General features: G+C 46.0%; 1 protein-coding gene across 1 annotated transcript; it reads right to left on the bottom strand.

Moving 5' to 3' along the window:
• Positions 1–355: 355 nt before the first annotated feature.
• selenbp1 (selenium binding protein 1) lies at positions 356–44989 on the bottom strand. The gene is made up of 12 exons (XM_072283460.1): positions 44888–44989; positions 40299–40355; positions 38807–38919; positions 31675–31860; positions 30455–30575; positions 27412–27594; positions 23145–23326; positions 21970–22048; positions 11249–11370; positions 8810–8902; positions 6501–6619; positions 356–967 (listed from the first exon to the last, which is right to left on the bottom strand). Exons 1-12 carry the CDS (start codon positions 44889–44891, stop codon positions 805–807), a joined length of 1422 nt encoding a protein of 473 aa, XP_072139561.1. The 5' UTR covers positions 44892–44989; the 3' UTR covers positions 356–804.
• Between the last annotated feature and the right edge of the window lie 8532 nt (positions 44990–53521).

Genomic DNA, 53521 nt, shown 5'->3' with positions numbered 1-53521 from the left:
AAAATGAAAGCCTCCTTCTGTGCTATCAATTTCACTGACACACTGAGAGGAGAGCGGTGTATAAATTTGCGTTAAGTTCCTCAAAAAGTTCGCGAGCAAAGCGTTAAGACAACAGAAGTGATACACGTGAAGTACTCCCTTTAAAAGAGCTCTACATTCGGCCCAGTTACATCACGGGTAAAACCGTCCCAACCACTGACACAGCAACGTGAAACGTTGCCATAGAAACACAACATCCACCATCAAAGATCCTCAGCACCCAGGCCAAGCTCTTTTCTCGCTGCCGCAATCAGGTAGAAGGTACAGGAGCTTCAGGACTCGTACCACCAGGTTCAGGAACAGTTACCACCCCTCAACCATCAGGCTCTGGAACACTATATTCACTCTATTTCTGGTGTTCCCACAACCGATGATCCCACTTCAGAGACTGTTTATTTTGTTATTTCATGCTCATTATTTATTTATATCTGCATTTGCACAGTTTGTTGTGCATTGGTCCTGTTTACAGTTACTGTTGTATAGATTTGCTGTGTATGCCTGCAGGAAAAGGAATTTCCGGGTTGTATGTAGTGACGCATATGCACTCTGATAATAAGTTTTGCTTTTAACTTTGAACTTACGTTTAGAAGATAAGAAAATTTAGCCTTTGCATCAAAGCAGCTGCTTCAGTTGATTAGTTATCAGGCGATATTAAATCAGAGAACAGTATTGGAGGAGCCTTCTAAGACCCTTAATGATTCTCTACCTCCCCCACCCCAGGATCTTTTCTTCCCCCCCCCACCTGCAATATCACTCAAAGTTCATCTACAGCCAGATATCGGAGCTGCAGTCCCCTCCAGGGTATCGGATTTCATGGGCAAGAACCGGCCCGTCGGGTTCCTTCCCGAAGTCCACCAGGAAGTTCTCGTTGATCGAAAGGCCACCCTTTACTGTGTCCACGTCAACCTGCAGCATCACCGATCCTCCCCTGCAAGAAAAACAGATCACTGCACGGAACTGACACCCTTCATTGGGATCAACACGCACAAAATGCCCGAGGAACTCAACAAGGCAGGTAGCACCTGTGGAGGGGAGTAAACCATTGAAGCTTTGGACTGAGACCTTTCAGCAGGACCTCATTTGATAACTCACAGGTGCAGATTTCCTCATAAACCAAGGAGGCAATTGAGAGCTAACTGAATTTAAAGATAAAGATTAGCTTTATTTGTCACATGCACATTAAAATGTATGACATGTGTCATTTGTGTCAACAACCAACACAGTCCAAGGATGTGCTGGGAGCAGCGCACAAGCATCTCCAAACTTCCGGTGCCAACATAACATGCCCACAGCTTACTAACCTTTAGAACGTGAGAGGACACCTACGTGGTTGCATGGAAAATGTACAAACTTCTTACAGACGACGGTGGAATTTGACCCAGGTCGCTGGCGTTGTAATAAACTTACGCCAACCACTACACTGCCATGCCACCCTGAGTAGATGAGACTATTCTTTAGAGCTTGTAAACGTGAAAGGAGATTTTGTTGAAACTTGATATTCCTAGAGGGCTTAATAGGTTAGATACGTGATGTTTCCCCTGACTGGAGAGTCTTGGACTGGGGACTGCAAGGAGGGTTGGCTGTTGAACACGGAGATGAATCGCATCTTCACTCAGAGGGTGGTGAACCTTTGGAATTCTCTTCCTCCAAGGGCCATGGAGACCAGATTGCTATCTATTCAGAACAGATCAATAGATTGGTCAATAAATTGGCCTGTTTTGAACAGATAACAATCTGGTCTCCATGGCCCTCGGAGGAAGAGAACAGATTGATTAATCAATAGATTGACCTGTTTTGAACAATAATCAACAGATAGATTGATCAATAGATTAAGACTGTCACCTAAAACACATTTAAAATTGTTCAGTTGTACCATGGAGGGCACTCTAACCGGCTGCATCATCTGGTTGGGGGGAGGTGGGGGGGCAGGAAGGGCTACTGCACAGTATCAGAATAAGCTGCAGAGAGTTGTAAACTTAGTCAGCTCCTCCATGGGCACTAGTCTCCATAATATCCAGGACCTCTTCAGGGAGCAAAGCCTCAAAAAGGCAGTGTCCATCATTAAGGACCTCCATCACCCAGGTCATGCCTTGTTCTCATTGCTACCATCAGGGAGGAGATACAGAAGCCTGAAAGCGCACACTGTGGTAAACCGTATACATATGTTGTAACTGGGTTACCTGTCTGGACACGCCCCTCTGCTGACTGCTCCTGTGGCTCCTCCCACAGGCCCTGAATAAAGGCGATTGCGCCATTGCTCCTCCCGTCAGTCTAGGGGCCGATACTCAGGATGGTGGAGGTCACACTTCACTGCTAATAAAAGCCTTTCAGTATTTACTCTACTTCTAGTCTTTTGGAGTTATTGATAGTGCATCACACACTCAATGATTCAGGAACAGCTTCTTTCCCTCTGCTGTCCGATTTCTGAATGGACACTGAACATCACTACTTTTTCTTTTCCATTTATGCCCTACTTACTTAATTTAACTATCTAATATATACAGTGCCTATCAAAGGTATTCACCCTCCTTGGAAGTTTTCATGTTTTATTGATTTACAACATTGAATCACTGTGGATTTAATCTGGCTTTTAACCAAACAAGACTCTTTTGTGTCAAAGTGAAAACAGATCTCTACAAAGTGATCTAAATTAATTACAAATATTAAAAGCAAAATAATTGATTACATAAGTATTCACCCCCTTCAAGTCAGTATTTAGTAGATGCACCTTTGGCAGCAATTACAGACTTGAGTCTGTGTGGATAGGTCTCTACCAGCTTCGCACATCTGGACACTGCAATGTTTCTCCATTCTTCTTTACACAACTGCTGAAGCTCTGTTGGATTGCTTGGGGATCGTGAGTCAACAGCCCCGCAAATTGGATTGAGGTCTGGACTCTGACTTGGCCACTCCAGGACATTAACTTTGTTGTTTTTAAGTCATTCCTGTGTGGCTTTGGCTTTATGCTTGGGGTCATTGTCTTGCCAGGAAACAAATCTTGTCCCAAGTCGCAGTTCTCATGCAGACTGCAACAGGTTTTCCTCCAGGATTTCCCTGTATTTTTCTGCATTCATTTCACCCTCCACCTTCACAAGCCTTTCAAGCATCCCCACAGCATGATGCAGCCACCACCATGCTTCATGGTAGGGATAATGTGTTTTTGATGTTGTGTGGTGTTTGGCTTACGTCAAACATAGTGTTTAGTCTGATGGCCAAAAAGCTCAATTTTGGTTTCATCAGACCATAGAGCCTTCTTTCAGCTGACTTCAGAGTCTCCCACATGCCTTCTGGCAAACTCTAGCCAGGATTTTTTTTCCAACAGTGGTTTCTCTTTGCCACTCTCCCATAAAGCTGTGACTGGTGAAGCACCCGGGCAACAGTTGTTGTATGCGTAGTCTCTCCCATCTCAGCCACTGAAGCTTGTAACTCCTCCAGAGTTGTCACAGGTCTCTCGGTGGCCTCCCTCACTAGTCCCCTTCTTGCATGGTCACTCAGTTTTTGAGGATGGTCTGCTCTAGGCAGATTTACAGCTCAGCCATATTCTTTCCATTTCTTGACTGGGTTAACTGTACTCCAAGGGGTATTTGGTGACTTGGAAATTTTCTTGTATCCCTCTCCTAACCTGTGCTTTTCAATAACCTTTTCGCAGAGTTGTTTGGAGTGTTCTTTTGTCTTCATGGTGAAGTTTTCGCCAGGATACTGACTCACCAGCAGTTGGACCTTCTTCTTCTTGTGTTGTTTTATGGCGGTTGGCAAACCAGCTTTTAGGTGCATTACCGCCAACTGCTAGACTGGAGTGTGGATCGTTGGATAAACATGAGAAGGGAAAAGAATTGCATTCCCTATATTCTATATAATAAACCAAAGTCTTTCAGATACTTCATGATACGGAGCCGTATCTCTCTTGAATTCCCACTTAAAATGTCTTCTATATCCACATCAGTTTTTTTTGTTTATCTTAAGCACTCCTATCATCTTCACTCTTTCTTGTTGATACTTCTTACATTTTATCAATACATGTTCAACTGTTTCTGGTTGATTACGGTGTTCACACAACCCAGCTGGATGTTTCCCTATTTTGTGTAATGTGTAATTAAGACTAGTGTGTCCAATTCTCAAATGACTGATGATCACTTCTGTCTTTCTATAGCCACTTGATAACCTTTTGTATCTGACTTGTCTCTGTATTTTGTACAGTTGTCTCCCAGTTTCACTCTCATCCCAGTGCTTCTGCCATGTCTCCTCAATACGTGTTTTTATAATGCTTTGCTAAGAGGGAAACGGACCTCTATTATAGACGATTTGAGCGATTGTTTAGCTATACTATCCACCTTTTCATTACCCTCCACTCCGCAACGAGCAGGAACCCAAAGAAAGCTTACTTCTACCCCATTTTTGGTCGGTGTATATAACTTGCATAGAATCTCCAGTAAAATATCCTGTCTACTTTCTGATTTTCTTGATTTGATCGAGGTTAATGCAGATAAACTGTCTGAACAGGTTACAGCCTTTTTGACATTATTTTCTCCTGTCCAAAATAATGCACTCAATATTGCCATTAATTCAGAACTGTTCTCCAGCCCAGCAGTTGCCTGCAGTTGGACCTTCTTCTTCTTCCTTGAGTTTTTACGGCAGCTGACATCCACACTGTTGCATTACTGCCATCTTCAGGATTCATTGTCCCTCATTGCCCATTCACTTTAAAGCCGTCTTTCCAGTCCCATCGCCCTTAAAAAACTAAACAACCATTTCCTCCCCTGATCACTCTCCCCACATTCCAATAAACCTTTAGCACTGTTCTCTGCCAGTCCTATTTTGCATAATTGTTGTCACATTTGTCGTCTTTCCTGTGCAAATTTCCTGCATGAAATAAAGATATGCTCTACTGTTTCAGTCTCCTGACATAGATCGCAAAAACCTGTTTGATATTTATTTATGATGGCCAGAGTGCCACTAAGGTTGCTGTGCCCAATTCTCAGTCTACTTATAATTACTTGCTCCTTCCGCTTTACTTCCCTACTTCTTCCCATATCTACTCTGTTCTGAATTGAATGTAAATGTCTTCCTTTTATTGCTCTATCCCAATGCTGCTGCCACTGTTGGTTTATCCTTCTCCACACTTATGCTCTTCCCTGCAGTTGGACCTTCCAGGTACAAGTGTATTTCTACTGTAATCAATTGTAACACCTTGATTGCACACAGGTGATCTCCATTTAACTAGTTATGTGACTTCTGAAACCAATTGGCTGCACTGGTGATAATTTGGTGTGTCATTTTTAAATGGGGGGAGGGTCTGGTGAATAGTTATGCAATTATTTTGTGTTTTATACTTGTAATTAATTTAGATCACTCAGTAGAGACCTGTTTTCACTTTGACATGAAAAATTCTTTTTCTTTTGATCGGTGTCAAAAAAAAGCCAAATTAAATCCACTGTGATTCAATGTTGTAAAACAATAAAATACGAAAACTTCTGGGGGGGGTGAATACTTTTAATAGGCACTGTATATATAATTACTGTAATTCACTTTTTCTCTATTATTATGTATTAAAGTCAGGAGGAGAGAGAGCAGCGCGCCGCACGTGCACAGCCCTCCGGTGGAAAGTGATATCGTATCCATTAAATAGAGGCCATGGAAAATTCTGATTTGATGGAGAATGGGCGTGAAAGCACAGAGGAACATCTGGAGAAATTTCTGAAACGCTCGTTCGCTGCTGTCGTTACTGCATGGTCGGGAATCTTTCAGAGGGTAGGCCTCAAAATCCCCGGTTTTGCCTGCTGTTGGCCACCGAGATGGAGGTTGAATCGTTCAGGTGGAAATGGCACTCAGTAATCGGTGTCGGAGAGCTGATCAGAGCTCAAAGTTTTCAGATGACTCAGAGTCAGATTGTGGTCGGCGTGGCACGGAGAGTTTTTCTTCCTTCTCCCGTCTGCGTGAGATGTGGGACGTTTGAAAAACTTTGAACTTTTACTGTGCTCACGGACTCCTTCATCAAGTTATGGTATTGTTGCACTGTTGTAACTATATGTTATAATTATGTGGTTGTGTTAGTGTTCTTCAGTCTTGGTCTGTCCTGTGTTTTGTGATATCACACCGGAGGAAATATTGTATCACTTCTTAATGCATGCATTACTAAATGACAATAAAAGAGGACTATGCGTCTTCATAATCTAATCTAATCTATTGCATTGTACGGCTGCCGCAAAGTCAACAAATTTTATGATATATGCCAGTGATATTAAACCTGATTCTGATTCAGATAGGGGGGAGTGCAGGGAATTGGCAGTGAATTGGAAATTAACGAATGGAAGCACAAGCTAGATGGACTGAATGGCCCACTCCAGTTTCTACTTGTGTTCTCCTACAAAATTTAACATGATTTCTAAGATCTGGCATTATTTTTTGGGTGGAATAGCACCTTGATTTAAAAGAAGGGCTCTGTGATTATGTGTATGACTTACTTGACAACTTCGGGGTAGAATTGTTTGTCCCACCCACTGTAAAGAGACGTGGTGACATACAGACGTTTCCCGTCCAAGCTCAGCTGAATCATTTGAGGTCCACCGCGAATCCTTGTTCCCTGTTTCGGTAGAAGGATGTTATTTGAGATATGTAAGGAGTTTCATTTGCGTACACGCCACATCCAAAAGCCAGTTCAGTAGACAAGTACACACAAAATGCCGGGGGTACTCAGCAGGTCAGGCAGCATCTGCAGAGGGGAAATCACAAATGAAGGGTTTTGGCCTGAAATGTTGACTGTTTATTTATTTCCATAGATGCTATCTGACCTGCTGATTTCCTCTGCATTTTGTATGTGTTGCTCAGGATTTCCAGCATCTCTTGTGTCCATAGACAAATACATGATGCTTCTTAAGAAAACAAAGAATTTGGACTCTTACACCAACTGAAACAATGTTCTGAAGCCTTTGCAAAAATCTGAAGTGTGGAAAATCTGCATGCAAATGATAAGTTCAAAGTTCAAAGTAAATTTATTATCAAAGTACATACAGATATTTTACCATATACAACCCTGAGACTCGATTTGCTGCAGGCATTTACAAGAAACAAATCAACAGAATTTACAAAAATCTATGCATATACAGACCAAATCTGACAAACAATCAAAGCGAAATAGAATACTACTGTGCAAATGAAAACAATACTGAGAATATTAGTTGTAAAGAGTTCCCGTAAGTGAATCTGTAGACAGTACAATTAGTTAAGAGTAGATTTCAGTTTACCAGTGTTCCAGTTATTAAGGAGCAACAAACGGGTTCCTGAAGGAACTCAGCAGGTCAGGCAGCATCTGTGGAGGGAAATGGACAGTCAACATTTCAGATCCTGACTCTTCATCAGGACAGAAAGAGAGAGAGTCGGTATGAAGATGTGAAAGAAGGGATGGAGCAAGAGCTGGCAGGTGATAGGTGGATCCAGATGAGGGAGGGTGAGAGGCAGATAGGGGAGAGGAGGGGGGAATGGAAGGTGATGGGTGGATCCAGGTGAGAGAAGGTGAGAGGGGAGGGGAGAGTGGTAATGGGGGGTAATGGGTGGATCCAGGTGAGGGAGGGTGAGAGGGGAGGGGGAGTGGGAATGGGAGGTGATGGGTGGATCCAGATGAGGTGTGGGGGGCTGTAATAGTCTGGTGGGGGAGGTAAGGGCAAATACTTCTTCCCCACTGTCTGCAAATGTCATCATGCTTCTGGCACCAATGTAGCATTCCCACAACTGTCTAACCCTGACACATATGTCTTTGGAAAGTGGGAGGAAACCCACACAGTTACGGGGAGAACGTGCAAACTCTTAACTGACAGTGGTGGGAAATGAATCCAAATCATTTTTGAGGCTTCTTGGTGCTGTAATGCATTTTGCTAAACTCTATGCTAAGTTGTAACTAAGCAAGAAGAAGATAGCACTGGGGCGAAACCCACATGGTCATGGGGAGAAAGTACAAACTCCTTCTAGAGAGCATTGAGAACTAAACCCTAATCTCTGACACTTGCTAACCGCTAGGCTACAATACTGACCCTAATTCTATTTTAGATCATCTTTCCCTCAACTTACACTAATGTCATTATAGTTATTTGTGTTACTTGGCCATGTACATTTTGTATAACTTATGTTAATTTATGTTTATATGATTTATATTTGTAATATACTAGGCTGCTGCTGCTGCAAAGAGATAATTTTCATGGTGTTTACGTATCTGTATGGCCATGCTAATAAACTTGAACTTGGCTTGAAAGAAAATATCGGCATTGAAGAATGTCCAGAAAGATTCTCTAAGCCAAGTCCTGGGAGACACAGGAGAGACTGCAGGTGCTGGAAACCCAGAGCAGCACACCCAAAATGCTGGAGGAACTCAGCAGGTCGGGCAGCATCTGTGGAGGGGGATAAACAGTCAATGTTTCAGTGCGAGACACTTCAACAGGACCCTGTGACAATTAGCCTCCTGAGCCAGTGGATACATTCACTCACCACAACTCCACAACCTACAGACTCACTGTCAAGGACTCTTTACAACTCATTCTCAGTATTGTTTTAATTTGCACAGTAGTTGTTTGTCAGTCGTTGTTTAAGGATAGTTTTCCATACATTCTGTTGTATTCTTTATTTTTTCCTGAAGTGCCTGCAAGCAAATGAATCTCAACATAGTCATATGCCAACATAAACACACTGATGATAAATTTACTTTGGACTTTGAGCAGGACTCATCTGAGCTGACCTCAGCCTGGAACCTCATAGGATGGAGGAGGATAAGAGCAGAGCTTACCTTAATGACTCGTGGCTCAGGCTGAGTCTTCAATTCCTTGTCTTCCAGAACCTTTACTGATCCGTCCTTCAAGATGCATCCTCCGATAAACACCTAAAAGGGAAGTCAGCGTTGGTCTCCAGAGTCTGGTGCGGCAGAGTTTTGTTCCAGGTTCAGTTTATTGTCATTCAACCGTACACATGTACACTGCCAAACGAAACAATGTTCCCCGGGACCAAGGTGCACAACTCAGTACATGTAACTAACATATAAAGTGATATTACCACAAATAATAAGTTAGATTTGTGCTTCCTGAAGCACTAAAGGGAAAGGTGCACAATATAAGATTTGAACCTTCCTGCATCAAGAATTCCTTACCTCCATCCTTCTCCACCATTGGAATCTCCCCACCACCAAGAAATGGTGCCTCAATAAGGCAAAATCCATCATGATAGAACTCCACCATCCAGGCCATGCCATCTTCTCACAGCTGCCACTGGGCCAGAGGTGCAGAATGATGAAGTCCCACACCACCAGGTTCAAGAACAGTGACTTCCCTTCCACCATTCGGTTCTTGAACCAACCGGCACGATCCTAATCACTACAGTTTAGCGACAATTGTGTTCTTTCTCTTTCTCGTAAAATTGTGCATAACTTATGTTTGATGTTCTTGTGAATGTTGCTTTTATTTTATTCAGAGTAACAGTCCCTCCTGGTCCTATGAGCCGCACCACTCGATTATACCCATGTGACCGATCGGCCTACGTCCTGTATGTTTTTGGGATGTAGGAGGAAACCGGAGCACTTGGGGTCAAGGGGAGAACGTACAAACTCCTTACGGACAGCGACAGAATTGAACCCGGGCGGCTGGTGTTATAATAGTGTCTCACTGACCACCACACCACTGTTCTGCCGCTTATCTGAAGCTCTGTGATGCAGGTTTCTTATTTCACCTGTGCACACGCAGACTTGTGCAACTGACAGTAAACTCCACTTTGATTTCGACACATGGGCAACTTCTGACCTTCCAAACTCAAACCTGAACTCACCCAGATTCGCCCGCACTCACCCAAACCCCGGCCCGTTCACCGTCCTGTGTGTTGTTGACCTGCACTGACTCAAAGTCCAGCAGTAACCCAGTCTAAGCCTTTTTCCCAGATTGCTCCGCAGGTCTGCACTTTTCCTTAGTCCGTGTTTCTTTATCAGTACAACATAAAGAACAGTGATTTATAGGACAGAAAGGAGGAACAGGCCATTCAGCCCACTACTGGACTGCTGGTTTGATGTTTGATATTCTATCTGTTGTTCGCTTGCATTTTGCCACTTGTGCAATTTGTTCTTTTTATTTTGTGCATTGGGTGTTTGATGTTTTCTTGAGTGGGTTCTATGGTGTTTCTTTCCTTCATGGCTGCCTGCAGGGTGGTGAATCTCAGGGTATATTCTGTAGAAATACTTTGATAATAAATGTACTTTAGTTCTTGGAATTTTTGAATCTTGCACTAAAATAAGCCAACAACATCAAATGACCCTGTCTCTCCAGTTTCTCAAACAGAGCAGCTCCATTCTGGGCAACACCTTGATAAATCTCCTCTGCTCTCTCACGTTCTTCCTATAGTGCAGGGACGGGAACTGCAAGCAGAACTCCACCTGAGATCTGACCAACATTTTGTATTCAACGCCTGAGTGGAAAAGAATAGAACATGATCCCCTCTGCCTCCTCAAGCACATTATCAGGGTGACACGGTAGCATGGTGGTTAGTGTAACACTATTACAGCCCCAGGTTCAAATCCCACTACTGTCTGTAAAGAGTTTGAGCATTCTCCCTGCGACCACATGGGTTTCCTCTGGATGCACGGGTCAGTAGGTTAACTGGTCACATGGGTGTCATTGGGCAGCACGAGCTCGTTGGGCTGAAAGGCCTGTTACTGTGCTGTATCCTAAATAAATAAAATAATTTCCTTACTTTTGCATTCAGTGTCCTAGCAAAGAAACAGACAGCGCCCCTTATGGCTCTTTAATCACCATCACAGATCTCTTAAACATTCACACCAAGATCACTCTGTTTCCTTTCATTCATGGAGAATGTCCCAGCCTCATCATCACCTCATACTTATCAGGATTGAACTCTATCTGCCATTTTATCAACGTGCCAACTGATACCTGGGCGTAAGACCTCAGACCTCCACCGTGCAATAAATGAACTTGGTTACGGTCACATAGCTTGCTTCAGTTGGACCCTCTTCCCAAGGCACAGTTGGGTTGGACTGGCCTGGTCTGGCCTTCATGTAGGCCTCAGTTTTCCCAACTGTGCCTTATTCATCAACTCATTGACATCAGGTCAAGATGGCCTTCGCTTCCCCCCCCGCTTCCTCTCCTCCTGCACAATGATAAACTTCCCTGAACGACGTTCCCATTATTTGGATCTCCAACCAAAGCAGAATCTGTCCATGCACTCTCACCTGCCCGACCAGCCTGGGGTTTCTGGTGTCCGTGATGTCGTACTGACGGATGTCACCATGCAGCCAGTTACTGAAGTACAGGAAGCGGTCGTCAAGGGAGAGGAGGATATCGGTGATGAGACCTGAAGCAAAGGCAAGTTCACATGTCAGAGCTTCCCGGCCATCAGGGTGACAAGTACACTAATTTTCTGGTAGATCTGTTCACACACAGAACAGGAGAGGTCGCCACCACGTTGATTTCAACTACAATAAAACTCGGATAATCTGGTGCACCTTATCGGAATTTTCAGAGCTGATACACCAGAGGCTGCAGATTGTAGAACCTGATGCAACACACACACAAAATGCTGGAGGAACTGGCTGTTGTTAATTAACTCGACTCTGAAAACTTGCCCCACTCCTCACCTGACTATCACCTACCCCTTGTTCCCCTCCTCCTTCCCTTTCTCCCATGGTCCACTTTCCTCTCCTATTAGATTCCTTCTTCTCCAGCCCTTTGCCTTTTCCCTCTAACACCTCCAACGTCTTACTTCACCCCATCCCCCGCCCACTTGGATTCATCTATCACCTTCCAGCTTATCCTCCTTCCTTTTCATCCTGGCCTCTTCCCCCTTCCTTCCCAGTCCTGAAGAAGGGTCTCAGCTCAAAACGTTGACTCCTTGTTCATTTCCATCGATGTTGCCTGACCTGCCGAGTTCCTCCAGCGTTTTGTGTGCATTGCTCTGAAAACTTGCAATCGTTCCTCAATCATATATAAATATTTAATGTTATGTAACTGTCAAGCTAGAGTAAACTCATGCCTGCTTACCAGCCTAGCAGCGGCTTCATAAAATTCCAAGACAGAAGCTTGTCATTGTATATTGAAAGGTTAAAGCAGAACATTGGTCCTAAAACTGACCTCACCCTCCTGTCTATATACACACTACATGCGGGGTGGAGATTGTGGTGGGGGGGTAGTAGATACGTTCACGTTCAATTGTCATTCTACCATACATGAATACCCATGAACACAGCCAAACAAAACAACGTTCCTCTGGGGCCAAGGGAAAAGAGTCATATGCAGCACAAGGCATATATAGCACATCTAAGATAGCAGTAAACAGGTAGACACACAAAAAAAAAATATATAGCTCAATTTCCTGAGTCCGTGGTTATTGTTGGCAAGATCAAGCTGACAGGTGTCTGCAAACAAATGCAATCCAGCTTGACTTCCACCGAGCAAATACTGGAGGGCAGCATGGAGGCCCACCACACTGCCACAAATAATATAGTATCGTGTAGGAATAAGACCATAAGATGAAGGAGCAGAATTCGGTCATTTACCCATTGAGTCTGCTCTACCATTTCATCATGGCTGATCCATTTTCCCTCTCCTGCCCCAATCTCCTGCCTTCTTTGCCTTAAATATACATAAAGACTTGGTCTCCACAGCTGCCTGTGGCAAATCATCTCCATTCTAAAAGGACGCCCCTGTATTCTGACATTGTCTCCTCCGATCTTAGAACTCTCCCACCATAGGAAACATCCTTTCCACATCCACTCTACCAAGGCCTTTCACCATTTGATAGGTTTCAATGAGGTCACTTCTCATTTTTCTGAACTCTAGTGAATACAGGCTCAGAGCCATCAGCTCTTCATATGACAAGCTGTTTAATCCTGGAATAATTTTTGTAAACCTCCTTTAAACCCTCTCCAGTTTCAGCACATCCTTTCTAAGATAAGGGGCTCAAAACTGCACACAATACTCCAAGTGAGGCCTCACCAGTGCTTTATAAAGTCTCAACATTACATTGTTTCTTCTATATTCTAGTCATCATGAAATGAATGCAAACATCACATCTGCCTTGCTCACCACAGACTCAACCAGCAAATTACCTCTAGGGAATCTTGCACAAGGACTCACAAGTTCCTTTGTGCCTCAGTTTTCTTGTATTTTCCCTTCATTTAGAAAATAGTCAACCTCCTCATTTCTTCTACCAAAGGGCATGATCATACACTTCCCAACACCGTATTCCATCTACCATTTCTTTGCCCATTCTCCGAATCTGTCCAAGTCCTTCTGTAGATTCTCTACTTCCATCAAAATTACCTGCCCCTCCATCTTTCTTTGTATCATCTGCAAAATTTGCAACAAAGCCATCAATTCCATCATCCAAATCATTGACATATAACATAAAAAGAATCAGTCCCAACACAAACCCCTGTGGAACACCACTAGTCACCTGCAGTCAATCAGAAAAGGCTCCCTTTATTCTCTCTCTTTGCCTCCTGCCAATCAGCCACTGCTTTATCAATGCTAGAATCTTTCCTGTAATACCATGCGCTCGTAACTTGTTAAGCAGCCTCATGTGTAGCACTTTGTCAAAGGCCTTCTGAAAATCCAAGTACACAACATCAACCGATTCTCCTTTGTCTATCCTGCTTGTTATTTCTTCATAAATTTGTCAGGCAGGACTTTCCCTTGAGGGAAATATGCTGACTATGGCCTATTTTATCACGTGCCTCCAAGTATCCTAAAACCACATCCTCAACAATCAACTCCAACATCTTCCCAACCTCTGATGCCAGGCCAACTGGCCTGTAGTTTCCTTTCTTCTCCCTCTCTCCCTTCTTGAAGAATGGAGCAATTTTTCAATCTTCCAGAACCATTCCAGAAACTTGAAAGATCATTACTAATGACTCCACAATCTCTTCTGCCACCTCTTTCTGAATTCTGGGGTGTACACCATCTGGTCCAGGTGACTTATCTACCTTCACACCTTTCAGTTTCCCAAGAACCTTCTCCCTAGTAATGGTAACTTCACACACTCCTGTCCCCGACACCTGGAAATTCCACCATGCTGCTAGTGTCTTCCAAAGTGAAGACTGATGCAATGTACTTATTTTGTTTGTCTGCCATCTCCTCGTCCCTAATTACAACCCCTCCAGCATTGTTTTCCAGTGGTCCGATAGCCACTCTCACCTCTCCTTTACACTTTATGTATTTGAAGAAACTTTTGGCATCCTCCTTAATATTATTGGCTCGCTTACTTTTGTATCCCATCTTTATCTTCTTAATGACTCTTTTTAGTTGCCTTCTGTTAGTTTTTAAAAGCTTCCCGGTCCTCTAACTCCCCGCTAATTTTTGCTCTATTATATATCCTCTGCTTGGCTTTTATGTTAGCTTTGACTTCTCTTGTTAGCCACAGTTTTGTCATCTTGCATTTGCAATACAACTTCCTCTTTGGGATATATACATCCTGTGTCTTTCAGATTGCTTCCAGAAATTCCAGCCATTGCTGCTCTGCCGTCATCCCTGCCAGTGTTCTTTTCCAATCAATTCTGGCCAACTCCTCTCTCATGCCTCTGTAATTCTCTTCATTCCACTGTAATACTGATACATCTGACTTTAGCTTCTCTTTGTCAAATTTCAGGGTGAATTTGATCATATTATAATCACTTGCCCTTTAGGTTCTCTAATTAAATTCTAGTGTATTGCACAACACCCAATTCAGAATAGCTGACCCTCTAGTAGGCTCTGTCAGAGTGAATTTCTTTTTGGGTAGATGATTTGTTAACAATTAAATGACTTTGGCCACCAGACTTCTATTTTAACTGTTTGACAAAGGACTGTGGATTGAGTCCACCACAATGGGCTTCCTAAAAGGTGTAAATACCAGATGCTCCTGGTGCCTGATGCTGTAGTTTCAAAGGCAGTATCACCTATACATTATAAATATTAATTGTCTTCTATGTTAGCACGTAAAATGCCAAATAAATGTATTGTGGATTGAACTAAAGGCTGTGGATACCAACACAGACATGTTGGCGTCAGAAGGAAAGGATGAAATCTGAAGGTGTGATGTTTGTATGTAGCTTCAAAAGGAAGCATTGTCTATGCATTGTCTGTAACTTTTTAAGTAGCGATTGCCTTTGTGTTTAGCATATAAATATTGAGCCCACATTGAGCTGGCACACCTTTCTTCGGAAAGCATCTCCGTCTGTATGCTGCCTGCTGTACCTTGTGTCGAATAAAGAAGCTGCTTTGTATCTACCAGTGACTCTGTCTCTCCGGTAATTTCATTCACGCTACAACATTTGGTACCAGGAGTGGGATACCTTCATGACCTGTCGTGTGGCCAGCGTTCCTAGCAGTCTAAGTTGGTGAGTATTTTTCTAAAATACACTCACACTTGGATCTGTTCGGTCGGTGGTACACGGGTCACGAGGTAACCGCAAATGTGGAGAGCTGAACTGGTAGATATAAAAGTAGTGTGTGCATGTGCATGTGTGTTTATGTAAGTGAGAGATCTTTGCATGTTAACTTGGTGAGAGTTGGACCACCAGTTGTGAAAGGTGGTAACCAACGGTACGGTTCGAGACGTCAGCGGGGGGGCGTGTATACTCGTTCGGGGAGCTGCATTTTAGTGTATGCGTGTGCAAGTGTGATGCAAAGGAATACAGCAGGCATCATGAGTTCGGGTACTCAAAAGTGGCAGATTGTGGAACACATACTCTGTGGTTTTAAGTATGTACTGTTTAACTGCTACCTGTTTATGATATTTTGCGTAGTGTGGGAATTAGTGTGGAGATATCTCAGGAAGGGGTTTTACCCAGATAGATCTACCAGAATGGCACCTATTGAGGTCAGGCAACGTCAGGTTGAGAACCCTGATGATCCGAGCCAGCCCTTGACCTTGATTACGACTATTCATAAGCCCTTCACCCCCGGGGAGAAACAGAGCATTTTGTCCGAGTTGCCCTCACTTAAAGTCGCCTGTGGGAATTCAGAATTCTGGCGTAAGCTCGAGGAAATGGTTGAAATTCACCAGATGCACCCTAAAGATATACATGTGTTAGTGAAAGCCAAGTGTCCGAGGAATATGTGGGACAGGATGGCCCAGGGGGTGCGGGATGGTACATGGGCAACTATCGGGAGCGCCAGTAATGAAGAAAGATATCGCTCTTTTAAAGGGGAAGTGAGGCAGCGGCTGGGGGGAGGCAAGAGTAGCTGGGGAACGATAATGGCAATGACCCAGAGGGCTGATAAAACAGCCATGGATTATGCAGAATGTAAATACCGAGTGTACGAGGGCTATTCTGGGTTGGATAATCCAGGGAGGGATGACCCAGTCTTCCTAAAAATGCTGAAGGAAGGCCTGAGTTCAGCCCACCAGGAAGTTTTGGATTTAGACATAACGGTGGGGTCCAACTACTCTGAGATAGTTTCATGGGCCAGTGAGATAGACCAAAGAAAAGGCAAGAGAAATCGTAAAGTGGGTATAGTGGATGCAGCTGCTGTGATGTCCCGGAGGGCTTGCTTTGCTTGCCAGCAGCCAGGGCACCTTGCAAAGGACTGCCAGACCAGGTATAAGACAGTGAAGGAGTTGATATGCTACAGCTGTGGCCTATCGGGACATAGCTGGAGACAGTGTCCAAAAGGGTGGGGGAAACCCCAGGCGAAGGAGACGGCAGACACCCAGTCACTCACCTCATCAGCACCCAGTCTGTCCAGTCTGACTGCTGACCAAATCATAGAACTAGTAAAGACGGCTTCTAAGTCAGGAAAAGATGTGGCAGCAGGCTCCACTGCCAGCTCTGGTGACCCGCGGATGTACACAACGGCATTGTTAGGGGGACGGCAATGCAATATGTTAGTGGACACAGGGGCATCTGTATCGATAACAGACTTACCCTTACCAACAACCGGACAGGCCAGTTATATCAGGGGTGTAGGAGGGAAAACAGTAAAAGCAGAAAGAAGTGAGAAGCGAGAAGCAAATACTAGAAATCAGGGGAATACAGCTTCCAGTGTATTTTTGGGTATGTCCAAATAATGAGGGCACGTTCTTTGGAATAGACATCCCAAGGGAAGCAGGAGCTGTTATAGATTCAGAAGAAATAATATGGACGAGCCAGGGGCAGCAAACGTGCACAACCAACAGAATACACAGCCTGGCCAGCATAGGCGCAGCTGCCCTGATCATTAGAGACTGGAGCCAGGATGGTGTCTATGGGTTACCTTGTCAGCAGTTCCCAGCTGTGTGGGCTAGAGACAAGCAAGATTGTGAGCAGGTAGAGATAGACCCAGTTAAAATAGAGGAGGGTCTGTATAAACCCCCTAAGCAGGACCCTATACAAACTGACACACTGACCGCTGTTCAGGCTATAGCGAAGGAACAAAAACACCAGGGGAGATTCAGAGAGACTGCAACCACTCCAGAACATAAAGTTTCCCCAGTTCCTCCGAGGGCAGACATTACTGCAAATAAGGAAGCAGGGGAACAAGAGGCAATTGAAATTGCAAGTGTGCAGGAGGAAACGACAGAAGCCAGCTTAGTAAAATTATGTGAAGAGGTAGAGGCAGAAGAGAAGGGAAAATGGAGGAGAAAAGGAGCGAAGAAGGGACCAGGTGGGTGCTGGACACGTGGAAATGTTGAGAAATTCTGCCGCCGTTTATCACTTGTGCCCAGCATAACCCTGGTAAGGGCAGAAAGCTGCAGCTGGCAAATCAGCCATGGCCGAGGGGACCCTGGGAAAACATCCAGATAGACGTCTAAAAAGCAGGGGGAAAAGTTACTATCAACTTAAAGTATTAAGGGACCGAGCGAAACAACAGCGAATCGCTGATCAGAAAGAGCCGAAGGGAAAGGGGATAGTTCTTCCACAGCCTGGCGACCAAGTCATGGTGAGGGTGCTGCCAGAAAGGCCGGGGTTTGCCCCCAGGTGGATAGGACCACAGACGGTACTCTTAACGAATGATACGTGTGTCTGTGTACAGACTCGGCAAGGCAGCCAGTGGAAACACTGGACTCAGGTTAAAGCATACAACTCACCCTCTTGTTGCTCCCACAGACGGAGTGGGGAACCAAGTGTACCCAGTAACCATGTAATTACAGAGAACCTAAGAGAGGAACACCAGCCGGCCATGCCAGACCTGGCCACAGCTGATGAAAACAGACCTAGAGAAAACGCAAAGGCAGAAAACGCTGAGAGCGTGGCAGAAGACACTGAGAACGTGTGGAAAACCATGAATAGCCTGCTAAAGCGTGATGATGATGGTACTCTGTAAAGAAGGCTGGTTGCTGAAGATAGATGATTAATTTAATAGCATAGTTATTTGGGAAATAGACGGGGAGGGATTTTTGAGTTAAAGCAGAGACGGCAAGTTCCACCACTTCAATGGCATTTCAGACTGCACACGGCATCTGGAAGCAGTCACCCCGAGTCTGAGGAGCTGGGCCCTTTTCAGCAGTTGGGCCAGTGATCGTCCGGACAGTTCGGAAGGGGGTGCCACCGGGGAGAGGTCCTTGCAGACGTTTACGTAGAGGCCACCCCAACCCCTTCCTGTACATCGATGAGAGAGCCTGAGGGTGCTCCTGGAAGGAGAGTTTCAGCGACCAGAGGATAAAGGGCTGAAGACAAAGGAATGTGATTAAGATGCAGTCAGCCTGCAGGGACACGAAACGAGCTGCATTCCTAAAGACTTGGAACAGCCTCTCTGCTTAACATTTAGTAGGTAATGCTAGGATAGATATCGAGGTACATAAAATTGGGGGGGAATTTCGAGACAGGGCATTTTTGCTGCCCTATTTGAGCAGATCCCCCTAGGTTGGCCTTTCCTGATACAAATTTAATTTGTCCAGGGGGGCCAAGAGGAGGGACTGTTAGAGTGGATTTCTTTTTGGGTAGATGATTTGTTAACACTTAAATGACTTTGGCCACCAGACTTCTATTTTAACTGTTTGACAAAGGACTGTGGATTGAGTCCACCACAATGGGCTTCCTAAGAGGTGTAAATACCAGATGCTTCTGGTGCCTGATGCTGTAGTTTCGAAGACAGTATCACCTATACATTATAAATATTAATTGTCTTCTATGTTAGCACGTAAAATGTCAAATAAATGTATTGTGGATTGAACTAAAGGCTGTGGATACCAACACAGACATGTTGGCGTCAGAAGGAAAGGATGAAATCTGAAGGTGTGATGTTTGTATGTAGCTTCAAAAGGAAGCATTGTCTATGCATTGTCTGTAACTTTTTAAGTAGCGATTGCCTTTGTGTTTAGCACATAAATATCGAGCCCACATTCCTTTCTTCGGAAAGTGTCTCCGTCCATATGATGCCTGCTGTACCTTGTGTCGAATAAAGAAGCTGCTTTGTATCTACCAGTGACTCTGTCTCTCTGGTAACTTCATCCACACTACAACAGGCTCAACCATGAGCTGCTCTAAAAAGCCATCTCATATACACTCTAGAAACTCCCCCTCCTGTAATCCAGCACCAACCCGATTTTCCCAATCTGTCTGCATATGGAAGACCATCATGATTACTGTAACATTGCCCTTTTGGCATGTATTTTCTATCTCCCGTTGTAATTTGTAGTCCACATCCTTACTACGGTTTGGGGGGGAGGGTCTGTATACAACTCCCATCAGGGTCCTTTTACCCTTGCAGTTCCTTAGCTCTATCCACAATGGTTCGACATCTTCTGACTGTATGTCACCTCTTTCTAATGAACTGATTAGATTTTTTTGCCAACAGAGCAATGCCACCCCTCTGCCTTCTTGCCTGACCTTTCAATACAACGTGTATCCTTGGACATTAAGCTGCCAGCTATAACCTTCTTTCAGCCATGATTCATACAACATCATACTTGCCAATCTGTAACTGCACTACAAGTTCATCTACCTGATTCCGTATACCGCACGCGTTCACATATAACACCTGCAGTCCTGTACTCAGCCTTTTTGATTTTGTCTGCCTTTTACATTACAACTCATCCTGTTGACTGTAATTTTGCCCTGTCATCAGCCTCTCCTTGCTGGGAGTCTCACTACACACTGCCTCTGTTTGTAAACCAACTACCTGATCTTCCGCACTATCACTCCAGTTCCCATCCCACTGCCAGATTAGTTCAAACCCTCCCGAACAACTCTAACCAACCTGCTGGCAAGGACATTGGACCCCTCTGGGTTCCCTTTTGTACAGGTCATACCTTCCCCAGGAGAAATCCTAATGATCCATAATGCTGAACCCCAGCCCCCCTACCCCCTGCACCAGTTTCTCAGCCACACATTCACCTGCCAAGTCATCCTGTTCTTACCCTCACTGACATGTGGCACAGGCAGCAATCCAGAGATTACTGCCCTGGAGGTCTTGTTTCTCAACATTCTACCTAGTTACCTGAAATCTCTCTTCAGGACTTCCTCACCCTGCCTACCTATGTCATTGGTGCCAATATGCACCAAGACTTCTGGCTGCTTACCCTCACTCTTGAGAATGTCATGGACCCGATCCGAGACATCCCTGATCCTGGCACCAGGGAGGCAATATTCCATCCGAGTGTCTCCATTGCACCTTCTGTTCCTCTGACTAGGGAATCTCTGATCAACACTGCAGTCCTCTTCACCCCTCTGCTCTTCTGAACCACAGCACCAGACTCAGTGCCAGAGACCCGGTCACTGTGGCTCCCCTGGTAGGTCATCCCCCTCAACAGTATCTGAAGTTGTATATTCGTTATTGAGGAGAAGGATCACAGGTGTACTCTACACTGGCTGTGTATTTCCCCTCCTTCTCCTGACAGTCACCCAGTTACCTGTCTCCTGCAGTCTAGGGGTGACTACCTCCCTGTAGCTCCTGTCTATCACCTCCTCATTCTCCCGTATGTCAAAGGTCATCGAGCTACAGCTTCAGTTCCTTAATACATTCTCTCAGGAGTTGCAGCTCAGTGCACCTGGTGCAGATGTGTTTTCCAGGAGAATGGAGGTTTCCCAGACACTATCTATGCCCAGATAAGGATGAACAAAAAAGAAGAGAGAGAGAGGGGGGAGAGGAGGGAGGAAAGAGAAACTTGCAAGATACTTTACCTCACAGAAGCCTGATGAGCCAAAGCCACTTTAAACACCGGCACATTCCAAATGAATGGCTGCTGTTTGCACTTGAGTTATTTTTAATTGTCCCTTTCTAATGAATCCTTCTTGCTGATTGGTCCTTCCTCAACTCAAAGAAAATGCCACAAAACTCTGCCCTTAAAATCTCAATTGCCGTCCTGATTAAAAGATAGTTCTTTTTACACGCCACTGACTTTGATTATCTGACTCAGAGAAATCGGGCTTGAAGCTCTGCTTTTAGTCATCGTCATAATCATACTTTATTGATCCCGAGGGAAATTGGTTTTCGTTACAGTTGCACCATAAATAATTAAATAGTAATATGTAAATTATGCCAGGAAATAAGTGAAGGACCAGCCTATTGGCTCAGGGTGTCTGACCCTCCAAGGGAGGAGTTGTAAAGTTTGATGGCCACAGGCAGGAATGACTTCCTATGACGCTCAGTGTTGCATCTCAGTGTAATGAGTCTCTGGCTGAATGATTTTTAAATCTTGAATGCAGACCTGACTGAAAGATGGGTCTTTTTACACAATGCCACTTGCTGATTGGTCGTTCCTCAATCCAGAGAAAATACCATGAAACTCTGCCTTTAACATCTCAAATGAAAACTTAGGTTCAGGAAGCATTTCAGGTTTTGGCATGGACTAGATGGGCCAAAGGGCCTGTTTCTGTGATGTACTTTTCTATGACTCTATTCATTCTAGGATTAGTAACTCCCCTGTTGATGTCAGCTTGTAATGAAGAGTAGGTTTGGTCTGAAGGTGAGCCCCAGACTCCATGTGAATTCTATCTACAATTGTCATTGCGTAAGACTATCGCCCGATCGATGTGAAATTTTTTTCACTTGCCTGGCATTTCTGGCAACATCCAGCCTTCAACTTTCTTCCCAGGAACGGTGATGACTTTCTCAGCATCCCAGTCTCCCTTCTGTGGGAATGGAAGGGAAATCAGTGAAAAATCAAAATTTAAGGTAAGATCCGATTCAGATTCATTTATTCCTCACATGGACATCAAAACATACATTTCTCACTTCCATCCACCCACACAAACAGATAGTCCCCCAACTCCAGGATAGGCTGCCTGCGGCCTACAGCAGCCTCACTGATTCCTAGACTTTGGACCTTTGACTTTCCCAGTGGACGCGCAGACCCAGAGCTGTATCAGCCCATGTTCTGCCAACTCCCGTCTACCCATACCTGGGTCATACCCCTCCCATCCAGGTACTTATCCAAAACTCTCTTAAAGGTTGCAATCATACCCACATTCACCACTTGTGCTGGCAGCTCATTCCACACTCTCACCACCCTCTGTCTGAAGAAGATTCTCCTCAGGTTCCCCTTAAATAAAGTTCAAAGTAAATTTTATTATCAGGCACATAAACACCACCTGATACAACCCTGAGATTCATTTTCCTGTGGGCATACTTAGCAAATCTATAGAATGGTAACTATAACAGGATCAATGAAAGATCAAACAGAGTGCAGAAGACAACAAACTGTGCAACTGCAAATATAAATAAATAGCATTCAATAACCAGAGCATGAAATGATGAAGTAAAGGATCTTTAAAGTGAAATAATTGGTTGTGGGAATATCTCAGTGGATGGGCAAGTGAGTGTAGTGATCTCGTTTTGTTCAAGAGCCTGATGGTTGAGAGGTGGTAACTGTTCTTAAACCTGGAGGTGCGAGTCCTGAGGCACTTGTACTTCTACCTGACGGCAGCAGCCAGAAAAGAGCATTCCCCATATGTTTCCCACTCTCATCTTATCTCCTTACCTGCCCATCGCCTCCTTCTGGTGCTCCTCCCCCTGCCCTTTCGTCCATGGTATTGCCACCTTTCCCGTAGTGGGAGAGCAGTGCCCCTTGCACGTCATTTTATTCTGCGTTCTGCTTTGCCTTTTACTAACTCGGTGTACTGATCTATGGCACGGTGTGCCTGGATGGCATGCGAAACTATATTTCACCGTTCCGATAACACTGAACCAATAATAACACCGAGACGTCGTGCTGATTCGTGGGCCTACCTCTGTCTTGTAAAAGCGGAAGACACAACTGCTCAGAGCACAGCCGACCAGCCCCTCTGCGGCACTGGGCTCGTGGAGGAAGCGGATTTCCAGGGGAATGGACCCGTCCTTGCCGAGATCGATGGTCTGTATGCGCGTGTGCTTGTTCCAGTCCCAAACGTGAAGGCTGTGCCCGTAGTGTCCTACAAGAAGCAAATCCCACCTCACCATTAAAACCTAAGACCTTTACTAGTACTTTCAAACTAAATTTACTTTCGAACCATGCACACTCAGTGGCTACTTTATTGAGTGCCTTCTGAGCCTAATAAAGTGACCACTGGGGGTGTGTTCGTGGTCGTCTGCTCCTGTAGCCCATCCACTTCAAGCTTCAAAGTGTCCTTTAACCAGTCTGGCCATTCTCCCCTGACCTCTCTCATTAACAAGGCAGTTTTGGAACAGTTCAGTGATGAGGAGAGTGAAGGTATGTTTCTGTAGGGTCGCAATGTTTGGAAGTCAGGTCGTTTGTAGCCCTGGGAGCCCCTGTATTCTTATCTGATGCAGGCGCAGGGTGAATAAGTTTTCACGTTGACAAGCGTGAGTTTGTGCGAGAGAAGAGAGCATCAAAATCAGAATCGGAAGCACAAGAGATTCTGCAGATGCCGGAAATCCAGAGTAACACACATTAGATGCTGGAGGAACTCAGCAGTCCAGGCAGCATCTATGGAGAGGAATAAACAGTTGACATTTTAGGCTGAGACCCTTCATCAGGAGGGGAAAGGAAAGGAAGGGGAAAAGTGAGAGTAAGAAGGTGGGGGAGCGGAGGAAGTAGTACAAGGAGGTAGGTGATAGGTGAAACTGAGAGAGGGGGAAGGATGAAGTAAAGAGCTGTGAATCTGATTGGTGAAAGAGATAAAGGGCTGGAGAAGGAGGATTCTGATAGGAGAGGACAGAAGGCCATGGAAGAAAGGGAAGGGGGAGGAGCACCAGAGGGAGGCAATGGGCAGGTAAGAAGGTGAGAGAGGGAAAAAGGGAATGAGGAATGGTTTTTTGGGGAGGGGGGTTAAATTATTGGAAGTTTGAGAAATCGATGTTCATGCCCCTGTCCTGCAGCATGAATTTGAAGGTATCAACAATCATCTTCATTGTTACAATGAAAATGAAGATTTGGAAGATGCAATCATTGAAAGCATTGTCTGAAGGCATTCGATTATCTACACCAGGTGTCTACACTGATTTTGTTCATTTAGATTAGGTTAGATTAGATTATGAGGATACGCAGTCCTCTTTTATTGTCATGTAGCAATGCATGCATTAAGAAATCATACAATATTCCTCCGGTGTGATATCACGGAAACACAGGACAGACCCAAGACTGAAAAACTAACAAAAACCACATAATTATAACATATAGTTACAACAGTGCAATAATACCATAACTTGATGAAGAACAGGCCATGGTCACAGTAAAAAAGTTCAAAGTTTCTCTCATTTACAGTCAAACAAAAGAACATGCCAGCGTACAGTGGACGAATTCCTCAAATGATAACTGTTAGAAACTAGTACACAGTTTAATGGTACTGTATTAGTATTGTTAATGTTCTAATTTATTCTGTAATTCATTTAAATACATAATTTGTTACTCAGTTAAACAGAGTTTGTGTTCTTTATGCCTTTTTATCTATTTTCATGAAAATTCGGTTAATTAAGTCAGCCATTTAATTGAGCCAAAATAATGAGTCCCAATTAACTGGAATCCTCTGTATTTCTAGAGTACAGAAGGAATAAGAGGATTATCTTTTAATTGTTCATAGGACACAGGTCTGTGTCAGAGCAGTACGTACTGACGTTCCCTAAACGCCCTTGAGGAGTGAGCCAGTTTGTTCGTGTGGTAAGGGCATTCCCACAATGCTGTTCGGTGGGCACTTGCAGGACTCAGACTGAGCGTTACAGGAATAATAATGTACACTCAGTGACCATTTCATTATGTACTTCCTGTGGCTAATGGAGTGGCCATTGAATGTATTTCAGAAACAGAAAAATGTGTGACACAGGGCAGCCACTCTGATTGAGGGATTGAGAAGGCAGTAAGAGCAGAGTCTGGCAAAATGACTTGGAATTCTTTTCTCCAAAACTCTTCGGAATTCTCTACACAACAGGTTCAAAGTTCAAAATAAATTATTATCAAAGTACATACATGTCACGTACAATCCTTCTTGTGTGCATTTACAGGAAATGCAAAGAAACACAATGGAAACAATGAAAGACCGTATCCAAAACACGGACGTACAGCCAATGCTCAAAAGACAACAAATTGTGCAGATACAACAGAAAGAAAACAGACAGATAGATAGATAGATCGTGAGTCCTTGAAAGTGAGTCCATAGGTTGTGGGAACAGTTCAGTGACGGGGTGAGCAAAGTTATCTCCCCTGGTTGAAGAGCCTAATGGTTGAGGGGTAATAACTGGTGGTTCAGGAGCCGTCAGTGTTGGCTTTCACCGAATATTTCTGACTGAGATGGATGGATTTTAAGCCAATATGGGGATTTGGGGATTGTAGGGAACAGGCAGGCCAAGGTCAGATTGGCCAGAGGAGAACAGGTGAAGTTCGAGCGCACAGAGAGCCAGAGATCTGCTGCCGTTCAGGCATGGTGAATGAACTTGCATCATCGCCCTTGGTACTGGTTTATTACTGCTGCTTGTCCCGAGATACAGTGAAAAGCTCATCTTGCACACGATTCATACAGATCAGGTCATTACAGTTCCGGCATTGAGCTAAAACAATAACGTGTAACATGGAGGTGTACTGTGGAGAGCATTGTAACTGGTACAGAGCATTGTACAGAGAAAGTTCAGTGCAGACAGACATTAACGTGTGAGGGCCACTGAAGTCTCGAGTCCTGGGAACCATTCAATTGTCCTGTAACAGTGGGGTCGAAGCTGTTTTTGAGTGTGATGGTACGCACTTTCAGGCTTTTGTATGGGGAAGAGACAATGTCCAGGTGAGAGGGGTCCTTCATTATGCTGGCTGCTTTACTGAGGCAGCGGGAAGTGTGAACAGAGCCCATGGAGGGGAGACTGGTTTCTGTGCTGTGCTGAGCTGTGTCCACAACTCTCTGCACTTTCTTGTGGTCCCAGACAGAGCAGTGGCCTTACCAAGCTGTTGTGCATCAGGAGAAATCAGTGAGGGTCAACGGGGACATGCCGAATTTCCTCAGCCTTCAGAGGCTGTAGAAATGCTGGTGAGCTTTCTTGGCCATGACGTCTCCCTGGTGTTGATCCAAGGACTGAGAAATCCCTTTGAGACAGGGAGGTGCTTGCGAGTTCAGGCTACAGGAAGGTAGCAGAAGGAATGACAGACATTGTGGATGAACAGAAGCTTGGCTCGTAGAGATACAGCCTGGTTCAGCTCAAACTTCTTGACAATTATCATCAGTTTTGATATACATAACTACGGGTTATAATGTGGAGATAATTATTTGTGAACATCCCACAGTCGTGTAGGGGTTAGTGCGATGCTATCACAGCTTGGGGCATCGGAGTTCAGAGTTCAATTCCAGCCCCTTCTGTTAGATGTTTGTATGTCCCTCCTGTGAACCACATGGGTTTCCTCCGGGAGCTCTGGTTTCCTCCCACAGTCTAAAGACATTCCAGTTAGTAGGTTAATTTGTCATTGTAAGTTGTCCAGTGATTAATCTAGGGTTGAATCGACGGGTTACTGGCCAGAGGGGCCTGTTCCACACTGTGTCACAAATAATTAATACAATAGGTGTGTGTGTGTGTGAGTGAGTGAGTGAGTGAGAGAGAGAGAGAGAACGAACGTGTGTGTGGGAGAGAGTGTGTGTGAGTTTATGTGTCTGTGAGAGTGGGTGGTTGTGAGTGTGTGTATGTGTGTGAGAAAGAGAGGAGTGTGTGTGTGTTTGTGAGTGCGTGTCTATGTAAGTGGGTGTGTGAGAGTGTGGTTGCGAGTGTGTATATGTGTGAGAAAGAGAGGAGTGTGTGTGTTTTTGTGAGTGTGGGTGTGTGTCTATGTAAGTGTGTGTGTTTTTGTGAGTGTAAGTGTGTGTGGGAGTGTGTGTGTGTGTCTGTGTGTGAGAGTGTGCATCTGTGTTTGTGTAAGTGTGTTTCTGTGCGTGTGAGTACATGTGGGTGAGGGTGTATGGAGTGGAGACATGGTAACGTGTTAGTGTAGAATCGGTTGTTTGATGGTTGGCATGGATTCAGATTTCCATATCTCTGAGTCCAGCACAAGGAAAGTTTGGAGCAGGTTTTTACGTTATCACACACTCACCAGCTTCAACATCTTCCAATTTAAATCCGTAGGCAAGGGCTTTGGGTGTGCCCCATTCTGAGCTGATCATGACGTTGTGCCGCGGCTGGTACCAGAAGTCATACCCGAAGGGAGCCGCGTCACCCTTGCATTCCCAGTTCCCCTTCACCTCAAACGTCTCTCCGTCCAGTAACACAAAGCCACCTGTTTGACACAGCAGACGAGAGTCAAAGATTAAAGAGGGGCACCAGCTTAGCGGTTAGTGTGACACTATGACAGCTCGGGGCCTCAGAGTTTAGAGTTCAATGCCAGCATCCTCCGTAAGGAGACTGTGCATCCTCCCTGGGGAATGTGTAGGTTTCCTGCACGTGCTCCGGTTTCCTCCCACAGTCCAAATACGTATCAGTTAGTAGGTTAATTGTTCATTGTAAGCTGTCACGTGATTAGACTAATGTTAAATCGGTGGGTTGCTAGTGGCAGGTTTTATTGCATATACATATCACACACACACACTCACTCACCAGGGCTCATATACAGGCTTTTTTTTTTGCTTTGCTCAGCATAACAAAACTTTCAATTTCTAGGTACGTTTACATTTCTTCCCCTCACAGATATCAGCTATCAAAACACTTCCATCAAAGTACAGACATCACCACCACATCCTATACAAAAGCCTTTATTAGTATAGCAGACAGGTTTACATCTACATATTGTAGAAAAGGTTGCCATGTCTTATGAAAACTTTTTGTTTTTGAGAGTACCATACATGTTAAAAAGTCCAAAGGAATATATTCCATGATTAATTCACGCCAACCAGAATGTCCAGGGGCCTTATCGGATATCCAACAAAGTGAAATGTTCTTCCTCGCACAAAAGGTCAGGATGTTAAGAAGTTTTTTCTGACGTGCGTTAATAATACGACTGCTGGGTAGGCTTAAGAGAAAAGACACTGGGTCCAGTATTTTGGGTGAAATGGAAAAGATTCTGAAGATGGAGCTTGAGCTGGGCCCATATACAGACTTGGCTTGTTAGCCGACTCTGCTAACAGCCACGGGACCCAGTGGTCAGAAGGCCACCTCCGATAAACAATACGTCTCGGGTTGGTATCTTCAAGGGTTCAACCAAACAGGAACGGCGTGATGGTCTGATTAAAGGAAAGCCCAGAAATGACAGATTGTGCACCAACATAGAATTATAAAGTAAGTATATTTAACAAAATTTTCAACTTTAACAGTTACAGAAAAAGAAAGGGAAAATAAATGGGTCCATTACAGTTAAATCAGTCCAAGATGCACATAAACGTTGGAGCTCAGTCTGGAGACAGTGGGGGTGGGGTGTCTCTTTTCTCACGCACTGGTCTACATGAAGGCACCCACCACATTCCAAGTTTCCCTTGAAGACGATCTCAAGTGAAATGCCTCTCTCTCTCTCTCTCATAGGAGTATTGGCCCTTCCTCCCAGGAGCCATTTGTCAGCACAAAGCGCTTCTTGCAACGGGGACTCTCCTTCCGACAGCATTCTGCAGCCAATTTCTTTGTCCTGCGCTCTGCAGCTCCCGCCAAAAGACCGGAAACGAGACCGCTGTCCTTCAGGAAACTCTTCCCCACAGCTCTCGCGCACATCCCTCAATCCTGATTGGCTGACGCACATTCCTAAGTTGGACAACATGGCTCCTTATCTTCAGCCGAAGCCAAAGCACTCTTTCCAGCAGGTCACACTGCTTTCACAGAAAACTGCTGAAATAGAATCTCTTACAGCATAGCAGCAGAAATCTTAACCAGGCCATTACTTATGTATTGCAATGACCTGCTGCTACAAAACAACAGATTTCATGAGATATGCTGGTGATATTAAACCTGATTTTGATTCTGATTTCATTGGGCGGAAGGAATGTACCACCAGGTTCACGGATAGCTTCAACCCCACTGTTACCAAACCCTTGAATATTCCCCAAGTTACATACAATCATCCCTTGACCTCATCATTTTTCTCCTCATGACCGTTCACCTTACTGTCTGCCTGCGCTGCATTTCCTCTGGCACTGTCACACTTCATTCTGCTTTCTGTTGTTGCTTTTCCTCGTACTATCTCAGTTCACCCTTGCAATGAAACTATGGACAGCAGGCAAAACAAAGTTTTTTTACTGTGCACACGCCAATAGCAAACCAACCTTGAACATACTTCAGACATATCCTGCCTTTTGTGACAGACGGAGCAAAGGTGCTTGACAAAGTGAATCCTCCAGTCTGTGTCAGGTCTCTCTGATGTAGAGGAGGCAGCACTATGGGCACCGGACACACTACAGAATTCACTTTGTTCAGAACATATTTCTTGGTTCTCGCCCAGAAGGTGCAGTTTTGTGTTATGAAGATCACGATGCAGACTGTTTTCCGGGAGGGCGGCAAGGTAGTGTAGCAGTTTGCGCAACGTCTTTACAGCTTGGGGTGCGGGGGTGCATGAGTTCAATTCCTGCGCTGTCTGTAAGGAGTTAGGACGTTCACCTTGTGACAGCACAGACAGCAGTTCTCCCACTGTCCAAGCGTGTACGGATTAGTAGGTGAATTGGTCATTGTAAATTGTCCTGTGATTAGGCCAGGGTTGTCGGACAATGTGGCTCTTTAGGCCGGAAGGGCCTGTTCCATGTTGTATCTATAAGCAAATAAAGCAAAACATGACACGACTCCACCTTCTCTGGAAAACAGGAGTTGTCTGCACGTGGCTCTGTCAGGGGTGGCTTGGTAGTATAGCAGTTAGCGTGGCGCTCAAAAGCACCAGTGAATTGCGTTCAATTCCCACTGCCGCCTGTAAGGACTTTGTACAGTCTTCTCATGACTGCCTGGGTCTCCCCGCATCCTCATTCCGAAGGTGTGCAAGTTAGGGTTAGTAAGCTGTGGCTGTGTTATGATGCAGGCTGCCCCCCAGCACATCCTCGGACTGTGTCGGTCGTTGACGCAACTGACACATTTCGCTGTATGTTTTGATGGACAGGTGGCAAATAAAGCTAATCTAATCTAAATATCTTTATATCTTCTCTTTATGAGAGCTGTTGCCTTTGAGACTTTACCTTTGGCGTTCCCAGACGGGTCACCAATTGTACTTATCATCACCTCCCCACTGGCCAGGCAGTGAGACGTGTGCGGGTTTGCCAAGTTGCACTTCCAGAACACATCCGTTGGCTCCACAGTCTGAAGAAAGCAGGGAACAATTAAATAAAAGGGTGCGGGTTATTTCTGCAAGATCAATAAACACATGTCATTCTACGTTACAGGAAGATCCTGAACTTCACCTCAGATCTCTGAGATTGTTTCCATCTACACTTCTTGCTGCTTTGACATAATCAAGAACCCATCCCCACCCCAGTCATTTTCCCTTCTCCCCTCTCTTATCAGGCAAGAGATGCAAAAGCCACAAAGCGTGTAAGAAAGCACACCAGCCACTCAACTTTCTCGGGAGGCTAAAGCAGTTCAACATATCCCCATTGACCCTGGTTAAGTTTGATCGATGGACCTCAGGAAGCACCCTCTCTCGTTCGGTACGGCAATTGCTCAGCCCGAGACTGCAGAGGGTTAGGGACACAGCTCGGCCCACCATGGAAACCAGCCTCCCCCCTATTCACTTTATCTACACTTCTCGCTGCCTCGGTAAAACAGCCAGCATTATCAAAAACCCTACCCACCCCAGACATTCTCTCTTCTCCCCCCTTCCTTTGGGCAGGAGGTACAAAAGTTTGAAAGCACTAACCACCAGGCTCAAGAGACTCCACCCACGCACAATCCATTTGGTAGGTTTCAATAATATTCCCCCTCCCCAACTTATTCTTCTAAATTCTATTGAGTATAGGCCCAGAGAAGGCAACATAGAACATAGCGCCCGTGGTAGTGCGTTCCACTTTTTGTGTAAAAAAAAAACTATCTATTTCTGTCACCCCCATCCCATACTTTCTTCCAATCACCTTAAAAGTATATGCTCTTATACTAGCAATTGACACCCTGGGAAAAAGGCACTGGTTGTCCAATCTAACTATGTCTCTTAGCTTGTACACCTCCATCATGTCACCTCTCACCCTCCTTCCATCGAAGGAGAAAAGCCCTAGCTCACTCCACCTTTCCTCATAAGACATGCTCTCTAATCCAGACAGCATCCTGGTAAACCTCCCCTGGACCCTCTCTAAAGATTCCACATCCTTCCCACGATAAAGTGGCCAGAAGTGAACGCAGCCCTCCAAGACAGGTCCAGCCAGGGTTTGACGGTCGTACATTGAGGTGTCGAACTGGAAAGTGTCACCTTATGCAACCTGGGTGCTCGGGGTTCCGTTCCCACGTCCACCACGTAAATCCGGGACGAGATGAGAGCTGGCAGGATCAAGCGGTCACGCTTCTTGGAAGGGTTCCCATAGCAACTGCTGCAGGCGTTCCAGCCGGAGTGGTGCAGCTCGTCATTTAGGTTCGGCATCGGCAAGCGATGGATGACCTGAAGACAGAGAAAGAAAGACAGTCGTTTTTTTTTCCCATTCCCTCCGCTCTGCCCGGATTTCCCCTGGACTCCGGGAATATGTCAGTCACAGCCTCAGAGAACCCAGATTCTCCCAGTTGCACTGCCTGCGACGGGTAAACTATCCCTGCTTCTTGGCCACAAGCTGGTTGGTGCATCCTTAGAGTCAGAGTTATACAGCATTACAGTACTGAAACAGGCCCTTCAGTCCATCTATCCTAACCCCTTCACACCCAGAAGGAGAACGAGGGACGCTGCCACTGGTAGGTTCCCCTCACATCAAACACTACCCTCACTTGGAAATATATTACCACTTCTTAGAGTCACAGAGCGCTACAGCAGTGAAACAGGCCATTTGGCCCATCTAGCCTATGCTGAACTGTTATTCCCATCAACCCACACCTGGATCATAGCCTCCCACACCCCTCCCAACGATGTGCGTGTCCAACTTCTCTTAAATGTTGAAATCGAACCTGCCTCCACCACTTGGGCTGGCAGCCTGTTCCACACTCTCACCACCCTTTGAGTGAAGAAGTTCCCTCTCGGATTGCCCTGAAATATTTCACCTTTCACCCTTAACCGATGACCTCTAGTTCCAGTCTCACCCAACCTCAGTGGAAAAAGCCTGCTTGCATTTGCCCTATCTATAACCCTCATAGTTCTATATACCTCTATCAAATCTTCCCTTTCCTCAAGACCTAGCAACGTCCTTTTAAGTTTTCTCTGCACTTTTTTCTACCTTATTCATACTTTTCCTGTCGGTAGGAGACCAAAACTGGACACAATATTCCAAATTTTGCCTCACCAACATCTTGTACAATTTCAACATAACATCCCAACTCCTGTACTCAATCCTTTGATTTCTGAAAGCCAAAGTGCCAAAAGCTCTCTTTATGACCTTGTGAGTCCTGTGCCGTCTCCTCTGCCTTCTTGATATCAATTCTAATACCATAGTTGTAATAAATGGAGGAGAAATAGAATTCTGATTTGCAGTTGTGAGAGAGGGGATCAGAACAATCACTTTTTTAACTCTCTCCTCTGTTTTGACCTCGCCAGGTTACGTTTCAAACTTGGGCTCATGCTCAAGGAGGCAGCTTACAGCAATTTCAGGCACAAGGAACTGCAGAAGGCATAGATGAGAGAGGCTCAGCTTGACCCCAAACTCGTACAAATGTATTGTTGAGAGTATCATGACTGGTTGTGTCAGGGAGCGGTACAACAATTCAAATGCAAAGGAGCTGGAGTCAGCCAATCACGTGGCTGCAACTCGATGTACAAAAGCATGCAAACATGGTCAAGAGGTTCAGTTGTTGTTCAGACCAAACATCAGAATGGGGAAGAAATGTGATCTAAGCGACTTTGACCGTGGAATGATTGTTGGTGCCACATGGGGTGGTTTGACTATCTCAGAAACTGCTGATCGCCTGGGATTTTCACACACAACAGTCTCTAGAGCAGGGGTTCCCAACCTTTGTTATGCCATGGACCAATACCATTGAGCGAGGGGTCTGTGGACCCCAAGATGGGAACCCCTGATCTAAAGTTTACAGAGAACAGTGCGAAAAACAAAAAAAAAGTGGCAGTTCTGTGGGTGAAAACACCTTGTTAATGAGGGAGGTCAGAGGAGAATGGGCAGACTGGTTCAAGCTGACAGGACGGCGACAGTAACTCAGATAGTGGGCAGAAGAGCAATGTGTCTAACTCGTAGTTGATGGGTTACAGACGTAGAAGACTGCACCGGCTTTTGCAATGGCCGGTGACCTTTTGATCTCTGTCTCAGACACCAATGTCAGGACATCTTTCAAGAGGGTGAACCCCCACAAGGCGTCAGGTGTAACTGGTAGGGCATTGAAAACCTGTGCCAATTAATTGACGGGCGTGTTCAAGGACATCTTCAATCTCTCACTGCTGTAGTCGGAGATTCCCACCTGCTTCCAAAGAGCAACAATCCAGGGTTAGCTGACCCAACAACTGTCGCCCAGTTGCACTCACATCTACTGTGATGAAGTCATTGAGACTGGTCATGGTCAGAATCAACACCTATCTAAACAGGAGCCTGGACCCGCTGTAGTTTGCCTATTGCCACAGTAGGTCTACGGCAGATGCAATCCCACTGGCTCTCCACTCATTTATCACATGGACAATCGCAAAGTCTATGTCAGGCTGCTGCTAATATTGACTACCGCTCAGCGTCCAACACAATCATACCCTCAGTTCTGATCAACAAGCTCCAAAACCTGGGCCTCTGTACCTCCCTCTGCAACTGGATCCTTGACTTCCTCAGCAGGAGATCACACTCGGCGCAGATTGCTGATAACACTGGTGTACCTCAAAGATGCACCCTTAGCCCACTGCTTCACTCTCTGTACACCCACAACAGTGTGACTGTGCACAGCTCAAGCGACATCTATCAACTTGCGGATGACACAACTACTGTTGGCAGAATTTCAGATGGAGGAGTACAGGAGCTAGGTAGATCTGCTGACTGAGTGGTGACGCGACAACAGCCGCGCGCTCAGCGTCTGTAAGACCAAGGAATCGAGTGTGGACTTCAGGAAGGGGAAGTCGAGGGATCACACTCCTGTCCTCATGGAGGGATCATCAGTAGAAAGGGTGAGCAGCTTCAGGTTCCAGGGTGTCAACATTTATGCGGATCCATCCTGGACCCAAATTATCGATGCAGTTACTAAGAAGGGATGGCAGCGGCTGTATTTCATTAGGAGTTTTAGGGGGTTTGGTACGTCACTAAAAACACTCACAAATTTCTATAGATGTTCCATGCAGAGCATTCTAACTGGTTGGATCAATGTCTGGTGCGGTGGGGCCACTGTGTAGGATTGGAAAAAGGTGCAGAAAGTTGAACTCAGCCAACTCTGTCATGAGCACTAGACTCCCCAGCACGGAGGACACCGTCAAAAGGTGATGCCTGAAAAAGACTGTGTTCATCTTTCAGAATCCCCATCACCCAGGACATGCCCTCTTCTCATTGTTACCATCCAGAAGGTGGTACAGAAGCCAGAAGACGCAATGATTCAGGAACAGCTTCTTCACCTGCTTGCCAGATTCTGAATGGACTATGAACACACGAACACTACCTCAGTATTTTTTTTGCTCTCTTCTTGCACTGCTTACCCCACACACACACACACACATACACACACACACGCACGTTTTATTTCCTCACCAGGAGACCATGAACATACACTCAGTGGCAACTTCATTAGGTACTGGAGTTACTGAGTGATGATTCTTTCCTGAAAGGCTTGTCTCTGAACGTAAGATGATCCCAATTGCCCTGGAGTCCACCATCAGTGAGACTTTACAGCCCTGAAAAATGTACTGAACCCTTTGCTGAGGAGTGGTTTATTGGAGCTGTTTTATCATGGGAATACACTGAAAACCTTTGTTTGCACACTTTCTGGCTGATCATTTCATACATAATTACATTGAGGTAATAAGTGTACAGGGAAAGCAGGATAAAGCGCAGCAGTTACAGGGAGGGGGCAGTACCAATGCACTTTTTACTGAACTTCCAAAGCAATCTATTGCTAAACTCCAACTCATTCAGAATGCCGCTGCTGGACTGTTAACCAAAACCAAGATGAGAGAACAGATCACTCCTGTATTAACTACTCTGTATTGGTTTCCTGTATCTTTCAGAATTGATCTTAAAGTTCTCTTGTTTTTAAAGCTCTGGGATCAGAGTACATCACAGAATTGTTTTATAATCCTAATTCAGCTCTCGGGTCTTCTTCTGAAGAGGTCTCTTAAATTTATATTGTCTCCCTCAGAAGATAATTGGCAGATCAGCTCTTTTGGTATATCCTCCTAAACTCCGGAATTCAATACCTAAAACTCAGACTCAGACTTCAGTTGACACTTTTAAACGGCAGCTCAAAACCCATTCATTTAACCTTGCTTTTAACTGACAACTTTTTGCCTTTCATTTTCATATTTGCACTTCATCCCCCTGTAAAGCACTGTGAACTACATCGTCATTGATCCTGTGGGCTCAGGCTTATTTATTTATTGAGATACAGTGTGGAACAGACCCTTTCGATCCTTCAAGCCACACTGCCCAGCAATTCCCTCGATTTAATCGCAAACACGAGGAATTCTGCAGATGCTGGAATTTCAAGCAACGCACATAAAAATTGCTGGTGAACACAGCAGGCCAGGCAGCATCTATAGGAAGAGGTACAGTTGACGTTTCGGGCCGAGATCCTTCGTCAGGACTAACTGAAAGAAGAGCTAGTAAGAGATTTGAAAGTGGGAGGGGGAGATCCGAAATGATAGGAGAAGACAGGAGGGGGAGGGATGGAGCCAAGAGCTGGAAGGTTGATTGGCAAAAGGGATATGAGAGGATCATGGGAGGGGAGGCCCAGGGAGAAAGAAAGGGAGAGGGGGGGAAGCCCAGAGGATGGGCAAGGAGTATAGTGATAGGGGCAGAAGGAGAAAAAAGAGAGAGAGAAAAAGAATGTGTGTATATAAATAAATAACAGATGGGGTACAAGGGGGAGGTGGGGCATTAACAGAAGTTAGAGAAGTCAATGTTCATGCCATCAGGTTGGAGGCTACCCAGACGGAATATAAGGTGTTGTTCCTCCAACCTGAGTGTGGCTTCATCTTGACAGTAGAGGAGGCCGTGGATAGACTTAACAGAATGGGAATGGGATGTGGAATTAAAATGTGTGGCCACTGGGAGATCTTGCTTTCTCTTTACAATGATCAGTTGATACATCTTTGGACTGTGGGAGCAGCCAGTGGAAACCCAGAGAGGGAGAACATACAAGCAGTGGCAGGAATATTGTATCTCCTGTCCGATGGGAGAGGGGAGAAGAGAGGATGCCCAGGGTGCGAGAGGTCCTTGGTTATGTTGCTGCTGTCTGGAGGCAGTGGGAAGATGGCATCAATAGAGGAGAAACTGGTTTATGTGATGGTCTGGGCCACGTTCACAACTCTGGAGTTTTTTTTGTGGTCTTGGACACAGCAATCCGTCATTAAGGACCCCCATCATCCAGGACATGCCCTCTTCTCATTGCTACCATCATGGTCTCTGGCTTGTATGTCTCTTGTCATCTTGTACACCTCTGTTAAGTCACCTCTCATCCTCCTTCACTCCAAAGACAAAAGCCCTCTCTCATTCAAAGATCTTCATTGCTATCATAGAACCAGAGGCCACAGTTTAAGAATAAGGGGTAGACAATTTAGAACGGAGTTGAGGAAAAACTTTTTCACGCAGAGGGTTGTGGTTCTGTGGAATGCTCTGCCTCAGAAGGCAGTGGGGGCCAATTCTCTGGATTCTTTCAAGAAAGAGTTAGATAGAGCTCTTAAAGATAGCGGAGTGAAGGGATATGGGGAGAAGGCAGGAAAAGAGTACTGATTGTGGATGATCAGCCATGATCACAGTGAATGGTGGGACTAGCTCGAAGGGCTGAATGGCCTACTCCTGCACCTATTGTCTATTGTCTATTATCATCAGGAAGGAGGTACAGGAGCCTGAAGACCCACACTCAATGTTTCAGGAACGGTTTCTTCCCCGCTGCCATCAGATTTCTGAATGGACAGTGAACCCAACACACTTCTTCACTATTCTCGCTCTCTTTTCTCACTAGTTTAATTTTTTAAATATATATGCAGGCATATATTTCTTTTTCTAGTTTATAGTATATTTTCTGCACTGCACAAGATCTGGATTGTGGCCTTGACCTTCACACAAACCAGCCTCCCCTCTATTGACTCCATCTACACTTCCTGCTGCCTGGGGAAAAGAGCAGAAAAACAACAAATTTCCCGACATATGTCGGTGGTTCTGATTCTGAGTTGCCATTCCGAGCTGCGATGCATCCGGATCGGAATCTCTCTGTGGTACGTCTGTTAAAATCATTAAGTGTGATTGGGAAAATACATAATTTCCTTAACTTGTAAAGAAGTAGAGGCTCTCTCTATCCTCCACCTATCTGAGATATTTATCAGGAGCCCTGTATACGCAGGGCCCTGAGCATTTTTCAATGATCCCTCCCATCTGTCCAACAATCTCTTTGACCACTTCTCCACCCCGCCCCAACCCCAAACCAGGCAGGAGGTACCATAGCATTAGGACAGGAACTGTTAGGATGGGAAACAGCTCCTTCCCCCAGGCTGTGAGACTACAGAGCTCCCTGCCGCTACGTCTGAATCTCTTCGTATGGTCTCATCACGTATGAATGGCCAGTAGCATTATACTGTTTACTTTTTAACTTGAGTTGTAAATGCACCTCATTATTTGTGAATGTATTTGTGGTAATATTACTTTATGTGTTATATGTACTCTGTTGTGCACCCTGGTCCTGAAGAACCTTGTTTCGTTTGGCGATATACATTCGTAAAATGAATGACAGTAAATTGAACTTGAACTTGAGGTGAGTGTTCTTGGCCGTGGCGTCTGTGGGGGTGAAACAGGACAGGCTATTGGTGATGTTTTCACTGAGAAACTTCAGAGTTCAATTCTGGTGCTGTTTGTAAGGAGTTTCAATGTTCTCCCTGTGAGTGTGTGGGTTTCCTCCGGGTGCTCTGGTTTCCTCCCACATTCCAAAGACGTACTGGTTAGTAGGTTAATTGGTCATTGTAAACTGTCCTGTGACTAGGCCAGGGTTAAATAGGTGGGTTTGTGGGTGGTGTGACTTATTGGGCTGGAAGGGTCTGGTCCATGCTGTATCTCTAAATAAATAAATAAGTGCATCTCCACCTCAGCTCCATTGATACAGACACGGGTATGGACTCCATCCCACTGCCTGAAATCAAAGATCAGCCCCTTCATTTTGCTGATGCTGAAGGAGAGGTTCTTGTCTTGACACCATGCCCCAGGGCTCTCCGTCATCTGATCGTCCCACCTCTGAAACCCCGTATGAATCGGCCTTGCAATTTCCAGCAGGGGGGTACCCACCTGGGAGTACGTGGGGGACTTGGGATCCACATCCACCGTGGCGAGGTAGTCCGGTTTGTTGACCGCCGTGTTCCTGTAGATACAGGGCAAGTAGACAATCTCTTCCCGTGGCCCTTATTGAAGAAAGAAGAGCGTTTCAATCCCAAACCTTGCGTTTGTTCACAAACATGGGAGATTCTGTGGATGCTGGGAATCCAGAGCATCACGCACGCAGTGCTGGAGGAACGGTGGCGCCGTGGCTCGCGGAACACGTCACAGCGCCGAATGTAACATTGGGGTTCAATTCCCGTCGCTGTCCCTAAGGAGATGGTACGTCCTCCCTGTGACTGCGAGGGTTTCCCTCAATGTACAGATGTGACAAAGTGGTCTGCATGGGCAGCAAGCAACACAAAGTTTTTCACTGCACCACAGTACTTTTGCAAACTGTTTATCAATTTAGCAATATGGCACGGCGTAGGCTCTTCTGGCCCTTCGAGCTGTGCCAGCCCGGAACGCCTGACCTAACCTAATCACGGGACAATTTACATTGACCAATTAATCTCCAGGTACATGTTTGGACTGTGGGAGGAAATCGGAGGACCTGGGGAAACCCCCCGCAGATTCCACTGGGAGGACGGGCAGACATCTTACAGAGGATGCTGGGGATGAGCTTTCAGCTCTGGCCCCCTGAGCTGTGACCAGCATTGTGCAAACCTCTACGCCACCATTGCGCCCAATCAGCAATTGCCAAACAGGACCCATTCATCACCCGGGTTATTACCTGGAGGCGTTCATGTTCGGTCTTTGAACATTCCTCAAATTACACAAATTTCGGTCACTGTTACCTTGTCCGTCTGTTGCAGGATGTTGATGCTCTCAAATTGGCCACATTTGAGGCCCTCCGTTGGCCAGGGTCGACCTTGGACATTGTGCCCGACTGTCTACATGACACACAAGCTGGGACAGTCTGATATGGAGACCAAGCCGTTGCCCGTGCAGCAGGCTCCCTCTCTCCACGCAGCTGATGAATCCAAAAGGATCGGCAGAGACCGACACAGTTCGGCACCAGCAGCACCACAGGAGTTGCCAGTCAGCGTTGAACTCAACGTAGGACTGCCTTCGGGATGCCAGCTCCAGATTTTTCCTCAGGGATTGCTCCCAAAGCCTTCCCCATGAGTGGGTATAATCGGAAGGCAGCGGAGGTTTGAGATCAGAGTTTTCCTTCTCTGAAATGAGCTGTTGAGGAACTCCACCTGCCCGACGCGACCGGTTTTAAGGTGCCAGTGACCTGCTGTTGCCCCTTCTGCTGTCAGTAGAAACGGTTCCGTCCAGCTCAGTAGCTAAGCCACACGAGAAAGTCCAGGAGCTGGACTTGGTTGTCAGAGGCTATTTAAGATGCACACCATTGATAGGTAGTGAGAGTTTGTCCCCATTACCACCCCCGGCTACAACATCCTTAAGGGACCCACCTGCGACATGACAACATCTAATGTGATCCCATCTCACAACTCACCCTTCATGGCGTTGAGGGGGCTGCTGAATCCAGGGCCACACTGTCCGCACTTCCCGGCTGCGGAGGAAACAACAACCTGTCAGTTTGTCTCCATCACCTGCAGCGCCCTGGAGAGAGAACCACCCACCTTCATGCAGAAACATCTCCTCTTTTCGCTCATGAACCTTTTCCACAGCGAGCCAAACGGCCTTGTTCTGTTCCTGTGCCTTATGGTCTTCATTGCCACAGACGGCTGTGGAGGTACAGTGTACTTAAAGTGGTGGTCAATAGGTTCCCGGCTACTAACGGCACCAGAGGTTACGGGGAGAAGGCAGGGGAACGGGGTTGAGAGGGATAATAAACAGGCATGATGGGATGGCAAAGCAGTCTCGTCTCGATGGCCTAATTCTGCTCCTATGCCTTATAAGACCATAAAATCTATCTATCAATGTATTTGTCTATTCATCTATCTATTTACTTCGAGATAGAGTGTGGAACAGGCCCCTCCAGCCCAACGTGCCTCACCATCCAGCAACGCCCCCCTGGTTTAACCCCAGCCTAATCACAGGACAATTTACAATGACCAATTAACCTACTAACCGGTACCTCTTTGGACTGTGGGAGGAAACTGGAGCCCCCGGACGAAACCCACGGTCACGGGCAGGATGTCAAAACTCCTCACAGACGGTGCCAGAACTGAACCCCGAGCTCTGGAAAACCCCGAGCTGTCATAGCGCCATGCCAACCGCTACGCTACTGTGGCGCCCGTGAGCAGAATCGGGCCATTCGTCCCAACAAGACCGCTCCACTGTTCTATCGTGTCGGCGCGCGTTCTTCAGGCTCTTGCTCTTGCTGTCCCTGGCACCAGGCTGCGCTCCTCTGCTTCGTTTGTGGACCGACACTGTGGTTTTGGAGTACGTCCGGCAGCTCCTGTTGCGCAGTCCGCCTCTCGCGTGTAACGTCCCACCGGGCAGAAGCCGGCCATCATTCTGTGGAGGCAAGGTAACCATCCAGGTGCAGTTTCTGCTGCTTTCTGTGAGCAGTTTGTACGTTCTCCCCGTGACCACGTGGGTTTCCTCCCACAGTCCAAAGGTGTCCCGGTTAGGGTTACTAACATGTGGGCATGCTACATTGACATCAGAAACATGGCAACCCTCGCCGGCTGCCCCCAGCGCATCCTCAGACTATATTGGTTGTTGGCACAAAATTTCACCAAGGGTTCCGATGGCCTTCGAGGGAATGGAGCCAGTGTAGAGACAAGATAAAATATTAAATATTAAATTAAATTTGGATTACTTGTCACATGTACTTCAAAGGAAATGGTGAAATCTGTAAACACAAGGAAATCTGAAGATGCTGGAATTTCAAGCAACACACATAAATATTGCTGGTGAACGCAGCAGGCCAGGCAGCATCTCTTGGAAGAGGAACAGTCAACGTTTCGGGCCGGGACCCTTCGTCAGTGAAATCTGTGGTTTGTGTCAGCGACCAACACAGTCCAAGAGTGTACTGGGACAGCTGGGCTTCCAGTCTCAACATAGCATTCCCACAACTCTCTAACCCTAGCTCGTACGCCTTTGGACTGTGGGAGGAAACTGGAGCACCCAGAGGAAACCCACACGGTCATGGGGAGAATGTACAAACTCCTCATAGACCACGGTGGGAACTGAACCCAGATCAGTGGTGTTAAATCTACGCTAACTTGCTGGGCATGTAGAAGTAAGGGCAAAGAGGGCAGCCGTTTGGCCCTCATAACTATCGATAACCCGATGCAAAACTTTTACCCTGTTGCCCCATCACGGGGACCAAGGACCCAATCTCCCCTTGCGTTCTTTACAGAGGTCGAAGTGAAGTACCGAGAGTAAAGACTCTCACTTCGTAAGAGGAGGGCAGGAAATGCTGCTCCTTCAAGATCTAAACAACAGTCACTTGGAACAAAGCCATGGCAGCCAACGAACTCCAACTTTCTAAATAACCATATTCCTCTTTCCCTTGTTGTTGGGTGGACTCGGGGTTCCATATGAGGTGGCCATGGTCCAGCCTGTATCTTTTGGGTGGACTCATGGTTTTGTGTACAGCGGTGATAGGCCAAGGTGTAGGGCACGGTCTGCTCACAGAGGCAGAGGGAGAAGAGTAGAGAGAGGTGCAGAGGGAGGGAGACAAATAGATGGAGAGGGGGAGGGGTTTAGAGGAGGGTAGAGGGGGGGAGGGGGTGGAGGGAGAGGGTGGAGGGTGGAGAGTAAGGGTAAGTTATAGTGATATTCCATTAGCGTCAGAAGCATGACTCGCTTGAGGCTCCTCGGATCTAAAGACTGAGACGTTAAGCCAATCCCTCACTAGCCTGACTAAGCCTATGGACTGCCCACTGCTCTGAGACAAGTACTTATTCTGCAAGGATATATTACCCTATTATTAAATAGCTTTAGAGATACAAATCATACAGCAGGTTCTATGCCGAATAAAATTCTCACCTGGGCTAGTCTAAAAGAAAATAAAAGTCAGACCTATATTCCCGGATTGCTGTATCAACCTTTGAATTAATTTACACACATCAAAGTTGCTGGTGAACGCAGCAGGCCAGGCAGCATCTCTAGGAAGAGGTGCAGTCGACGTTTCAGGCCGAGATCCTTCGTCAGGACTAACTGAAGGAAGAGTGAGTAAGGGATTTGAAAGTGGGAGGGGTAGGGGGAGATCCAAAATGATAGAAGAAGACAGGAGGGGGAGGGTTGGAGCCAAGAGCTGGACAGGTGATTGGCAAAAGGGGATACGAGAGGATCATGGGACAGGAGGTCCGGGGAGAAAGATGGAGGGGGGGGGGAACCCAGAGGATGGGCAAGGGGTATAGTCAGAGGAACAGAGGGAGAAAAAGGAGAGAGAGAGAAAGAATGTGTGTATATAAATAAATAACAGATAGGGTACAAGGGGGAGGTGGGGCATCAGCGGAAGTTAGAGAAGTCGATGTTCATGCCATCAGCAGGGTCTCGGCCTGAAACGTCGACTGCACCTCTTCCTAGAGATGCTGCCTGGCCTGCTGCGTTCACCAGCAACTTTGATGTGTGTTGCTTGAATTTCCAGCATCTGCAGAATTCCTGTTGTTTGAATTAATTTAATGTTTTGAAGTTCAAACATAGCAGCCTGTGTTTGGCCTATGTCCTCTGAACCTTTCCTATCTGTATACTAGTCCAATCAACTTTTAAATTTGATTTCTGTGGGATATTTTCTGTAAGTAAAAGACCTGCTACATTGCTAATACTCAATCAACTTGATTGTGCTGAGAACTACGCCCAGGCCACAGTGTTGCCTGTTGCAGCTGTCCAGGGGGGAGATCCTGGGGCGGTGCGGAAGAGAGCATTCCAAACTCTAGATGTTTGAATACTGTAGGACATAGGACCAGAGTTAAGCCATTTAGCCCATTGATTCTGCTCTGCTGTTCCAACGCCTCTGATTTATTTTCCCTCCCAACTCTTTTCTCAGTTGGACAGTTGTGAATCTGTGGAATTCATTGCCACAGGCAGCTGTGGAGGTCAAGAAATTGAGTATATTTAAAGCAGAGGTTGATAGTTTCTTGATGAGTCAGGGCATCAAAGGCTAAAGGGAGAAAGCAAGAGAATGGGGTTAAGAAGAGTCAGAAATCGGCCATGATAGAATGGTGCAGCAGACTCAATGGGCCAACTGGCCTAATTCTGCTCCAATGTCTTGTGGTCTTATGGTGATTTTGTGGGTTAAGACACTTCATTTGAACTGAAAGTCAGACTAAGAGCAGCCCACATACAGTGGTAGAGGGAAGGGGTGGCACAAGATCTGGCAGGTGATGGGTGGATCCAGGTGAGGAGAGGGTGTAGGCAAATAGGGGAGGGGAGAGTGCGAATCCACCAAAAGCTGGGAGGTGGTCGGCGGAAGAGACATGAGGCCCACGATTGTAGAAAGCGGGAGGTTGTGATAGGAGCCCAGAATCGAGGGAGGGAGGCGGGGAGGCCAGGCGGAGGGAGTGGGGGACACGAGCCTGAGGGAGGAGGGTGTGGGTGACGGGCAGAATCTGAGAGCAGTGGAGAGGAGTTAATGAGGAAACGGGGAAAGTAAACTGGGTTAGAACTGGATTGATACAAAAAATGGAAACATACAAAATGCCAGAGGAACTCAGCATCTATGGGGAGGGATAAACAGTTGACTCCTCAGGCCAAGACCCTTCCTCAGCACTAGAGTGCCTGACAGCTGAAGGATCTGCTCATCGCTTTATCTCTCTCTGCGACTCCTGTAATATTTACTTCAGGACTAAGTTGGGCCCAGCTTCCCTCGGTGAATCCTGTTTGTCCCTCGTCCCCCCGAATGAGGCTTACATCACACTTATTTTTACTCCTACGCAGCAGAGACAGTTTGCTGTATTAAAAGAGTCCAAGTAAATATTAAAGCTGTTGTGCTTCAAGTTACTCACAGACAGAGGCTCTGAATACCTGACACCACAGTTGATCTACCGCACAAAGAGATCTATTTATAATTCAGTTTCGAAAGTTCAGGAGCTTCATGCTCTGTTGAAAGTCTTCCAACGGAGACACATGCATCAAGACTGTCCTTAAGATATGAACAAATCAGGCAGAGTTCCTGCATCTTACCCATTCTCTCCGAACACGGGCGGCCAGCAATGAGTTGAGTGAGAGAGCAAAACGACACAGCAACTGACACCAGGAGACCTTGGGGGGAGGAAGTATGAGCTTATTTGCCAAGAAACTGGCTGAATTTTTAACTCTTGGCAGTCCAAGCTGCTGTAACCCAATAACTCCTTTCCCCGCCCATCGTAATTGCCTGCAATTAACAGATAAGGGTGACACACGGCGTGTGTGTGTGTGTCTATACAAGACCACAAGACATAGGAGCAGAATTAGGCCATTTGGCCCATCAAGTCTGCTATGCTATTCCATCATGGCTGATTTACATAGAAACATAGAAAACCTACAGCACAATACAGGCCCTTCGGCCCACAATGTTGTGCCGAACATGTCCTTACTTTAGAAATTACCTAGGGTTACCCATAGCTCTCTATTTTTCTAAGCTCCACGTACCTATCCAGGAGCCTCTTAAAAGACCCTATCGTTTCTGCCTCCACCACCGTTGCCGGCAGCCCATTCCACTCACTCACCACTCTCTGCGTAAAAAACTTACCCCTGACATCTCCTCTGTACCTTCTTCCAAGCACCTTAAAACTGTGCCTCTCATGCTAGCCATTTCAGCCCTGGGAAAAAGCCTCTGACCATCCACATGATCAACATGATCCACACATCATCTTGTTCACATCTATCAGGTCACCCTCATCCTCTGTCGCTCCAAGGAGAAAAGGCCAAGCTCACTCAACCTATTCTCATAAGGCATGTCCCCTAATCCAGGCAACATCCTTGTAAATCTCCTCTGCACCCAATCTATAGTTTCCATATCCTTCCTGCAGTGAGGTGACCAGAACTGAGTACAGTACTCCAAGTGGGGTCTGACCAGGATCCTATATAGCTGTAACGTTACCTCTTGGCCCTTGAACTCAATCCCTCAGTTGATGAAGGCCAATGCACCGTATGCCTTCTTAACCACAGAGTCAACCTGCGCAGCAGCTTTGAGTGTCCTATGGACTCGGACCCCAAGATCGCTCTGATCCTCCACACTGCTGAGTCTTACCATTAATACTATATTCTGCCATCATATTTGACCTACCAAAATGAACCACCTCACAGTTATCTGGGTTGAACTCCATCTGCCACTTCTCAGCCCGGTTTTGCATCCTATCAATGTCCCGCTGTAACCTCTGACAGCCCTCCACACTATCCACAACACCCCCAACCTTTGTGTCATCAGCAAAATTACTAACACATCCCCCCACTTCTTCATCCAGGCCATTTATAAAAATCATGAAGAGTAGGGGTCCCAGAACAGATCCCTGAGGCACTCCACTGGTGACCCATCTACAGCAACTCTTTGTCTTCTGTGGACAAGCCAATTCTGGATCCACAAAGCAATGTCCCCTTGGATCCCACGCCTCCTTACTTTCTCAATAAGCCTTGCATGGAGTACCTTATCAAAGGCCTTGCTGAAATCCATATACACTACATCTACTGTTCTACTTTCATCAATGTGTTTAGTCACATCCTCAAAAAATTCAATCAGGCTCGTAAGGCGTGACCTGCCTTTGAGAAAGCCATGCTGACTATTCCTAATCATATTCTGCCTCTCCAGCCCCATTCTCCTGAAACCCTTGACACCCTGACTGATCAAGAACCTATCAACCTCTGCCTTAACTATACCCAATGTCGTGGCCTCTGCAACCTCCTGGGGCAATGAATTCCACAGATTCTCCATGCTCAGGTCAAGAAACTTCTCCTCATCTCTGTTCTACTGGGACATCCCTCATTTCTGAGGCTGCGCCTACTACCGGTCAGCCGATTTTCTATCCATGCTAATATCTGTCCTGTAATACTGCGGTGTGTGTGTGTGTGTGTGTGTGTGTGTGTATGTGTGTACGTGCAGTTGACAAATTCTCTCAATAACCATATGGATTTCACCACCACCTCCCCACCCTCCATCACCACCTCCAGTTCCCACCCACACCTCAAAGTTTGCACCTTAGTTAGCTGCTGTAAGTTGCCCCTGGTATGTAGGTGAGGGGTAAATTTTGGGAAGTCACAGGGATTGGTGAGTGCGTGGAACGCGCTGCCAGGGGTGGTGGTAAAGGTAGCAGGGGCGCAGGAAGTGGCACCAACAGTGGCAGGAAGAGTTGGGGCGCGTTACTGGTGAAGGCTTGTTCCATGTAGCTGATGAGAGACAGGCACAGATGGGGCCAATGTGGTTGCTCAAGGCTTCACCTTGGGCTTGGACAAAGTGGGAGTAGGAGGCAAGAGAGAAATCGTTGAGGATGAAAACCAGTTTTGCCAGACAGAGGAGGATGTTAATAGACAGCAACACACAGAAAGTGCTGGAGGAACTCAGCAGGCCAAGCAGCGTCGATGGAAAAGAGTACAGTCGACCTTTCAGGCCGAGACCCTTTGGCAGGACTGGAAAAAAAAGATGAGGAATAGAGTTAAAAGGTGGGGAAGGGGAGAGGGAAACACACAATGATAGGCGAAATCGTGAGGGGAGGGGTGAAATAAAGAGCTGGGAAGTTGATTGGCGAATGGAGAAGGGGAGATCTGATAGGACAGGCAAGAAGGTCACGGAAGGAAACAAAGGGGGGAGGGAGGGAATGGCAGGCAAGGAGATATGGGAAAAGGGGATGGGGAATGGTGAAAGGGGGAGGGGGCATAACCGGACTTTGAAAAATCAATGTCCATGACACCAGTTTGGAGGCTACCCAGTCGGAATATAAGGTGTTGTTAATCCAACCTGAGCAGGGCCTCATCGCGACAGCAGAGGAGGCTATGGATAGACCATTTTGATACCTCTTAACCCTACTCCTCACCTTTTTCCTCTCCAGTCCTGCTGAAGGGTATCAGCCCAAAACACCAACCGTACTCTTTTCCACAGGTGCTGCCTGGGTGCTGAGTTCCTCCAGCATTTGTGTGTGTGTGTGTGTGTGTGTGTGTGTGTGTGTGTGTGTGTGTGTGTGTGTGTGTGTGTGTGTGTGTGTGTGTGTGTCGCTTGGATCTCCAGCATCTGCAGATTTCCTCTTGCTTGTGGTGATAGAGGGGGACTGGTTAGGTCAGTTGTCCATTAAGAAGCACAGAGTTTTAAGGCCTTCCTGAGAGGGGATGAATGCGTACAGGGACTGGACATCCATGGTAAATATGAGGCGATCAGGGCCACGGAACTTAAAGTGATTGAAGTGATCAAAGAATGTGTGAAAAGTCACAGGTATGAGTAGGAAAGGACGAAATCTAGGAGGACAAAATGGAGTCGAGATATGCGGACAGGAATGCAGTGGAACAGGAGAAGTAGAAACAAGTTGCAGAATCTGTGGGAAGTGGCTTGAGGTGCTGATTAATCCCCATCAAGCCATTTCCCACAGACATTGCAACTTGAAAATCCATTTCAAATCTTTCAACCGGTACATCCACCCAGTTTGTTAATCATTTACAAACAAGGCGCTGGAAATCCAAGCAACACACACAAAGTCCTGGAGGAACTCAGCAGGCCAGGCAGCATCTATGGAAAAAAGTACAGTCGACGTACAGGAGTCCTGCTGAAGGGTTTCGGCCCCAAACATCGACTGTACTTTATTTCCATTGATGCTGAGTTCCTCCAGCATTTTGTGTCTGCTGTTAATCATCTAACTCTATTCAACCAATTTGGTTCTGAATCATTTCACATTATAAAGAAATGTGAAGCTACAAATCTTTTAATAGTCATTCGTTCTGAAGCCCTCTTTGTACTTTGGACAATCCTTGGCTTTAAACACCTTAAATGCCTTAAACCTCTTAAATCCCAGCATTGCCAAACCAGGTGTTGTGAAGGTCAAAAGTTAAAGTTGAATTTATTGTCAGATGCAGTGAAAATGTTGGACTCTTGACCTCACAATCTATCTCGTGATCTTCCACCTTATGTTGATTCACACTGCAGCTCAGAGTCAGGTTTAATCACTGGCGGAAGGCATGAAATTTGTTGTACCTTGCAACAGATAATAATACAAAAATAGATTACAATATAAAATACTTAGATTATTACGTTTATTGAAGAGCTTTTTTCTGACCCTTTGCAGTGGTAATGTTAAAACACCGCCACATTACATTTTAATCTGCTTTGCTGTTGTTTCCCTTGTTCTATCTCAGTTCACTGTCAGATGAACTGAACTGCTTGGACAGTTTGCAAGACAAGACTTTCACTGTGTCTCAGTACATGTGTCAACAATTAAACCAATTCCATAGGACCATAAGATACAGGAGCAGAATTAGGCCATTTGGCCCATCGAGTCTGCTCCGTCATTTCATCATGGCTGATCCATTTTCCCTCTCAGCCCCGGTGTATCCCGTCATGCCCTGACCAATCAAGAATCTATCAAAGGCTTCAACGGTACATTTAATGATAGATAGATAGATATACTTTATTAATCCCGAGGGAAATTTAGTTTTGTTACAGCCGCACCAACCAAGAATAGACTGTAAATATAGCAATACAAAAGCCACCAACAATCAAACAACAAAATGCAAACTATGCCAGATGGAAAATAAGTCCAGGACCAGTTTATTGGCTCAGGGTGTCTGACCCTCCACGAGAGGAGCTGCACGTTCGATGGCCACAGGCAGGAACGACCTCCCGTGCCGCCCAGTGTTGTATCCCTGTGGAATATGGCCAAAGTCCAACAGTAAAAAGTTCAATATCCAGTCTGCAAACACGTTCCTCGATCGTAATATGCCCCGGATTGCACCATCTGTTGTTAACCAGATCAGTAAGCACCGAACTCCTTTACGCTTACCGCTCTCAGTGCACTTCCGGTCAGCCGGAATGGTGTTACCCACCGAACTCCTCTTCTCCAAAAGTCTCTGTTGTCTCGACCCGGTCCTCTTTCCTCGGCTTTGTAATGTCAGAGAAATGTACACCCTGAAATACTTTTTCTTTGCCACCATCCACGAAAACAGGAGTGCCCCCAAAGAATGAATAACAGCTAAATGTTAGAACGCCAAAGACCGTCCCCAGCTCTCCTCCCTCCCGCACATAAGCAGCAGCGAGCAACAATTCCCTCTCCCCCCACCAGCAAAAAAAAAGCATTGGCACCTGCCAGCGAGCACTCAAGTGTGCAACAAAGCATCAATAAAGACACAGACTTGCACCATCCCAAAGACTACTCATTCACCCGGTAATTCAACATTCCACAGGCTCTCTCACCATAATAAGGGAAAGAGAGGAGTCTCTATTTCAGAGCTTTGCCTGTGTTCAGAGCTCTGTGTTCAAAGCTCTGTATCAAGCTTTGCCTTAAGCATACCCAAAGACCTGGCCTCCACAGCTACCTGTGGCAATGAATTCCGGAGATTCACCACTCTCTGGCTGAAGAATTTCCTTCTCATCTCTGCTCTAAATGGACGTCCCTCTATTCTGAGGCTGTGTCCTCTGGTCCTAGACTCGCCATAGGAAACATTCTCCACACCTACTCGATCAAGGCCTTTCAAAGTCATACGAGGTAGGTTAATTGGGCATTGTTAATTGTCCCGTGATTAGGATAGGGTTGATGGGGCGGTGCAGCATGAAGGGCCTACTCCACGATGTATTGCGAAATAAGATAAATAAATGGTTGAAGGGAGCATGCTGAGGGAACTGTGTCTCTCACACACAAAATGCTGAGGAAACTCGGCATCACTAACACACACAAAATGTTGAGGGAACTCGGCGTCTCTCACACACAAAATGCTGAGGAAACTCGGCATCACTAACACACACAAAATGCTGAGGAAACTCGGCATCACTAACACACAAAATGCTGAGGGAACTCGGCGTCTCTCACACACAAAATGCTGAGGGAACTGTGTCTCTCACACACAAAATGCTGAGGGAACTCAGTGTCTCTCACACACAAAATGCTGAGGAAACTCGGCATCACTAACACACACAAAATGCTGAGGAAACTCGGCATCACTAACACACAAAATGCTGAGGGAACTCGGCGTCTCTCACACACAAAATGCTGAGGGAACTGTGTCTCTCACACACAAAATGCTGAGGGAACTCGGCGTCTCTCACACACAAAATGCTGAGGGAACTCGGCGTCTCTCACACACAAAATGCTGAGGGAACTCAGTGTCTCTCACACACAAAATGCTGAGGGAACTCGGCGTCTCTCACACACAAAATGCTGAGAAAACTCGGCGTCTCTCACACACAAAATGCTGAGGAAACTCGGCATCACTAACACACACAAAATGCTGAGGAAACTCGGCATCACTAACACACAAAATGCTGAGGGAACTCGGCGTCTCTCACACACAAAATGCTGAGGGAACTCGGCGTCTCTCACACACAAAATGCTGAGGGAACTCAGTGTCTCTCACACACAAAATGCTGAGGGAACTCGGCGTCTCTCACACACAAAATGCTGAGAAAACTCGGCGTCTCTCACACACAAAATGCTGAGAAAACTCGGTGTCTCTCACACAAAATGCTGAGAAAACTCGGCATCACTAACACACAAAATGCTGAGGGAACTCGGCGTCTCTCACACACAAAATGCTGAAGGAACTCGGCGTCTCTCACACACAAAATGCTGAGGGAACTGTGTCTCTCACACACAAAATGCTGAGGGAACTCGGCGTCTCTCACACACAAAATGCTGAGGGAACTGTGTCTCTCACACACAAAATGCTGAGGGAACTCGGCGTCTCTCACACACAAAATGCTGAGAAAACTCGGTGTCTCTCACACACAAAATGCTGAGAAAACTCGGCGTCTCTCACACACAAAATGCTGAGGGAACTCGGCGTCTCTCACACACAAAATGCTGAGAAAACTCGGTGTCTCTCACACACAAAATGCTGAGAAAACTCGGTGTCTCTCACACACAAAATGCTGAGGGAACTCAGTGTCTCTCACACACAAAATGCTGAGAAAACTCGGTGTCTCTCACACACAAAATGTTGAGGGAACTCGGTGTCTCTCACACACAAAATACTGAGGGAACTCAGCAGGTCAGACATAGAAGGATCGACAGGGATGCATACAGAAAAGGAGAAGAAAGGTGGACAGAGCTTTCTGCACTCTCAGAGTCAACTCCTACAAACATCATGGAGGAGGCCCCAGAACCTTAGGTTGTTTCACAGCCACAAGTCTCTCCTGACAAGCAGAGTGATCCCCCTTGTCAGGAGAGATGTTATCCCACAAGAATAAGTAATCCTCCACACCTCAGTATAATGCATTGCAGGTTATCTGTAAAAGTACATAAATGGCATACGTCATCATGCCACTGTGTAATGTGCACGTGCCTCGCTTAAAGTAAAAAAAAAAGTTGGACTCACATTTCAGACTCCATCTCTTCCTTTCAATTATTTTGATGGAGTTACAAAGCATAACAAGACCATCTGTGTGAATTAGCTTGTCCCAACAAAAGGCGGCTGAACTTCAATTACAACGTGCTTTCACTGTAAATGTGTACCTCAAAGGAACCATCTGTCAGACACAAAATATTGAGAAAAGTGATATCGTTCTAACTATTGAAATTGAATTGAATCACCCGCCGTACCTTTGATCTTAAGGGTGTAAAATATTTTGAGTTTGTGAGGCTCTACTGAAAAGATCTTCAAGAGAATGTCTGTTTGTGGTGATGAATAAAGACTTTCCTGTGTACCATCTTCTCCAGTGATGTAGTCACAGTCACAACACCCCCCCCCCACACACACTCTGTACATTCTCTCTTCTTCCCCACGAGCGGGTAGAAGAGATTTGAGAGGTCAGCTTTAGCTGTCACAGGTACATTGAAACGTTCAGCGAAATGAGTCATTTGGATTCACAACCAACATGGTCTGTGGATATGCTGGGGGCAGCCCGCTAGTGTCACTGTTGGCTAGCGGCGCCAACACAGCACGCCCAAAACTTACTAAACCTGACCCGTACGTCACTGGGAGGATGTAAAAACTGCTCACAGACAGCAACAAGAACTGAACACCAGTCTCACAGCTGGCACTATAAATTGTCATTCTAACTGCTACGCCATCATGCTGTCCCAAAGACAAAGACACCTACCAGCATGCTCAAGGAGAACTGCTATCAGACTATTGACTGGTTCCCTTGTATGAGAAGATGAACTCTTGACCTCACAATCAACCCTGACATGACTTTGTAGCTTAGTGCTGCCTGCACTGTGCTTTCTCTATAACTGTCACACTTCTTTCCTGCATCCTGTCATTGTTTTTCCTTCTATTCCTCAATATTATTCGGGAGGAGGAGAAGATGGCGGCGTGAAGCAACGCGTGCGGCCTCTCCAATGATGAATATCTGTTATCTGTCAAGTAGGAGGCCGTGCACAATCCTGATTTGATGGAGACAGACATGAGAACATGGAGGAACATCTGGTGAAACTTCTGAAATGCCTGTTGCGCTGCCCCCACTACTGTGTGATCTGAAATCTCTGGAGGGGAAGGCCCCGAATCCTCGGTTTTGCCTGTTGCTTGGTGGCCGTGGCTGGGGTCAAAGCGCTCGGTGGAAATGGTGCTCGGTGTCGAAGGGCTGGTCAGAGGCTCAAAGTTTTTGGACGGACTCAAAGTTGGCTGCAGTCGGGTGCTTCCAATGGTGCTGCATCAGCAAGTTTGCGGCGCTGGAGGTTCATGGCAGGGAGAGTTTTCTTCCTTCTACCG

Source organism: Mobula birostris, chromosome 2, assembly GCF_030028105.1.
Source record: "Mobula birostris isolate sMobBir1 chromosome 2, sMobBir1.hap1, whole genome shotgun sequence".
Classification (NCBI taxonomy): domain Eukaryota; kingdom Metazoa; phylum Chordata; class Chondrichthyes; order Myliobatiformes; family Myliobatidae; genus Mobula; species Mobula birostris.
Note: the sequence above shows the minus strand (reverse complement) of the source record. Positions and strands in the feature narration are given on the sequence as shown.

Excerpts from the sequence above, each read along its gene's own strand:
- selenbp1 (XM_072283460.1), bottom strand. Across the intron at positions 31,861-38,806 it reads AGTCCCCCACGTACTCCCAG|GTCATCCATCGCTTGCCGAT; the intron begins GTGGGTACCCCC and ends CTCTGTCTTCAG. Across the intron at positions 11,371-21,969 it reads GATGTTGCCAGAAATGCCAG|GTCTCATCACCGATATCCTC; the intron begins GCAAGTGAAAAA and ends CCTTTGCTTCAG.